At 39.9% G+C, this 72,089-nt stretch overlaps 1 protein-coding gene across 1 annotated transcript; it reads right to left on the reverse strand.

The window, feature by feature from the left end:
* Positions 1-4,548: 4,548 nt before the first annotated feature.
* On the reverse strand, positions 4,549-45,134 carry Tekt3 (tektin 3). The gene is made up of 8 exons (XM_074048938.1): positions 45,026-45,134; positions 36,024-36,631; positions 32,644-32,727; positions 28,426-28,496; positions 26,833-26,976; positions 17,010-17,232; positions 14,102-14,256; positions 4,549-4,818 (listed from the first exon to the last, which is right to left on the reverse strand). Exons 2-8 carry the CDS (start codon positions 36,600-36,602, stop codon positions 4,602-4,604), a joined length of 1,473 nt encoding a protein of 490 aa, XP_073905039.1. The 5' UTR covers positions 36,603-36,631; positions 45,026-45,134; the 3' UTR covers positions 4,549-4,601.
* Positions 45,135-72,089: the final 26,955 nt, after the last annotated feature.

The raw sequence follows: 72,089 nt of genomic DNA on the forward strand, positions 1-72,089 counted from the left end.
AAGAGTTTGACTAATTGGGGAGCTGGGAACCTTGTAGACCCCACTGAGCACAATTGCCAAGCATCAATGCTTTAGTCCTTCACACCATGGCATCTATGCACTCTTGGGGCTTGAGTGTAAGACTCTCAGGTTGCATGGCCTTTTCTTTCTTAAGAATTCTGTGTCTTTGTTTCCTATGTGAAGTGGACTGGGGTCAGGATATGAAGACAACCAGTTAGTTGCAAATAAATGGGTATCTCTAATACAAATAGAGATTTTTATCAGAAAATGCATAGATTTCTCTAGAAATTACGATCTCAGGCAAGCATGGCCCCATTTTTGTGGAAGTAGGGAAGGTGAACTATGTCTGAGTAACTGGGGATTGGGTAGCTAAAATGCTAAAAGATAAGAACTTCAAAACTTACTCTGAAGATATCATCTCAAAAATTACCTTCCCATACAGAAAGGAAAAGATGATTGAGAGGTAAAAGGATTTTTTGATGATGTTTGTTTGTTTTTCTGGTTCCCATAACCCATCCACACACCAGAGATATCATTGGCAATAGCAATGAAAGGCTCCCTGTCCCCGTAGGCTCCTTCTCTACCACAATACCTTCTGAGTTGTTTTGGGGATTATGGTGATGTTTTTAAAGTAGCTGTAAACCACTGTAGAGTGGTTTAGACTAGCAGATAGTCTCTTATTAGCTCCTAGCAAAATTAGTACAATAGAAAATTCCCAGAAAAATAAGCCATATGTTGCACAACAGAATCCTTTTGATGTTTAAAGGACTCCAGATGAGGACAATTCAGAACCATTTAGATAGGGGATGACAGTATGTGTGATGACATTTTTCCATCTGGGACTCCCTGCAGATGGCACTGTCAATTGGTGCTCTAGATTCTTAGGAGTCTGAGCAAACTTAACACTCCAAATAAGCATTCCTAATGGACCATGCTGGTCCCCAAGGTGAAATCAACTTGCCATCTCTGGTGAAGAGATTTCTTCCCCATGAGTGCATGAATAATTGCCAGACCAGGTATCTTACTGTACACAGGATTCAGAAAATATCAAAAGAGTACACTTCATAGAAGGCTGGTCTTGGCAATGAAAGTCAATGGAAGGGCCGGGCTAGGAGGGTAGACTGGAAGGGAAGACCTGGGGTACAGGAGTGAGTAACAGCTCCACTCTCCCCCATGTGCTCTGGGTCAGTCTACATTAAAAAAAAAAGGAAGGAATGCATCCCTGTTCTCAGTGCAAAACAAAAATTATAACCTAAAACCAGACCTCACTGTTCATCTATTTACAGCATGAACTCATGAGGCAAAAGTGCCAGGTGAGAGGTGTTTATGGCAACATTCTCTAAAGACATAAGTAGAAAGTACTAAAATTATAGCAGCTTGGCTATTTAGGGGCAATTGCACACATTTCTAAATCTGAATGAAGCTTGAGTAAGTGGATGCTTTTGACATTCCAGCCACATAATATTGAAGATAGTTTGGGCCTAAATAGATAAAACCAGATCATGTACCAGTATTTGCAGACCCGAGATTCTTAAACGGGATCACATCTGAGTCTCGGCTGTTCCTAGACCTCAGTGTTAGAGTATTTGCTATCATGAAGTAGCTACGATGTTTTAGACTAGAAACCAAATGTTTATTTGCAGAATTTAGCCTTGCCCACAGTTTACCAAAATAACAAGAAACCTAGACCTTTTCTATGTCTAAATTGTATTTTCTTCCCATCATAGTCTTGTAATGCCAGGAATATAGACTTAAGTAAAACGACTACATAAGCATGTATTCTTCAAGAACAAAATTTTTAAAATGCACTTCATGGAAAAAGTCAGGATGGCTTCTCCCCAAACACATAATGAATAATAAATACATGAAATTTGTGTTTTTAAAAAATCCATAAACTTATGACATTTGATTACTCTAACTGCTAAAGGTTTTAGTGCCATTCCCATGTCTTTGTTTCCATTAGAAGCAAAGGATGAATGACAAAACCTGCAATTTGATTTCCAAAATGATATACTGAGTCCACAAAAATAGCTTGGTACAAGTTATAAATTTATCATCTGAATGTCAGCTCTTCTGGCATTTTAAGATGTTTTGTGGAATTGACCAACCAATGTCTTAAAACCTTTTAAGAAATAGGGAAGGAGTGGGAGAGAGAGACAGAGACAGACAGTGAGACATGGGGGGAGAGGAGGAAGAGGAGGGGGAAAGAGGAAGTAAAATTTAATGTTAATGGACAATGGTTAAGACAGAGCAAAAAGAACACAGAGAGAGGCGCTAAAAAAAAAAGAGTGAGATAAATTGAAACAGACAGAAGAGAAATGAGAATGGTGAGAAATAAGACAGAAATCCCTTCTCTCCCGTAGTCCCATCTTCCAATTTCAGGGCTCCAGAGCCAAGGATTCAAAACTATTATACCATCTATGTCACTTCAACATGAATTCCAGGTGGCTAACAGTAATCTCAGGTATCATAAAAGAGCTAGAAGTAAATAATCTTGGGAGGAGGATGTGCTTTCTGAACATAACCCTAAAGGTATAAACCATACAGAAAACATCTGCATATTTTTACCTCTGTAAATTCAGAAATTCTCTCAAGTAACTTTTAACTGTATGATCCCAAATGTTATTAATTATGTATTTAAATATGAATATTATATGCTATTTATCTTTGGAAATAAATAGAAACATTACATGTTACTATATATATATATAAAATCATGGCAAAGGATGAAAGAATATACAATTAAAGGTTGACAAATGTCAGTGATCATTTCTGAGTGTTACATGAGTGATTTTCAGGAACTTCTTTTTCAAGAGATTTTGTGTGTTTGTGTGTTTTCCCTATTTTCCAAAATATATTTCAGACAATATGTACCCCGACCATAATGGAGTAAAACAGTTGTCTTAAATCTGTCTGATACTGCTATAACTGAACACTATATAGACTGGGTAATTTATAAAGAAGTTAATTTAGTTCCTGGTTCTGGAGGCTGGGAAGCCCAAGTGCATGGCTCTGTATCTTCTCAGCACAGTTGAGGGTCTTCTTGCTTGGAGGAAGGAATCACATGGGGAGACAGAGCAAGTAGCCAGAGGAGAGCTCACTTCACTAATAAAGCCACTCCCTGGAGAAACCACTAATCCATCCATCTATGAGTGGAATTGTCCATTCCTGAGGGCAGGCTCCCATGACTCACAACTCCCAAAGGCCCCATTTCCAATCACCATTTAACATATGACTTTGGAGATTAAGTTTTCAAAACATGAATTCCAAGGATTGTACTCAAACCATACCAATGGCCATTTTTAAAATAACCTTTGAGATAGTATAGAACCTTCTAAAATTTAGGCAGTAGCCCCTTTCTAGCCCCTCTGGCACTGATGCCTCAATATCATCCTGGATCCTTGGCACCCATATGAGCAGTTTCCAAGTCCGCTGATTTGTACACATACCATATGTATCCTCTGCTTCCATTGCCATCTCTCCAGATCAAACTTGCATTGCTCAAGCATTCCTTCCACAAAGACCTCCCTGCTCAGAGATACCTACCCCAACACCTTAGCCTGGGCTTGAGAGCCCCCCACTCCCTCCTCTTCCAGGTGTCTTGCCCCTTTATTTCTTTAGGTATACACTACATTGTGAATCAAAACCAAACTGGCCTACTTACTGTTGCTCCAAATGCACTGTTTTTCTAACTTTGATTTATCTTAAACTACCCCAACCACCTCACCCCTAAGAGAACTTTCCTCTCCTTGCTGTGTGTGCTTTAAAGCAGTTTTCAAAACACACCATTTCTTGTGCTACTCAGCTTTCCATCAGCTTAACAAAATGCCTGATACAGTTAAGCTATAAAGTGAAAAGGTTTGTTATGGTTCACAGTTTTGGAGGTTCTAGACTATGACAAGCAGACTCATTGCTTTGAGCCTCATGAAGGGGGTGCTGGGTGGCAATGGTGAGGAGGGTGTGGTGGAGCAAACTGCTCACCTCATGGCCAGGGAGCAAATGAGAGGAAAAGGAAAGGGCTGGGGTCCCACAATCACCTTCAAAGGCACACCCCCAATGATCTAAAGACCTCCCACTAGGCCCCACCCCCTAAGGGTCCCACCACCTCCCAATAGCACCACCCTGAACACCAGGTCTTTAATACATGGGCCTGTGGAGAATTTCAACACTCAAACTACATGATAGTGATTCCTGACCTGACCACCTCAGGTCATTCATGTTACACATAGACGAGTAAGACTCCTACCATCACACATACCATCCTGCTTACCTTCTCTATTAGCTTGGTTATGGTTATATTTCTTTTTTGTGTGGCAGTACTAGGGTTTGAACTCAGGGCCTCACACATGCATTCTAGGCAGGTGCTCTACCACTTGAACACACCTCCAGCCCAGGATGGTTATATTCTTAATAGCCTTCCCATAAGCTGAAGCCTAGTAGAAAGTAGAAAATTAAGGTTTAGACACAAACAAAAAGGCTTTCCAAGAAAAGAGATTGGTATGTTTCTATCAACTCAATCCTTTATTATGTGAATATACTAACAGTCGGTTAAATGCTTAGACAGTGTCCTGCTCCTGCCTTTACTCCACGATTTGGAGTCCCTAACAGAAGCCGACCAGCCGGAGGGTGTTGGGGAAGCTCTTCCGCATGCCCATGCATTTCTCCTGGTCAATGTACAGAGTATTGGCTTTGACAGCCAGCTCATGCTCCAGGGTGGCTTTGGTGTGGACCAGTGACTGCAAGGTATCTTCTGCATCCTTCAGGCGTTGCTGCAAGATCTGGATGGTGTCATTCACCTCATAGACCTCGTTAACAAGGCTGCATGAAGGAACAAGCATGGTTAGCCTAACATGTCATGTCCCTATTGCTAGGTTTCAACTGAATTAAGGACATGTGTAGCTACCGGAGATTCAGCTATAGCTGGGTGACTTACGGGATCCCAGCAGCTCATGGGTTGTGTCAATATCAGAACAGCTGTGTATAGCAAGGGAAGAAACAGTTGTGCAAGATTCCAGGATCGCACCAGGGCCACTCCTATTAACTACACCCCATAGTCCATGATCCAAAAGTCAAACTAAGCACATTCTTGGGACAACAGTAAGTTTACACACACACATACACATACACATATGTATATGTGTATATATATGTGAATGCATTTTAAACATTTGATTTTTAAAAAGTAAAACTGAAAAAAAGCAATTTAGCTAGACTTTTTAAACATTTACTTTAGCCTGAAAATTATTTTATAGTTGAGAAGAGAGGGGCCCCAAACACTTTCAGTGGCTAGAATTCTTCCCAACCTGTTAACATATCCCACTTGGAAGGTGCTTAATGGGGCACTCCTCAAATTATAATGTCACTCCTCCCAGCAATGTCCTAGGTAATCCCTCCAGGTTCCAGAGTAAATGTACTTAAAATTTTCAACAACTTACTACCACATAAAGATGATACTGTGTGAAATCAGCTACATAAACCATGGAAGAGGTCATAGCAGACCTAATTATGGTGTGATGATGAAAAACATAACACATTTTTCATTAAGACAGAAAGGAAAAAAGACACCACTTCATAACAAAAACCTAGACTTTTCTTCTTAAGCCATTTCAATTTTCATGTTTTTTGTATTATTATTGGACCTCTCCAAACATCAACAAGCCTTTCTGCGTTTCTTCTATGAATTGCCTCTTTGTCTCTTGGTCCTTTTTCTACTGGAGTTTTACTGTTAAACACAGTATTTTGCATGGTGCTCTATAAATATTATTCATACTGAGTTTTTATGTGTTATGCTTGTGGAAAATGTTTTCTCTAAATTATTGTTTTCCTCTTAATTTTGTTTATGTTTTGCTATACATAACATTTCCATTTTTAGTAAGCAAATATTTCTCTCTTCTCCTTTGGGATTTCTTCCATTGTGTTTGTATTTAGAAAGTCTTTCTCTTCCCAAAGAGCAATTAAGCCAGGCTTCTTTTACCCAACAATTTGACCAATCATATCCCAAGGATGTATAATACGAATAGGTTATAAAAAGGCAACAATAATAACAGCAACTCATTTACTGACTACTGTACCATATGGTACATACATCATAGTGTACGTATGGTACATAGTGTGTGTATCATACAAACACTATTTGAAGTGATCAGACAATCTAATCTTCATAGCGACACTGCAAATGAGATACTATGATTCTCTCTGTTTTACAAATGAGGTAACTGAGGCACCAGGGGGTTGAGTAACTCTCCATATGGTTTTGCATGGAAACTACCTATCAGCTCTTCCCATTGCTGCCCCTCTGACTCTGGTTGGTTGAAAACGTAACTCTAAGTACACTCAAGTCTTTTGTATCTGCAGGTTCTGCATCTATTGGATTCAACCAACACAGATTAAAAATATTCAGGGAAAAACACTGAATCCATACTGAACATGTACAGACAATTTTCTTGTTGTTATTCTCTAAAAAATATATATATACCAACTAATTACATTGTTTTGATATTATAAATAGTCTAGAGATAAATGAAAGTATTCAGGAGGATGTCCTTAGTTTATATCCAAAATATTGCACCATTACTTCAGCATGTAGGGGTTTTGGAAACTGAAGGGAATCTTGGAACCCATTCTCCATAGATACTGAGGGTTGGCTGTATATGATTTTAACTAATAATGCGGAGCTACAATTGTCTTTACTTTGGGAGTTCATTTATTAGCAGATTAAAGGAACAAGAAAATAGTTAAAATATTCAGAAATATGAAAACAACAGTAACTATGAATGGATATGTTTATAGACATACTAAAAGATTTCCTGTTGTAGAAAAATTTCCAGACCTTCTTAAAATTATTACAGCAACTGTATAGCTAGCTTCACAGATCTTTGCAACTGCAAAGGTCATCGAGCCCAACTTCCTCATTTTACAGCAAGGAAATTGAGTCCAGAGGATGGATGAACTGCCCTTCTCACAGGCCCATAGCTAACATGTGTTTATAAGCCATGCCAGGTTGTCCAGGAAGCTAGAAGGAAACATGGAGCCTTGGTGGCTGCACTAAGAAATGGGGTCCCATTTCCTGCCCCACCCTCTCAGCTCCTTGTGATAAAAGGCAGAAACAGAGTCCTGGGAAGCTGGCTAGACACAGGACTCCTCTGGGATGACCCATCTCATCACCTCCTTTCCATCTGTCATCCCCACAGACAGCCCACAGGATGTCCACTTGAGCTTGAATTTCAGATAAGTGAGTAACTTTTCAGTGCCAAGTATTTTTTTTTAGTTGTGGTAAAATATACATATCATAAAATGTACCATGTTAACTATTCAAGTGTACAGCTCAGTGGCTTTAAGTATACTCACACTGTGGGGTCACTGTTACCACCATCCACCCATAGGACTCCTTTCTTCTTGCAAAACTGAAACTTGATTCCCATTGTTCCTTTCCCTAGACCCTGGCAACTATCATCTGCTTTTCATCTTTATGAATTATAAACACTCAGGGTAACTCACAGAAAGTGGAATCAGACATTATTTTTTGTTTGTTTGTTTGGCAGTACTGGGTTTGAACTCAGGGCTTTGTGCTTGCTGGGCAAGTACTATACCACTTGAGCCATTCCTCCAGACTTTTTGCCCTGGTTATTTTGGAGATGGGGGTCTTCACTATATACCCTCGCTGGCCTGGACTGTGATCCCCCTATTTTTATGCTTTCTGCAGTAGCTGGAATGACAGGCATGTCCAGCTATTGGTCAAGATGGGGTCTCATTAACTTTTTGCCTAAACTGGCCTCAAACCAGTGTCCTTTCAATCTCAGCCTCTCAAGTAGATAGGCTTACAGGCGTGAGCTGCCAGCAGCAGCTAAAATCATACAGTATTTATCCTTTCATAACTGGCCTCCCTTTTTATTGCTGAATAATATTTAGTATTTTTACTTAGCATTAACGATTTTTAGAATAAGTCTTCCACACAATATTTGGGATATACTTAGACAAAGGGTTATTTATCAATTATCCAGAATTCAAATTTAACTTGCTGTCTGGCATTTTAATTGGCAAAATCTGGCAACTCTACCACAGGGGCTAGTTTAGTGTCAGGCACAAGTGGGCTCTCACAGAGTACTGAGATGGTATATGGAGCACTCATTCTTGCACTCAAAACCCTTCCTGCTCCCCTTTTCCCAAAAGAACAAGTTGTTGTAATGTTTTCAAAGTTTTCAGGAGATGTGCCAATCCCTCAGCCTTAGCCCTTGTTAGGTTGGATGAGAGGAGGAGGGGCAGAAAAAGGATTCTCCTTTTGTATTCCATACAGAACTGCATTACTTGAATTTATTTTATAAATGAATGTACCCCTATCTTACTTGTGGCATTAAACAGAAAAAAGAAAGACAAAATGTTGATTGACATGAAAGTGTGAAGGACTAATTTCTTTACCCCGTATTGAGTAGTGGTATAACAGAATATTTCTAATGAAATGACCAGGTGATGGAATATTATGCAAGCAGTATTTTTCTTTAAAAAAATAAAAGGATGTGTGCTGGTCACAGAAAGAAAACCTCATAATATAAGGCTGTTTGGAAAAAGTCAGGGCCTATGTGGTTCCATCACTATAGCATTCATGTTCCTGGTGGTAAACACACGAAAATATTTTAACATGGTCATCCCAGGGTGCCAGGGAGAGTGGAAGGTTTTCTTTTGTATTTCACTTTCTGTACTTTCTGGATTTTCTACCATGACCATGAATAGACACTTCTCTTCAGGACAGAAAGAAAATAATTTTTTTACAGTGTGTGTGTGTAGGGGGGTACTAATGGGAGGGGGAGGGTAAAGGAAGGAGATTAAGGTGACAGTAAAAACCTCTTGCAATTGCTTTGGGTAGGGTGGGGAGGGGTTGAGGGGGAGAGATGAGGGAAAATGTAAATAATATACATGATAAGTCTAATCGGAATATGTCACCCCTGTATAATGAATATATGCTCATAAAAATTTTATAATAAAAAAAGAAAATTTTTTTTTAAAAAGTAAACATACAGTCCATCTTCTGAATCTGTGGGTCCCATAGGCATGGATTCAACTTCAGATGAAAAATATGTTTTTAAAAATTGTGTCTGTGCTGAATATGTACAGACTATTTTTTTCTTGTCCTTATTTTCCCTAAACAATACAGTATAGCAAGTGTTTATTTTAATAGCACTTACATTGTATTAGTCGCTTTAAGTAATGTAGAGGTGGTTTAAACTCTACGGGAGGATGTGCCTAAGTTATGTGCAAGTATTATGCCATTTTATGTAAGGGACTTGAACATCCATGAATCTTGATACCTGCGAGGGATCCCTGGATCCAATATCCCGAGACACTGAAAGACTATAACTAGTAGGATTTATCTCCTCTGGACCTTTTAAAGGGGTTATGTGAAGGGGACCAGCTGACCAATGCCACACTAGGGCAAACATCTCCACACGTGGCTGAGAGAGTACAGCAATCAAAAGAAGGTGGTTGGGAAACTCCCCAGGACTACTCCTCCATGCCCACCTCTGATTCACCCCCCAGTCACAAGCACCACTCAGTGGCTGCCCAGGAGCTCTGAGGCTGGTGGAGGTGGAGTATGGAGCAGATGCAAACCCTGCACCCCAGGTCACTTGTGTGCCCCATCTCAGGCAATGCTGACATTATCCTTGTGGATACTGGGGCCAGAAACCACTGATAATCTTTGCCCTCAGTCCTTCCTCATATCCCCACACCTCTCCATCATAAAGTTTGGTCATTCCTCTCTCCCAAAGAGCCTCCCACATCCACTGCACCCTTCCCTCACTACTTAGCAGACATGTCCTTGAATGTGCTTGTACCTTAGGGCATCCTTTGCCATCCTCTCAGCCATTGTCACTCTTAGCTGTATTTTCATCCCTCTAATCATGCCGTCCTCCCATCCCACGTACACAGACACTTATAGTCGTGGCACTAGGTCACTGGCTGGTACTGTGCTTTCCAGAAGACCAACCATTTTATGGCCCTCAGGCACTTGTGATTATCTGCTTAATATGTCAGTCCCACAGACTTCAGCTCCACAAAACTGCATCCCCCTGAGCTGGCCTTGCTCATAGCTGTGTCCCATAAGCCCTCCTTCAGCTCATAGGCTTTCAAAAAATATTTGCTACATGAAGACCAACCCCCACACCCTAGGTAAAGGAGGTAGTCTTGGGAGGTAGGAAGCTGCACAAATTCCAAGTCCACAGGATTTACCAAGAGGCAGACTCATACCCAAGGTGATGAAGAGGAAGCAAAGGCATGAAGGAACATAGAAGTATCTGCTTTCAAGCCATATGTATCTAGCCCAAGAGGGGGAGGGCACCCATAAAGGAACCCATGCCAGCTGGGCCTGGTGGTGAACACCTGTAATCCCAGCACTCAGAAGGTGGAGGTAGGAGCAGCACATGTTCCCAGTCAGCCTGAAGTACATAGTGCAGCCCTGTCACAAAAATACCAAGGGATAGGAGTATAGCTCAATGGTGGAGTACTTGCCTAGCATGCCCAAAGTCCTGGGTTCTATCCCCAGCACCACAAAGTTTTTAAAAATAAATAGGTAAGAAAAGAAGGGGCCCCATACCAGCTCCTAGAAGAAACAACAGGCCATGGAAACATATCCACACTTGCATCGGCTCCCATCAGAAAACCTACTGTTTTTTCCTTCCAATGGGGAAGGCAGGGAATCACAACTCAAGTCCCCAAGTTTCAATGGATCTGGGGAAGGTAAACACAAAATCTGAGATCTCATCGAATAGCATACTTTTTGTTGTTGTTTGGAGCAAGTTGGATCAAAAAAGAAAGACTTTAAAAAAAGAACCCTGGGTATGAAGTGTCACTAGCAAAGAAACAGATCTGCAGGAGGCTGTGACAGACAACTGGGAATGAGATTTATGATGGTGGTCTGTTTATCATCCCACAGGCCTGGCCTGCCTCATCTCCTACCCCTCCCTGTCTTCAAAAGGAGCCCTTGACCCAAATGGAGCAAGGTGATATATGTATCTTTACTCCTGGCAGCCAAATACTAGTCTAGAGGGATTGTCTGAAAACACGTACATTAAAATATCGGTGTTTAAAAAAAGAATATAATATCCATAGAATGCAGGCAGTGAGAGTCCTTGTTTTTGTGCTGCTGTTTGAGCCCAGCTAGGGGACCCCACATGCCCCTGGACTTTGGCTATTAGGTACACACTTTCCTCCTCTTCGAGGCCACTTGATGTTCCAATTTCCTAGCTCTTAACTGACTGCAGAGAACTAATCTGCTAGAGCTACTCAGGGTTTTTTAATTACAAAATTTTATTTAATTATTCAAATACAAATAAAAGGTTTTTTTTTAAAGCATCAAGATGATTTAAGTGAAGTAGAGGCTGGCTTGGCTTCCCACCAAAGATGCCAAGAAGGTTTAGAATTGCTTTTGAAAGAGTCCATCTAGAACATTTTAAATGAAAATAAAAATCTTGAAATGAAAACAGCAATTCTTCTTTGTCCCCACTACTCCTGATTTTATGATCTTTGCTTATTCCAATCTAGACAGCCAAAGTGTTGCTTTCGGAATGATGGATTTAAAAAAGAATACAATCCTCTCCCCCAGTAATAATCTTAAACATTTTTGGCAAGAATAGTCTAACAAGAAATCTTAACAAAAACAAAAGTAAGTTTTACCCAAAGTCAGTAAAACAGCAGAGGAAACAGACATACTAGGAAGTCAACAGGAAACAAAACAAAAGGCAAATTCTGTTTTAGCTGGGAAAGAGGGAAAAGGAGTAAAAATCATCCCCCCAAAGCCCTATAAGACCACTACTCAGGGATAGAGCTCTTGTCTAGCACACGTAAGGTCCTGGGTCCGATCACTAGCTTCACAAAAGCAAAACAAAAATGCTGTGCTTGTCTAACAGTAGTCTAAACAATTTATTTCCATCTCCACTTTTGATGACTCTGCAGAAAATTTTTGGAATGTGAAACTTCAGCTCAGCTTCTCTTGGTACTGTTTGCATAAACTCACAATTCAGCCAAGTGGGTGTGCTCCCACTGGCAGGCTCTTCTGAAGATGAGAGACAATTCACACCAGCTGTGCAAGGGGCCTGTCTCGTCTCTGGAGTGGAGGGCAACCTGTACCAAATAATGGGTTGTATAGGGAGAGGGATTCCATAGAACCTACTTTGAGAAAAATGCAGTCTGAGTGAACACCTGTGAGGCTGTGGTCTAGAAAACAGCTCCACTAGAACAGAAACTCGTCTAAGAAAAAAGGCCATTTGTATACAGATGCTCCTCGACTTATGATGGATGGGCTTATGTTATGATAAACCCATGGCAGGTTGAAAATATTGTAAGTCAAAAATACATTTAGTACACCTACTGATTGTCACAGCTTAGCCTAACCTGCCTTTAATGTGCTCAGCACACTTACATTAGCTGACAGTTAGGCAAAATTATCAAACACAGATCCTATTTTATACCAAAGGGTTGAATATTTTGCATAATTTATTGAACACGGTGATGAAAGTGAAGAACAGAATGGCGAATGGGCACTTTCGTGCCATCTTACAGTCAGAAAATCTCTAAAGTCAGTCATGGCGGGCTGTGTATTCTAATGCATGTGTCATGACAACCAATGCAGACAACATGCATGCCATACATGGAGTGTGTTTACAGTTGTCATCCCCATGACCTCAGTTTCACTCTCTGTATGAGCAGGAGAGCACCTACTTTTTTCACCTTATCTCAGATAGACATTAAGAAGGTCAAATGATATCAGGTACAGAGCAAGGGAAAGATAAAAACATTATACAATGTATATGATGGGAATGGTTTGGGTGAATGGAGTTGACCCTTGGCCTTCCCACAACCTCCTGAATCCCAATCATTGACACATTTTCATTTGCACTGAGACAGGCAAGGATTCAAACTCTGGCTGTCTCTTACCACCAGGTGTGACCTGGGCAAAGCCATTCCACCTGCTCCTTCCTCAGTTTTCTCATTTGCAACATGAAGGTAATAAAAGAGATACTGTGAGGTACACAAGAGTACCCCACATAGAGCAAGAACAAGAAATAGTAGCAATTATTATTACCAGTGCCTTTATTGTCACCATCATTGTCCTTATTATCATCATCATTCTCAATAGTTGGCCTCACAAGGATATCCCTTTCCTCCCCTCTAGGAAATCCACCACCTCAGGCCACTACTGTTTTCTTTGGTGGTGCCCAAAGTAGTTTTGTCTTTAGGATAAATCCTTCCTGATGCTAAGGTCTACCATGGGACAGGAAGAAAACCATACTAGTGATATCTGGTACACCTATCTGTTGCACCAATTTGATTCACTTCCACAAGGACCATTTCATGATCTAAGAACAGCCAGGATGGACTCCAGAAGAAAAGGCACATATTAGGAATGGGAGCCAGAAATGTGTCTGGGAAGGAAAGGAAAATCCTGGCCATCTCCATATGAGCCCATCCTAAAAGGAAGGAAGAAGCCAAGCTTGATAAAAAACAGTTGCTTTTATTTCTTCTGAGGACAGAGCTTAAATAAGACCACAGGGGTCTCAGAGGTCCTGAGGGTGGTGTTAATGGCGAGGACAGATACAAATGTCCAGAAGAGGCCACAAAAGCAAGTACGTGAAGTGGAGTCAGGGGAATTGTTACAGAAAAATTTCCTTTTCTGATGAATCCCCCCACCCTACCCCTGCCTTGGGGAATACACAGAAAGCCACAAACCTCTGTTGCTGATGAAACTCCAAAGACTCCAATGTGCAGAAACTCAGATACCACTTTCAACTCTCTGAATGACTGAAATATTTACTAACACATTTCTGTGTAATGTTGACGTCATTTCATTTTTTTTAAATTGATGGTGAAATATATGTAATATAAATCTTTTCCTTTCACCATTGTGAAGTGTGCAGTGCACTAACAATAAGCACATCCACACTGCCATGCAACCATCACCACCATCCCAAACTGAAACTCTCCCCAATCAATAGCAACCCCCCTAAAGGCAGCTCCTACATGACGTGTGTCATCAGAGCCACGGTCACGCTGCTGGGTTGCCCTAGCAGGACCCCCAGCTCTCCCCTCCCCCACAGACATCGCTCTGCTTTACCGTAGCTGGGCCACATCCCGACACAGCTCTATGTTGGGTCTTCTCGTTCGCTCATCTAGCCTGGTCTGAGCCACCTTCAGGAAGGCAGACTTTTCCCTGATGGCCTTCTTAATGGACTCAATGGTCATTTCGGTCTGGAAGATCTCCTGCAGGGTCTGTGAGGAGACGAAACAACTGCCTGAAGCTTGATGTCATCCCTTTCATCCTTGGACTGGCCACCCCCTTTGACCTCTGGGGGCAGAACTTTGAGTCATGAGAACTTCATTCCTTCCTAGCCCTGATCCCAGGGCATCTGGAGTATTGTGCTGGAGCCAACTCATTGTATGCCAGTAACCTCATGTTGAAATCACCCAGGGTGAGAATATTTACACCACAGTAATTGGGGACTGCTACAAATCTAAGCTTCTCACTTACCCCACCTCCAGCCCGCCAGCTGTTAATTACACACATCCGTGTGTAGCTGAGGCCCTGAGGTCTGACTGGTCCTAACTTCCTTTGTCTTAGCAAAGACCCCTTGCCTCTGTCTCCCTTACCAACGTAAGAGACTCATTTTCCTCCCGCATATTTGCCTTGAAGCTAATCAGGTTCAAACTTCAGGGTGCCTCGCTTGCAAGGGAGGAACACCAGCTGTTTTGTATTCCTGACTTTACACTCTTTGTTTCTTAAAGAGGGCCCCCCAAGTTGCATAAACCTAGATCCTTCCTGGGTCTTCCCAGTCCCCCTGTACTGTGAGCACTTGCCCTTCTCCTAGACCTTGATCTCAGCACTCCCCCATAGTTCCAAATCCTTCCCATTGTGGACCCTCCTCCTTGGCTCCTTTCCTGAGGCCAGGAGACAGCCCAGGAACAGATGTTTAAAGCTTCATGTGCTTATGGCCACTCTCCCATCCAGTCTCAGCCTGGTCATCTCCAAACCTTCTCCCTATGTTCACTGCCAAGTGCATCCAACTATGACCTACGGCCACTCTCTCTACTTCCTGCCCACCTAATACCCCGGTAGACCTTCTATTCTGTCTTTGGCCCTCACTGCTCTCCTAAAAGTCCCTCTCAAAGCCAATGTGAAGGCTTTTTGGATACCTCCCTCTCATTGAAACCCTGTTCTCTCTGGCCAACTGCTGGTCTTTCTTTTTCTTTTTGGTGGTACTGAGGTTTGAACTTAGGTCCTTGAGTTTGCTAGACAGGTTTTCTACCACTTGCACTGCACTCCCAGCCCTTTCCCTTTCTAACTATTCCTTATCCACCTGCAGTGTAAGGTTTTGTCCTGGGGGTGACTTCTCTGCTACAGTCCTCTCTCCCCTATAGAGATCCCACATAATCGCACACATTTATCAATTACATAATCCAGGAACTCCTAAATCTGTCACTTATTTCCCACGCTTTGTTCAACCCACCAAAAATTCACCATGTTCTTCCCCTCACCCAGGCCTTAGTTTGATGCTCTATCTTCCATGAACCTACTCCTGTTTCTCATTAGTGGAGACAAATGTTCCTTCTAAACAATCTTAACATTTTACCTGTAGTTCCAAGTGGCTCTTTCTGTGTCATCTCAATGGACTGACCATTTTCTGTGTGCATGTCTTATCTCATTCTCAGGCATGAGATGGCAGGCTCAGTGTGACATTCATGTGCATATACCCCAAAGAGCCTAGCATGGTATCTTGAATGTAGTTGTTATGGGTTAAATTGTGTGTCCTTCTTCTAAAAGTTTCTGTGTTGAAGCCCTGACCTTCAGTACCTCAGAATGTGACCATATTTGGAGAAAGAGTCTCTGAAGAAGTATTAAGTTAAAATGAAGTCATTAGAATGGGCCCTGATCCAATACAACTGGTGTGTTTATAAGCAGAGGAAATTTGGACACAGACATGGGGGCATGATGCAAAACCTATCACAGAAGCCAAGCAGAGAGGCCTCAGAAGAAACCAACCCATGATACCTTGAGCCTGGACCTCCAGAACTGTGAGAAAATTAATTTCTAGTGTTTAAGCCACCTGGCCTGTGGGACTTTATGTTACAGCAGCACTAACAAACTTACACAGTAATAAATAAAATCTGTATATGAAAATAGAAGAATGAAACCTGTTGAAATTGTTCTAAGAAGAGGAGGGAGTAGAAGGGAGAACAATTAACTGGATAAATCTAAGATAAATTATAAGCACATATATAAATATCATAATGTATCCCCCATAGAACTATTATATGCTAACTAGAACAAAGAAGACACCATGAAAAAGAGAGGCTGAATTGTTGCCACCTGGGGAAACATGGCACCTTCCTTTGGTTACTACCACCTTAGAGCAACAAAAATAATGAATGGTGCAATGTCCTTAAAAAATAAATTGACAAATGACAAGCAGGAAGTCCACAGAAATAGTCAGGAGCTCCAAGACTGATATACAGTCAGAACTCCTTGTTTATCTTAAAATATGCATGAATCCTTCATTTATTGTCATTGTAAAACTCTTGCCTTAGAGCACTTAAAATATCAGGGACACTTTGAACTACCTAATAGTGTCCTGTAGTTGGTTCTGTATTCCAGACAAGGGGTCTGAAATGATTGAACAGAAAACATTCCTACCACATGTTCTAATAATAAAGTCACCTCCTAGCTATAGACAGTGATTCACTAAACTTTAATCATAATAGTTTTGTTTCTATTAAATACTAATAACTTTCCCTGTATAGCGCATTCTTTGTGTTCCAAACACCAGTGAACTCTAATTCCATTTTGACACCTGGCTGCCTGGGTGAAATAAATAGTGTACTTTCTACTGTTTCTGATTTTTCTCACTCTGTATGACCAGGTCGCCTGCCTTATGACACCTTTCTGGGAGTGGTGAGAGATTGGCGACCCCAGAGCCCCGTGTGCCTTGTCTATGTCAGCGAAGGGATTCCACCTATGGCTGACTTACCTTTGACAAGTGAATCTGAATCTTATTCTTAGTATCTGCAGTCTCAGCAATGCGATTGGTGAAAGCCAAGTTCACTCTGCTGAACTGATTCCACATCTCATTGGCAGTCACAACCAGGAGGTTTTCAATGTCCTCTCTGAGCTTAGAGGAGGCGGCCCGTTCACTCTGGGAGCACAGAATATTGTCATCTGTAAATTTGGCCCATGACTCAGGCACTGAGACCCTGAAAATAGGAAGAAGAACCCAAGAGTGGTGACAAATCAGCCTAGATGGTCTACAGGCAACCATTCATCCTGCAATCACCCATCCTGGTCTTGTTGCATACAATGTAAACATCAGAGCAAAGTTTATTTTCAGTTTCTCTCCATTGTTCCTTATTTGAGTGTTGACCAACTTTCTATAAATCCAAAGCGAAAACGAATTCTCCTGCCAGTTTGAGGGGAAAGGGGGATCACTGGAGGGTACGGGTGCAGGCTCATCACAAATGTATTACACTACCCTTAGGAGTAATCAGGGATGGGCCAATGAAAACACCACCATACTCTGAACCATTTGACAGAGTAGCAAAGAGTAAAGAAAAACAGTCAATTGCAGAGCTGGTTAGCAGGTTTATGGAATTCTCTCCTATCTTGTAAGTGGGAAGACTGAATTGGTGTCACTGTGCTGGAGAGCAGAAAGGAAACACAAACCAAGCATCTTTCATTTAAATGTGCTTAATTCAGAAATTCCACTTGCAGAAATGTATCCTAAGGAAATAAGATACTAAAAGATAGACACAGGAGGACATTCACTTAAGCAATATTTATACCAATGTCTGAGAAATGAAAAACAACCTCAGTGTGCAAAAATAAAGGTTAATTACATATATGCAAAAATTAATCTATATAGCATGCAAACTCATGAATATGTATTTCATGAATATTACTTTTTAACTTAGGGATATTTATTTCATGAACAACTTTATTGCTGTATCACAAACAGAAAAATCAGATAGGCTATACAATTCAGGCTGCAATGACCCAAAATAACCCTGTGACTGCTCTGTACCTTGATATCTGTAAGTGAGGGCTGAGAACTCTTGCTGGAAGTTGAGTTCTGTCAAAGGACTAAATGGTCAAAGTGTGTGGTTTGATCCCAGATCCCTTCCCATCCTACAAGACACAAGGAAGACGCTCCCTGCCCACCTCAAGCATTTTGTGTGGACCACTTAGAATACAGGATCTGATTCTGATTCACCCCTGAAGAATTTAAAAGTCCAAGGCATAAAGGGAACAGTGGCTGTCACAAGTGAGCCAGGAAAGGAGGCTGCTTTGGGGACAAGGAGCTCACAGGAAAGAATCCACTTGGGAGTCACTTTAGAAGTGATGGGGGGACCTGAGTGTGGGAAGGAATATGTGGTAGTTTTTCAAGATGATGAAAACACTGGAGTGTATCATGGTTACATTGGCATTCAAATTTGTCAAAACCCAAATGCATGTTGAAATATACATTTATGGGTATATTTTACTTGCAAATTGCATTTCCATTAATTTGATTATTATTTTGAGGAGGATGGTTTAAACTCCGGGCTGCAAGCTTGCTAGGCAGTGCCAAGCCTGAAGCCAAGCCCCCAGCCCTTTTTGCTCTGGTATTTTGGAGATAGGGTCTCACCATTAGCCCAGGTTTGCCTGGCAAAATACTCTTATTTTATGCTTCCCACCGTCACTGAGATGGCAGGTGTGCACTACCATGCCCAGCTTTTTTCATGTTGAGATGGGGTCTTGCGAAATTTTTTTTAACCTGGGCTGGCCAGAATCATGATCCTCCTGATCTCAGCCTCCTAGGCAACTAGGATTACAGGCGTGAGCCACTCACATCCAGTTTCAATTTGACTTTTTTAAAGGAAATAGCTGGCCCAAACCATAAACCTTGCCCAAGACTGTATCCAGGGACCAGGCAAAGAATCCCTTGACAGGGCAAGATCAATGAGCAATAGCAAGAAAAACACTCAGGTTTTTTGGCCTGTGTCTCACAGAGTCTGGGATATCCAAGAGTTGGTCACACGTGACTTCCCTTGTGCCTATGTGCATTTTTCTAGGTTTTCTATATCAAGTAGGTGTTATTTCTCATAGTTAGAAAACAAACAACAACTATTCTTTGACAAAAGAATACAGGATGACGCAAAAAAGGCCTGCCGGATGTGCTTACTGAAAGCTTGTCCAAAGCCAGATGTTTTCCTCACCTTTAGACATCAAACCAGCTTTACACCTGGTCAGATGGTTTTTTGTTGTTGTTGTTTGTTTGTTTGTTTGTTTTATTTTATTCATATGTGCATACAATGTTTGGGTCATTTCTCCCCCCTTTCCTCACCCCCTCCGTTACACCCCCACCTCCTCCCTCTCCCCCCCACCCCCTCGCTACCCAGCAGAAACGATTTTGCCTTTATCTCTAATTTGTTGAAGAGAAAGTATAAGCAACAATAGGAAGGAACAAGGGTTTTTGCTGGTTGAGATAAGGATAGCTATACAGGGAGTTGACTCACATTGATTTCCTCTGTATGTGTGTTAACTTCTAGGTTAATTCTTTTTGATCTCACCTTTTCTCTAGTTCCTGGTCCCCCTCTCCTATTGGCTTCGGTTCCTCCAAAGTATCTGCTTTAGTTTCTCTGCATTGAGGGCAACAAATGCCATCTAGTTTCTTAAGTGTCTTACCTATCCTCACACCTCCCTTGTGTGCTCTCGCCTCATCTTGTGATCAAAGTCCAATCCCCTTATTGTGTTTGCTCTTGATCTAATGTCTGCATATGAGGGAGAACATATGATTTTTGATCTTTTGGGCCAGGCTAACCTCACTCAGAATGATGTTCTCCAATTCCATCCATTTACCAGCAAATGATAACATTTCATTCTTCTTCATGGCTGCATAAAATTCCATTGTGTACAGATACCACATTTTCTTAATCCATTCGTCAGTGGTGGGGCATCTTAGCTGTTTCCATAACTTGGCTATTGTGAATAGTGCTGCAATAAACATGGGTGTGCAGGTGCCTCTGGAGTAACCTATGTCACAGTCTTTTGGGTATATCCCCAAGAGTGGTATTCCTGGATCATATGGTAGATCAATATTTAGATTTTTAAGTAGCCTCCAAATTTTTTTCCAGAGTGGTTGTACTAGTTTACATTCTCACCAGCAGTGTAAGAGCGTTCCTTTTTCCCTGCATCCTCACCAACACCTGTTGTTGGTGGCATTGCTAATGATGGCTATTCTAACAGGGGTGAGGTGGAATCTTTGTGTGGTTTTAATTTGCGTTTCCTTTATTGCTAGTGATGGTGAGCATTTTTTCATGTGTTTTTTGGCCATTTGAATTTCTTCTTTTGAGAAAGTTCTGTTTAGTTCACTTGCCCATTTCTTTATTGGTTCATTAGTTTTGGGAGAATTTAGTTTTTTAAGTTTCCTACATATTCTGGTTATCAGTCCTTTGTCTGATGTGTAGCTGGCAAATATTTTCTCCCACTCTGTGGGTGTTCTCTTCAGTTTAGAGACAATTTCTTTTGTTGAGCAGAAGCTTTTTAGTTTTATGAGGTCCCATTTATCTATGCTATCTCTTAGTTGCTGTGCTGCTGGGGTTCCATTGAGAAAGTTCTTACCTATACCTACTAACTCCAGAGTATTTACTACTCTTTCCTGTATCAATTTTAGAGGTTGGGGTCTGATATTAAGATCCTTGATCCATTTTGAGTTAATCTTGGTATAGGGTGATATACATGGATCTAGTTTCAGTTTTTTGCAGACTGCTAACCAGTTTTCCCAGCAGTTTTTGTTGAAGACAAAACTGCTATTTCTCCATCATATATTTTTAGCTCCTTTGTCAAAGACAAGTTGGTTATAGTTGTGTGGCTTCATATCTGGGTCCTCTATTCTGTTCCACTGGTCTTCATGTCTGTTTCTGTGCCAGTACCATGCTGTTTTTATTGTTATTGCTTTGTAATATAGTTTGAAGTCGGGTATCGTGATACCTCCAGCATTGTTCTTTTGACTCAGTATTGCCTTGGCTATTCATGGCCTCTTGTGTTTCCATATAAATTTAAGGGTAGATTTTTCAGTCTCTGTAATGAGTGTCATTGGAATTTTAATGGGAATTGCATTAAACATGTAGATTACTTTTGGGAGTATAGACATTTTTTCTATGTTGATTCTACCAATCCATGAGCATGGGAGATCTCTCCACTTTCTATAGTCTTCCTCAATCTCTTTCTTCAGAAGTTTATAGTTTTCCTTGTAGAGGTCGTTCACATCTTTTGTTAGGTTTACACCTAAGTATTTGATTTTTTTTGAGGCTATTATAAATGGAATTGTTTTCATATATTCTTTCTCAGTTTGTTCATTATTAGTGTATAGAAATGCTAATGGTTTTTCTATGTTGATTTTATATCCTGCTACCTTGCTATAGCTATTGATGGTGTCTAGGAGCTTCTGAGTAGAGTTTTTTGGGTCTTTAAGGTATAGGATCATGTCATCTGCAAATAGGGATATTTTGATAGTTTCATTACCTATTTGTATTCCTTTTATTTCTTCTTCTTGCCTAATTACTCTGGCTAGGAATTTCAGTACTATGTTGAATAGGAGTGGAGATAGTGGGCATCCTTGTCTGGTTCCTGATTTTAGAGGGAATGGTTTCAGTTTTTCCCCATTAAGTATAATGCTGGCTGTAGGTTTGTCATATATAGCTTTTATAATGTTGAGGTACTTTCCTTCTATTCCTCGTTTTCTTAGAGCTCTTATCATGAAATAGTGTTGAATCTTATCAAAGGCTTTTTCTGCATCTATTGAGATGATCAAGTGGTTTTTGTCTTTGCTTCTGTTAATGTGGTTTATCACATTTATTGATTTTCGTATGTTGAACCACCCCTGAATTCCAAGTAGGATGAAGCCTACTTGGTCATGATGAATGTTATTTTTGATGTGTTGTTGAATTCGGTTTGCCATTATTTTATTGAGGATTTTTGCATCAATGTTCATTAAGGAGATTGGCCTATAGTTCTCCTTTTTGGAGGTGTCTTTGCCTGGTGTTGGGATAAGTGTAATACTGGCTTCATAAAATGTGTTAGGCAGTTTTCCTTCCCTTTCTATTTCATGGAACAGTTTAAGGAGGGCTGGTATCAGTTCTTCTTTAAAGGTCTGATAGAATTCGGCAGAGAATCCATCAGGTCCTGGACTTTTCTTTTTAGGGAGACTCTTGATTACTGCTTCAATTTCATTTTGTGTTATAGATCTATTCAGGTGATTAATATCCTCTTGGTTCAGTTTTGGATGATGATATGTATCTAGAAATCTGTCCATTTCTTTAAGATTTTCAAATTTATTTGAATATAGGTTCTCAAAGTAGTCTCTGATGATTTCCTGGACTTCCATGGTGTTTGTTGTTATCTCCCCTTTTGCATTCCTGATTTTAGTCAGGTTTGCCAGGGGTCTGTCGATCTTGTTTATTTTTTCAAAGAACCAACTTTTTGTTTCATTAATTCTTTGTATGGTTTTTTTGGTTTCTATTTCATTGATTTCAGCTCTTATTTTTATTATTTCTCTCCTTCTACTTGTTTTGGGATTTACTTGTTCTTGTTTTTCTAGGAGTTTTAGATGTATCATTAGGTCATTGATTTGGGATCTTTCAGTCTTTTTAATATATGCACTCATGGCTATAAAATTTCCTCTCAGGACTGCCTTTGCTGTGTCCCATAGGTTCCAGTAGGTTGTGTTTTCATTTTCATTGACTTCCAGGAACTTTTTAATTTCCTCTTTTATTTCATCAATGACCCATTGTTCATTAAGCAATGAGTTACTCAGTTTCCAGCTCTTTGCATGTATTTTGTATTTACTTTTGTTGTTGAGTTCTAGTTTTATTGCATTGTGATCAGATAGAATGCATGGTATAATTTCTATTTTCTTATATTTGCTGAGGCTTGCTTTGTGCCCTAGGATATGATCTATTTTGGAGAAGGTTCCATGGGCTGCTGAGAATAATGTATATTGTGTAGAAGTTGGATGAAATGTTCTGTAGACATCAACTAGGTCATTTGATCTATTGTACATTTTAGATCTAGGATTTCTTTATTGATTTTTTGTTTGGATGACCTATCTATTGATGATAATGGGGTGTTAAAGTCTCCCACGACCACTGTGTTGGAGTTAATATATGCTTTTAGGTCCTTCAGGGTATGTTTGATGAAACTGAGTGCGTTGGCATTGGGTGTATATAGGTTGATAATTGTTATTTCCTTTTGGTCTGTTTCCCCTTTTATTAGTATGGAATGTCCTTCTTTATCTCATTTGATCAATGTAGGTTTGAAGTCTACTTTGTCAGAGATAAGTATTGCTACTCCTGCCTGTTTTCGGGGGCCATTGGCTTGGTAAATCTTTTTTCCAGCCTTTCATCCTAAGTCTATGCTTATTTCTGTCGGTGAGATGGGTCTCCTGTAAGCAACAAATTGTTGGATCTTCCTTTTTAATCCATTTCGTCAAACGGTGCCTTTTGATGGGGGAATTAAGTCCATTAACATTAAGTGTTAGTACTGATAGGTATGTGGTGATTCCTGTCATTTAGTTGTCTTAGTTGTTTGAAGGTTTGATTGTGTGTACCTAAGTGGAGGTTACTCTATACTTTCTTGCTTTTTCTTTTCCTATAGTTTGGTGCTGCCTGCCCTTTCATGGTTATGTTGGATTTCACTTTCTGTGTGCAGAATCCCTTGAAGAATCTTTTGTAGTGGTGGCTTTGTGTTCACATATTGTTTTAGTTGCTGCTTATCGTGGAAGACTTTTATTGCTCCATCTATTTTGAATGATAGTTTTGCTGGGCAGAGTATCCTCGGGTTGAAGTTATTTTCATTCAGTGCCCAGAAGGTCTCACCCCAAGCTCTTCTTGCTTTTAATGTTTCTGTTGAGAAGTCTGCTGTGATTTTGATGGGTTTACCTTTGTATGTTATTTGTTTTTTCTCTCTTACAGCCTTCAATATTCTTTCTCAGGTCTCTGTATTTGTTGTTTTAATGATAATATGCCGTGGGGTAGATCTATTTTGGTCTGGTCTGTTTGGTGTTCTGGAGGCCTCTTACATCTGTATGGGAATAGATTTCTCTAGATTTGGGAAATTTTCTGTTATTTTGTTGAATGTATTACGCATTCCCTTTGCTTGCACCTCTTCTCCTTCTTCGATGCCCATGATTCTCAGGTTTAGTCTTTTGATGGAGTCAGTGAGTTCTTGCATTTTCTTTTCACAGATCTTGAGTTGTTAACTAATAGTTCTTTGGTTTTTCCTTTAATAACCATTTCATCTTCAAGTTCTGAGATTCTGTCTTCTGTTTGTTCTATTCTGCTGGATTGGCTTTCCATTTTGTTTTGCAATTCTGTTTCGTTCTTTTTTCTGAGGTTTTCCATATCCTGAGTCTCTTCCTCTTTAATGTTGCCTATTTTTGTCCTGAGTTCATTTATCTCTTTATTAATTGTGTTCTTTGTTTCACTTTGGTGTTTATACAGTGCTTCTATGGTTTCCTTTATTTCTTCTTGTGCTTTTTCAAATTCTTTATTTTTGTTGTCTTGGAATTTCTTGAGTGTCTCCTGTACATTTTGGTTGACCATATCCAGTATCATCTCTATAAAATTCTCATTTTTTACCTGTAGTATTTCTTCTTTTAGATCATTCTTGTGGGCTTCATTGGGTTCTTTGGCATAGTTTATCTTCATTTTTTTGGAGTCTGGATCTGAGTATCTGTTTTCTTCATTTCTCTCTGGTTCCTGTACTAATTTTTTGCTGTGGGGAAACTGGTTTCCCTGTTTTTTCTGTCTTCCCATCATTGCCCTTGGTGTTGTTATTGTCTCTGTACTGTGTGCAATTAAGTATTTTCTAGTTTGTAATAATAACAATGGTGATATTTAGAATGGAAGGGTGAGAGCAGAGGGAAAGCAAAGAAGTTAAAGAAAGAGGAAAAAACAAGTAAACAAACAAAAAAACCCAAAACAATCAAAGAAACAAAAAAAGTTTCAAAGATATAAACAGGGAGAGATAGTGTACTAATCAACAGTAAGCTGAACAGACATTAGAGAGACAGAGAGAGGGTTGAGAAAAAAAATAAAATAAAAAAATGAATAAAAATAAAAATAAATAATAAAATAAAAATAAATAAATAAATAAATAAATCTCCAAGTTCAAATGCAATAAAGTTTCAGTCTTAATAATTTTGGTGTTAGTCCCTCAGCCTCCAATCCTGGAGATGGTGTCTTAGAAGTAGTTCTGTCGTTGTCTTATCAAAGGGGAATAAAACCAAAAAACAAAACAAAACACCACAAAGTGTCCCAAGTTCAAATGCAATACAGTTTCCGTAAGTTTTTCAGCATGCAGGTGTAGTTCGGTTGTTCTCTCATCAAAGGTAGGGAGAGAGAAAAAAAAGAGTCTGGAGACAGTTCTGTGAATGGCTATCTGCGGCTGCAGCTCACGTGCCTGCTGCTGTCAGCCTGCTGTTGCTGGAGGTGTTATTTATGCAGATCTCTTGGGTTAGCTTAGCACTCACCTGGCCCTGCAGGCTTTATTTACTCAGAGTTCTCCTGTGTGCAAGGCTCTCCTACAAGCTTTCCCGTTTCCAAGCACACTTGGGGAGGTGACACTGCACCCGCTTTCTCTGGCCTGTGTGTTTATTTACAGTTCCCGTGGGAAGTGGGTCTTCCCCCCTCTCCTGTGGAGTTTTCCTACCTCTGCCACTTTTACAAGCTTTCCTGTTCCTGGTTGCTGGGCGTGTGCCATCGCTCCTGCCTTCTCTGGCCCAGCTTGTTTATTTACAATTCCGTGAGGGATTTCCCCTCCCCCCCATTCGGCACTCAGGGTGCCCCGCCCTCTTTGCTATGTGTCTTTTTTGTTATTGCTTATTATTCAGTTTATTTTTCTTTTTTCCCTGGATGGGGGTCGGTCTGTCCAGGGGGCTATGCTGATCTGGCCCAGGGTTGTCTGTGGGAGAACCACATGCTGCTTAGCTCACCTTGTGGTCTGCTTCTTCCCAAGCGGTCTCGATGCTGGCATCTGGCAGCACGGGGGCCCTCCTGGTTTCTCTGTTTAACGTGAAGTGGAGATGCTATGCGCAGGCTGGATGTGTGGAGGAGTCAAAGTTTTGCCTCTTCTCGGTTTTTCCTGTAAGGTGTATCTCCAGCGTCTCTCCAAGATTTTACTTTAGGAGACACGCTTTCTGCTTCCTCCCTCTAGTTGCCATCTTGGAATCTCTGGTCAGATGTTTTAACCTGTGCTACCATTTGAATGTGGTTTGTCCCTTCATAAACTCATATTGACATTTGATTGCCATTGTGGCAGTGTTGGGAGGTGGGACTTAATCACTTTAAAAAGTGATTAGGTCATTAAGAAGCATTAACACCTGATTTTTTTCTTGAGCTGGTGGGATGAACCCAGGGCCTTGTGCATGCCAGGCAAGTGCTCTGCCACTGAGCTGCTTCCTGAGCTGCATTAACGTCATTTTTGAGAGTGTAGGTTAATTCTCATGGGAGTGGGTTTGCTGTCCCCAGAGCACTTTTTATAAAAGCAAGTCTCCTCCTCAGTTTTTTTCTTTCACTCATGAACAATTGTCCTTTCATGTTTCAATACAAAATCCCTCTTTAGAAGTTGATGCTTTGAACTTTCCAGCCCCCAAATCTGTGAGCCAAAGAAACCTCTATTCTTTACAAATCACCCAGTCTCAGGTATTCTGTTATAACAACAGAAAATGGACTACAACAACCTGTAAGCTGCCTCATTTTAAAGAAGAGGTAATCAACGAATGACACCAAGAGCACAGAAATGGCCTCTGCCTGGCTTACGTGGCATCCACATTCTCCACTCCGCGGAAGAAGCCGATACCCTCAGAAGTGTTACGCAAGTGGTGGCACTTGTCGTCTATCCGGTGTGCTGCTTGTTTGTCACTCAGGTCCTTCTCCAACTCGTGCTGTACAGCTCTGTCAGCACTATAACAGATAGAGGAAAGAGGCTTTATGTTCAGGCAACAATGTCCTACAAGGAAGGGGACTGCCGTTCTAAGTCAGGACCCTCTTTTCTTCTCTCCCCATCTCTCCTCCTTCACACGACCAAAAGCACCATGCTTTGGAGATGGTCATGCATGTGAGTCACAAGAACCCTACTCCTGCCCCCTTCTAGAGGGTGGTGTGGAAGTGGGGAGGAGGTGTAGCTAAACAGGAGCTGCATATCTTCCTCACACACTCCAGTGGTTCCAGACAGGACACTGGTTTACTGTAATCTGTTCAGGTCTCTGCCTTCCTTTCCTCTTTCCCTTTCCTCTCCTTTATCCCTATCCTTGTCTCCTCTGTTATTTAGCTACAATACTCAGTTTGAAGTCATGCAATAGCAAAGATGTTTGCCAGCAGATATAAGCCAAGGGTAAAAACAAACCTCCCGGGAGTTACAGAGTGCTGGAAGGGGGGCAGAAACTGCCTTGTGCTCCAGCAACCCCAATGCTGGGAAGGAAGAAACCCTGGTGAGCCCCAGATGCATGATCTTCCCTGCATTCCAGGCAGAGGAGGAACCCACAACTCACTCCCAAAGAGGCAGGCCCAGGATGAGGGTGGGCATGGTGACAGATGAGCCACAGCTTTGCACATGGAATAGTTCATTCAGCAAATAATTGTTGCAGGTGGACAAACTAAGCTGTCAGTTACTGACCCTTTCATGACACCCATTATTCCTTTAGGTATATCACACATCACCTTTGATAATGCTAGTGGAAGTATAGCCATCCTTCTTCTTGGGTAGCATATTCAATACTACTTCTTTCTATGGTTGTACCAATATTGATCTTTCCAGCCATGTTAGGTAACAGGCTCAGCCAATACTTCTAGACTGACCCTTGATATCATCATCACTTAATGCCTTCATTTGGCTATCATTCTTCCCCCTTCTCAGTTTCCTCCCACCCTTGCCATAAATGTTAAGTACCCACTATTGCCAAGGAAAGAAAAGAAGTGCCCATGAGGAATTTGTGTTCTGGCTGGGAGCTGGGTAAATGAGCACTTCCACTGCAGCAGGATGCAGTGAACAACGTAGGGCAGGTAGCTCTTTAAGGGGGTGGGGGAAAGACACATAAGGGAGTGATGGCTCACTACTTTTCCAGCTGTTAGGACTGAAGACAGACAAGTCAATTTCTTATCAAACAATTAAAGTCTTTTGAGTTAAGAGACATCTTAGCCATATTCCAAGTGAGAGGTGAAGTCCTTTCAGCAGTGTCTCAGGATTATTTCTTTAAATAAAAATATAAGGCAAGTCTTCCAAGCACTCATCTTAACTTTTGAATAAAAATGTGCATATGTGCCCTTATAAGAAGCTAAAAGAAATTTGAATGGAGACATGAAAGTATAGTTCAATGATAGATTTTAAATTACATAGAGAGGTAAAGCTCTTACGTAAGTTGGGTGATAGCTTTATCCAAATGTAGCTTCATTCTTTCTTGACAAGTCAGAATAATGTCAACTTCCTACTCAATTGAAAAGTAAGAAAACCACATTTAATACTTTCATTATTGACTATAACACCAAACTCAGCAATTTAGCAATTCATCAATGAATGAAAACAGTTTTACAACTGCTTATTTACCTGTATGCCCCATATTACAACCTAAATATTAAGCTAAGACTCATTGTTTGTAGAGCTACAGGGAAACTATATTGTGGAATAAGTTGGGACATGGCTAAAATTTCAGGGGTTTACTCTCTTTGTCCAGAATTAAAACAGTAAAAAGAAAACAGACCAAAATTCTAATAATGTCAAGGTTGAATTTAAATGTATTCCTTCGGATTAATAGCTATTCTTCCCAAAGTAACTTAAGGAAGAAAAGGGGGCAAAAGGAGCTACGGAGATGTAGTTCATCCATTTAAAGTATAAGGTCCAATGGTTCTTAGTACACCCATCATTAGAACCAAATACAGAACATTTTCATTACCTCTCCCCAAAAAGCAGTTCTTCCTAGCTGTCACCCTCAATTTCCAACCCCACCCCCAGCCTCTTTCCCTTCACCAACCCCTGTTCTACTTCCAGTTTCCATAGAAGCCACTATTGCAGACAATTCATTAAAAATGGAATCCTACATGTGGTCCATGTGACCAGCTTCTTTCACTTGGTGTGATGATTTCCAGAGTAACCTGTATCAGCACTTCATACCTTCTTATGGTGGAACAGCATTCTATTGTTTGCTGCATTTCATTTATTCACTCATCAGGATAAACATTTAGGTTGTTTCCACTTTTGACTGTTCTGAATAGTGTTGCTATAATCAAATTTTTGCTTTAGCATATGTTTTCTTTTCTCCTTGGGTAGACACCTGAAAGTAGAATTACTGGATCCTATAGTAACTCTGTGCTTATCCGTTTTCCAAAGCACTTGTATCATTTTCCATTTCTGCCAGCAGTGAGTGAGGACTCTAATTCCTACACATTCTCACAGTTATTTTTCTGTATTTTTTGTGATACCCATCCTAGTGGGTATGAAGTCATATCCCACTGTGATATTGATGTGCATTTTCCTAATGATTAATGATATTGAGTATTTTCCCATATGCTTATTGGTCTTTTGTATGTTCTCCTTGGAGAACTGTCTATTCAGGTCCATTGCTCATTTTTCAAAATTTGGTTGTCTTTTTCTAAAAATTATAATAGCCACTAATATGTTATAGATACAAGTCCCTATTGAGATATATGAGTTACAAAGATTTTCTTTTCATTTTGTTGATAATATTCTTTAAAGTGCCAAATTTTCAATTTTGATGATGTCCAGTTTATCTGTAGTTTGTCTAGTTTTTATGTGTACTTTATGTATACTGGACATACTTTAGTATGTCCAGTTTTTTTTTTAGTTTTTGCACCTTTGAAAATTGTCACCAACTCCAAGGTCACAAATACTATTTGTATGGGTTTTTTTCTAAGAATGTTACCATTTTAGCCCTTACATTTAAGTCTTTGATCTATTTTTTACTTAACTTTTCATTTGCTATGATGTAGGGATCTAACTTCATTCTGTCACACATGGATATTCACATGTGTAAGCATGTGTGAAATGTTGGACATTCTTTTCTCATTGAATTATCTTGGCACCCTTGTCAAAGATCAATTGATGGTAACTGTGAGGATTTATTTCTCACACTCATATCCTAGTCCATTGATTATCTGTCCATCTTGATGCAAGTACTACACTGTCTTGTGTATTGCAGCTTTACAGCAAGTTTTGAGATTGGGACGTGTGAGTCCTCCAACCTCCTGCTTTTCTCAGTATTATTTTGTCTATTCTGCTTCCTTTAGATTTCCATATGAATTTTAGGGTCCATTTATCAATTTCCATTAGGAAGTCAGCTGGAATTTCTATAGAAATTGTGTTGAACCTATCAGCTTGAAAAGTATTATCGTCGTCACAAAATTAAATCTTCCAATCTGTTCAGCCATATTTAATTTCTTTCAAATCTTATGTTTTGTTGTACCAGTTCTTAATTCTGCCTACTCATTAAGATTACCTGTAGAATATTTTTTAATTATCATTCCTCACTTCAGATTTGAATCAGAATCTTTGTAGATGGAACCCAGAAAGTGATATTTTTAAAACCTTCACCTGGTGAGTCTAATGTGCAGCCAGTTTGAGGGCCACTCTAGAACAACAAAATCACAAAAGGGAGCCAAGTGTCAAAAAATCTCTTGGAAACAGCAGAGTGCATTTGTGGGCAAACTGATGAAGTTAAGCTGCTAGAACTGGATTATAATTTTATTTCCTATGGAACATCTCAGGATTAGTGAGAACAAAGAGGCCAAAGGACAGATGCTGGTAAGACCCTCTCCATTTAGGACAGCAAAGTAGATGACAGATTAAGAACTATGATATTCATCAGAGACTAGGAACAGAGAAACAACAGAGAGGAAACCCATCATGTCAAAGTTATTTCTTTCAGGATGTCTCACTCATAATCACTGCTGTGCAATAGAAGGGTGGTAACCTTGACAGGGTAATTACACAGCCTTGCTTCAGTGGTCAATGATCTCCTGAGTGTGTTATTTCAATTCAGATTTCTCTCCAAGAACCAGACAGGAAAGGAAAGGAAAGACTCCTGCTTATCTTTCTTAATGTATTGTTCACTAAAAAAACTTTGGGAAGTATTGATGACATGTAAGGGTGAAGTTACTCTGATAACCAGGTTTCTAGCTTCCCATACTTTCTCTCTACCAAGGACTTATTCCTTATCAAGGTCAATCAAGCAAAGGCAAAGAGATGGGACCCTGCAAAGCTGGTTCAGGGGAAGAGAAGATGGGTCCATCACCACAGAAATTCTGTGATTCATAGAGAAAATTGATGCTGAGAAGTTAGATGGGAGCCAGATAATGGGGGGGTCTCAGTGGCATTTTCCTGTAGGAATCAGAGTCAGGGGACAGTTTACAGGAGAAGGAGAAAATAGTGTCAGTGTATGTTATAGATTTAAGTGAAACTTGGGGGAGAGAAAGTATCTGGGAATTTCACAAAAACCAGCTAGAAAAAAATGCTGGAAACTGATTGAAGGGGTCAAGGAGACAATGGCTACAAGTCAAGCTATGGTGACGAGGAAACACCATTCCATCAGTATACAGGGGTGGACAACAGGGTAAGGCAGATTGGAGAGGGCATGAGAAGTTGGGAGGGAGGGAGGTCAGGGTTGACCACTATATGCTATATGTATGCATCTGTAGAAATCTCTCACCAAAACCCCATTAATATGTATAATACATACATATTAATCAAATTGTTTTCAATGTTTGGCAAGACATTTAGGAATGAAGAACTAATGCTTAATAAAATGCCTAGGCCAAAGAAAGAGATCGGGAAGGGCCAGAAGCACACGATGGCTGAAATGTTAAGGAAAGGCAGAGATCTTATGGTAGCCGCTCCAGAATGTGACAGTTAGAGAACTAAGAACTCAATCAAATTTAAGGAGTGAGACTGTGAGATAATCAGTGGAGTGGGGCAGATATATCTCTGAGTGGCAAGTTGGCAGTGTATCAAAAGCCCTCCAAATGCATATGCTCTCTGGTACCTCAGTTACATTTCTAATCAGAAGTACATACAGTTATCAATGGTAGTATTTTTGTATGCTACAGGGTTACAAAAACAGAAGAAAAACACTGGGATAGGCAATCAACCAAGCTATTCAACAAAAGAAGGTTTTTAAAAAATTATAGCACATTCACATTGCAGAATGCTATGTAACTATTAAAAATCATCTTAAAAGAATATCTAATGATAAGAAAAAAAGAGTACCTAATGATAAGGAAAAATTAAAATCATACTGTATGGTTCTAATCTTGAAGATATGTCTGTGCATCATGTGAGCTGGGTGGTCTCTGTGAATTTAGTAAAATGGCTGAAATGCTCCAAAAGTTGACCCTGACTTCTGTCTAATGGAATCACAAGCAGTCTTTACCTTCCTCTATTCTTTTCTACATTTTTTCAAATTCTTGATGAATACATTATTTTAAAGCCAAGAAAAATGTATTACTGCTAAGTGATATAAACCTTTGATATGGCTTTATGTAACATCATTTTGATTTCAACATTTTAAACATATGTTTACAATTAAACTTCTCTCCTTATTGGAGTGTTTCCTCCATATTTACCGTCAGTAATTCTTTTTCAGCTTCATCATGAACTAGATCAATTCCCATTCTCTTCTCTCGATGAAACAGACATTCTCGGGTGACCTGAAAATTAAAAGTAATAGAACAGAACACCCAGTAACCACAACCAGTGACTAGCTGTTCTAATAACTAATTTCAAAAATAGTCAATAGGTACTCCCAATACCAGCGTTTCAACCTATTCTGTGGGCTCAAGCATGAAAAAGACTGTAAAAACTAAATAAATCTTTGCAGCTAGTTAAAATGTAGAGAGCTAGCTTTTCAAAATAATTTTTAAAGTCCCTAATTCAGAAAGTTGCCAAGAAGAAGCAGTGGCATCTACTTAATCCCCACAAATTAGCATCTGAAAAAATTACTTGGTATTAGTTTTTCCAAGAGAAACAGATTGATAAAATGAAACATAGACTTCAAATCTCTCTAGAAAGTAGTATAGAAGTCCATCAAAAAGCTAAAAAATTACCTTGTGATTCTGCTATGCCACTCTTGGGGGTATATACCTGAAGGAGTGTAAATCTATATACAAGAGAGGTAACTGCACACCCATGTTCACTGCAGCACTATATACCATAGCCAAGGTGTGGAATCAGCCTAGGTACCCAACAATCGGTGAATGGACAAAGAAAATGTGGTATATGTAACAATGGAGTATTATTCAGCTATAAAGAAGAATGGAATTTTATTTGCAGGCAAATGGATGGAGCAGGAGATCATCATTTAGAGCAAAATAAGCCAAGCTCAAAGTGATAAATATTGCATGTTTTGGCTCATATGTGGAATCTAAACTTCTCTATTATTCTAAAATGAGAATAATAATAATGAAAATGGAACATGAATGTAAAGGAGCAACAACCAAGGGGTAGAACCAGTGGGAGGGGAAGAGGGGTAAGAGAGGGTATGGAGAGTTCAAGAAGTTCGAAGTATATTATATGTGTATATATATATATGTATATATATGAAGACAGTCATGTATATATGTATACAGTCATGTATGAAACCCACTAAACACTGAAAAGGCAGGCAGGGAGAGGGGGCTAAGGGAATGTAATGGAGGGGATGAACTTGTTCAAAGTATATTGTATGCATCTCTGAAAGTTTCACAGTGCAACTCACTTGTACTACTAATGATTCCAAAAAAGAAAAAAATTAAGAAGAGAGCTGGGGGCATAGTTCAAGTGGTAGAACCTTCTTAGCAAGTGTGAGGCCACCAAAGAAATTTTTAAAAAAAGAATTACTATGTCATGGTTAAATTATAACATTATATATGAACTTGCAACACTGTGAAAAAAATTCCTGTGTAAAAATTTCTGCAAAACATTCTAACCAAGAGTTCAAGACAAAGGAGAGCATTTTGCCTTTTTTGCCCTTTGTCAGAAAACCTAGACAATACAAACAGCAAAAAAAATATATTACTTCCAAATATTTTCTCCTGAAAAGACAGAAGACATGAATGATTATCTTTCAAGACATCATCAAAATATTTGTATAGCCAAAAATCCAAGTAACCACTTTTTAAAGGGCCATATATTATTATTCTAATTGTAAAAATAATATGCTTTTCTCCATTAAGGATAAAAAATACAGTCATAATTCTGTCATTGTTTTGTTTGTTTTAACAAAATGATGGTTCGTAACATCCTCACAATTTTATATGATGCTTTTTAGAATTGACATGAAATAGTCAATCCGAGGCATAAAATGTTCTTTGAGACTGAGTATGCTAATGACATCAATGGAAAACAGCATAAATTTCTAACAATAAATTATGTATGAAACAGCATTAAGTAGCTGTTAAAATGCTTTTTTTAAAGACTATTTCATGACATTGGACTCCTACATAATGTTAAATTTTTTAAAAGAATAAAATGTAAGAGTATGTATACCATGTTCCAGATACAATATCATTGAACCATGACTTTGAATGAATCATTATTTTTTTAATAGTATAACTTATATTTATTAGAAGAGGAATTAATAGGTCAGGTGACTCTGATTATTTTAGCAGATATTACTAAATTGCTTTCCAGGAAATTTCTACCAATCCATAATACATGAAAGTGCCCATTTTCTGCTCATTTGCAAACCCTAGATGTTATGAGTACTCATTGACACAAATTTGATAGGCCAAAGATGGTCACCTTACTGATTTAACTGATGGTATTATAAAATTTTAATGATTTTCCTTATATTAGTTGATGACTTATATTTTCTCTTTTGAGAATTATCTGTTTATTTGACTAGCTCTGATTTTAATCAGGACCTAATTAATATTGTATTGACAGTAAATGTTCCAACATACAAGAACATCCAGACAAAAATTGGAGAAAAAAATCACATTAGAAACATCTCAGTGAAATCAGTCATCAGGGAGAGGGGAAGTGGGAGAGGAAACAGAATCTCATTTGGAAATTAAGGAAGAAAGTAAGTGGCTGAGGTTTTAAGGGTACTTTCAGTCCTTGAAGGTAGGGGGGAAGGGAGAGAATGGGGAAGGCCTAGATGGCCTCCTGATTGTCAATAATAATTCAGGATGAATTACTTTAAAAAGATACCATTTGTGTATGAGCAACCTTTATCTGGATTCTGTGGGCCATGTGTTTGTAGTTAGCAGACTGGGGATATGACAAGAAGTGACAGTGGGCAAAGATATCTAACAAACTCCTCAAACCTCTAACTCCCAGCCCATTGGTCTTCTAAATTTTTATGCTACAGATGTGGTAAACATCCACTACAATGCTTTTTGCACAAGAAATAAGTCATGCAAACATGAAGATAAATGGTGTTAGCTGTGAGCCCACTCAGAACCTGGCCAGTAAGCAGCAACTAACTGAATTGCTGCCTCTATTTTAGAAAATGGCAACTGACCCAAGCTCAGGCCTGTTTCTCTATTCAATAAAACTCACTCCATCTCCTAAAGTGGTCTCATTTGATAATTTGTGCTTTGAAACAGAATTATAACATGTATGTAGGAGACATTTCATGACACAGATGGAGAGAATTTTTTCTTAAAAAATAAATTTTTCTGAATTTTTTATCTCTATCTAGTGCCAGGATAATTAAAGCAGTCTTTTTAAGAGACAAGAAGGTGGTCTTTTTTACCATAAAATATCATGTGCTTTCATGGTGTCTCCTTAGTTAGTCTACTCTGCTTTGCACTCAGATTTCTTTCTTAGAGTGGTTGCTCTGTATGATATATAAAAATGGCAATGGTTTTGCCATTAATGAACCCAATTATAGGTTTATTGATAGGGGATTGCTTCTACAGGGGAAATAAAACAATTTGAAATATATAGAACCTCAGAAAATCATCCAGCCAAGGATAATAATCAAAATGCAGTGCCTTTGGTCATCAGCTCTCACACTTACCTGCAGAGGGGCTTCTGTCTCTATCAAAGCCCTCTCCAACCTTCTTTTAAGATCAGAAATTGCATTTGTTTCTCCAATCAGTTCATCCAACTCATGAGTGATTTCAGATTTCCAAAACCCTATGTCATTGACACGTTCTCCCAAATTTTGAGTCGAGTCCACCTGGGTTTTTCTGATTTGCTGGTATTTGTCTTGAATGAGACGAGATGTGTCTACCCTAAGTCTTTCTGAATTATGTCGGGAAGTACTGGACTCTTGGTAGTTGGTTAAATTGGACCTGTACCAATCATCAAGAGTGTATCTGGTGAAGAGAGTGGTTCTGTTGGAAACAAAGGGAGCCATGGTGCTCTCGGACACCCTCTGAGCTCTGGTACAGTATGGGCCCAGGGTTGGTGAGTTGGAGGCCACTTTGTAGTATGTGCTCGGTCTCCAAGGAAGGCTCAAGCTATGCGTCACATTGTAATGGGGAAAGCGGTCTCTGTAGCTTGATGTGATGCCCCCAATGGCTGGTAGAAAGTTGGTTGGTGTTGGTTTAAGGTGCGCATAAGTTGCTATTAAAGTAGAACCTACAGGTTCCATGGTGTCCAAACACAATTTGTAAATCTCTCCTGTTAAAAAAAAAAGAAAACCACATAAATGAATTTCATAAAACATCCAAATAAAAGAACACATCTGACAGTATCAGCTACAATGCTCCAGAACTCATTAGACATTTGTTCTAATCTTTTATCCACACTTCTCAAGTGATAATATTCTTTTTCATTTCTGTGTCTCTAAAGTGTATTAAGATCACATTTAAAGAAAAAAAACAGTCATTTGAGTTTCTGATTTTTCTTTGGGGGCAGTTACTGGGGGCTGAAACTAAGGCTTCCCTTATACAAGCACTTTTGATTTTTTCAAATCAAAAGACTGAGCTGTGCCTTTCAACATAGAGATTTCTGGTCTTGGCCCTGCTATTTATTAGCTATGTGAGGTAGGGTAAATTACATAATCTCTCTGATCCTTAGTTGCCTCATCTATAAATAATAGAGAATAAGATGATAATAATAGCACTTTCTCCTTTAGATTGTTATAAGCAGTATACCAGCAAGGGGTTCCTTGGAAGCATCTCCTCTCCTATCATGTCATCCTAAATAAACATGTACACTGAGAAACAGTTGCTTGGTTAGTGTTCAGACACAGCTTATAACCAGGGCCGGGTTTCCATTCCTGGCCTTTGCTCCTTCTAAGCACCTCCAACAGACAAATTCCTGAGTGGACACATGGTTCCAAGGATTGAGACAATGGGAAGTATTTGAAATGTGTATCACAGTGTTACGCACACAGTAAGTACTTAATAAATGTTAGCTTTTAAATTGCTAATTCAGAGAAGTAACAAGGTAAAAGATAAATATCCTTTCTCCCCTAAAAGGAAACTCAGAAGTGACCACTCTGCCTAACTCATTAATAGTTAATGAGATTTTTCTACTCATATACAGACAGATGCATTGTTTATGTACTATGGACACCTGTCTATATACCATTTGTTGTATATGTAAAGAACTTCTCAGTATAAATTCTATTATCCTTGTTGGAGTACACATCATTCTGGAACATGCTCTTTCTTTTTTTTGTTGAATACATATTTTGGACTTCTCATTTGATAGAACATACATGCCATCCTTTTTTGCCAGTTTCTAGAACTTTTGTCCAGAATTATTCCAGAAAGCCTTGAATGCTACAGACTATAAAATACTAAATATCATTCTGCTTGGGATTTAATGTTTATGGGCCTGTTTATTGAAAAGAAAAGATAAAATCAGATCCAATTCTATGTACCGCTCAGAGCAAAGAAAAAAATCCATCAATGGTTATTTAAATAGGTATGTCCTGATGCTTTTCATACCCAATAATAAGAATTAATTTATAGAATTGTATTCCAGTCAAAATCCTCTCAGACCATAAGATGGAATAGCTGTCCATGCCAGGGGCGGTGACCCATGTGACCCTAGCTCCCTCACTTTTTCTTAAAGCCTTCCCTCCTTTAGCTCCCAAACACCTTGTCCTAGTCAGCCTTAGGCAGTGATGGTGACATCTAAAGACTTAGCAACCACTTGCGTCCTCGCTTCCTACATGAGGCTGAAAAAAGCAAATTCAAAGTAACTTGAGGCATGAGGGCCTTAAGGTTGCCTTACTTCTGACCCCACACTCCTTCAAATCTAAAAATAACTTAGCTTTCTTCTAGCAAGAAGCCTCAAGAGGGTGCGAACCATTCCAACTTAGCTTTGGTTAATTATTGACAATAAGCGATTCAAACCAGGGACTCACTTAGTCCTCTGACCATGGAATTGCAAGTGTAGAAAGCTGGGAGAGTTTTTCCAACACCTGTTATGTTGGCATCTTGAGAAATCTCAACCCCTCAGCTGCTGCCTGGGTTGATATGTGAAGGAGCACCTAAGCCAGATGAGACGTGATGACTGAGAAAATCCATCTAGTTTACAAAGGCACTTAGAGACTTGTTTTTAAATTAAGAATAGGATAGAGCTAAGAATCTGGAATCTGAAGCACAGGATCAGTTATCAGAACTCATGAAAGCAGAATTCCGGACATATGGCAGTAAGTGTCACAGGAAGAGACTATTTTACAACCACAACTGGAGTTCTAGTTCTAAACAGCCATTTTTAAAGTCTCTCAGAAATATTGAAAAAAGCCATCATATGGTGATGTTTAACCAATGTATTCCACTGCCATGTATATTTGATCATTATTAGTTAATAAAACTGAGGGTGTCATGGCCTAAGAAATGTTTAAAAACTCATAGTAGATTCCCACCTCCAACCATGATAGACCAATAAAAACTAGAGTTAGCCATCTCACATCTAAAAACCTGGACTAAATAGATGATATGGCTGCTCTCACCCACTGGACAACAATCTCTCTGACTCCAAGAGAAAAGAAACATGTCAGATGATTCCTCTAATTGTCCTGGCACTGTACCTGGAGACAATTTCCAATCCACCATGAGAAAAGCAGATAAAAACAGAACAGAGCTTGGCAGCCATTGTGAGTTCAGAAAATGGTCAGGATTTGGGGAGGCTGCAACAGCTAGATGTTGTGAAGCTGGACTGGATCAATGTGAGGTATGAGAAAAAAAGGAGAAAAAAAGAGCTCCAGCAGTCTATATAGGGATCCTCGTGATCTTTGATGAGTAATAAGGGAACTTCCACAAACTGGCAGACTCTGATGGCAGAGTTGATAGCAGAACAATTTCTTATCTTGCAAAGGGTGGAGATACATGTTGAACTCCGACTCTCAGATTGGAGTCATGGTGACCACTTGGTTATTCAATGGAAACCTCAGAAGAGTCACACATTTGAAAAAGGGCCTAACCATCCTTGGAGTGAAGGTACTAAAGACTCACTCTAGCAAAGCCTGAGAACAGACCTCACAGAGATCGAACTGATCTCTTAATTACTGACAACTTCAAGTCACTCTATGAATTATCATGATGGCAGAACCAGTCAAAAACTACAGACACACCAAAAGGCAAGAAAATGTGACCCATAATTAAGAAAAATCAGTCAGTGGAAATAATCCTTGAAATGACAGACAATAAGCCTGGCAAACTATATTCAAGTACTTAATACAGAAAAGTACTGAAGAGAGACATGGGATGTTTTTAAAAGAACCAAGTAGAAATTTAGAGATAAAACATATAGCAAATATTTATACAATATATACTTGTATAATCTCACTAGATGGAACTAATAGCATATTAGACAGTGAAGAGATAAATATTAGTAGACCCAAATCTAATCAAACTGAAGCACAGAGATATTTTAGCTGAAAAAAAAAAAGTGACGATCACCTCAGTGATGTATAGTACAAGAGTAAGTAGTTTAACACCATATATTTGAAGTATCATAAGGAGAGGTAAGAGGGACAAAATGTATAAAGAAATAATAATTGAATATTTTCCAAATGTGATAAAAACTATAATCTCTATGTCGAAGAAGTTCCACAAAGTCAAAGGAGATAACCACACACACACACACACACACACACACACACGACCACACTTCTGCCCCAAGGCTCATCCAAATCAAATTGAAAGCCACTGATAAAGAGAAAAACTTAGAATCTGAGGCGTTTTTTGTTCATTTTGTTTGGTTTGGGTTTGGGGGCTGGGATTGAACCCAAGGTCTTACTCATGCTAAGCAAGTGCTCTATCACTGAGCTATACCCCAGCCCTAAACAGCATATTTTAAGGAGTGGAAGAAAGTGTCAGCCTAGAATTCTATATCTAATGAAAAACATTCTTCAAAAAGGAAATCAAAATAAAATATTTTCAAACAAAAGTCAAAGAATTCATCAGTGACAGATCTGCAGTAAAAAAAATGATAGAGGAAATTCTTCAGGCAAAAGGAAATTATACCAGATGGAAAACTGGAGCTACACAATGGAATGAAGAAAGACAGAAATGGTGACCATGTGTGCTAATATTTTTTAAACTTTCCTAACTTTCAAATTTCTTTAAATTGCTTAAGTTATAAAGATGAAAAATTATTGGGGAGTTTATCAATTAGAAGTAAACTGTTATGTGATAACAACACAAAAATGATGGAGGGTTTAGATAGAAATACAGTATTAAAACAGTCCTATAACTGAAATAGAATAATATTTCAAAAATCCTGTGATAGACTGGTGGTATGGGTCAGGTGGTAGAATGCCTTCCCAGCAAGCGTAAGATCCTGAGTTCAAACCCCAGTACCTCCAAAAAAAAAATCTTTTGATAAGTTTAAATTACATATTGCAAGCCTCAGAATAGCATGCCAAAAATGTAATCAGGAGTGAAAAGTTTTAAATTATTTTTATAATAAATACTTAGATGGCATTTGCCCTTTTCCCTCATCTTCCTGATGTAAATTAGTGGAGTTTCCCAGAGGTGACATGTGTGATATCATAACAAACTAAATGAAGAAGACATAGAACTCACCCACTAAGCTAGAAATTAAAGAACTTTACCAAAAAAAGTCAAATACTACTACTCTTCTCAGTAATTTTTTTGTTTCAGAAAATAGTTTTTAAATAGAAATGGTATTTATGTTAGTATATAACACATTTTGTGTTTTTTTTAAATAATTCATACTTTTAATTACTAAATTTTCATTTCTAATATAATATCTAATCTATCTATCTACCTATCTGTCTATATAAAATCCACATTCGTGAATGTTGAGATCCTCAATATTTTATAAAAGGGTCTTGCCCCAAATACCAAAATGTTTTTGAATTGCTGTCCTGGAACAATCTCTAAGGAAAACCAGTTCTAGCTAGTAAGACAAGAGTGAAGACAAACGTAGAAGTCAACAATGATGCATAATTAATCCAAAATAAAAGAGGGACAAAAGCAAGATGAAGAAGAAAGATAGACAGGAACTCAACTATTTTTTATAAGTTAACAATCCAATTTAAATGCACAGATTGTCAGAATGACTTTAAATAGCAGTATTAAATTGTGTGCTACCTAGAAATAAACCCCATTTCAAATATAAAACACATGTAAGTTAAAAATGGAAGTATGGAAAGACATATACCATGTAAACACTAACCAAAAGGATGCTGAAGTGACTATATTAATATCTTGTTCTTCAGAACAAGAAACATTGTCAGAAATAAAGAAATAAGGGTAAAGGAGTCATTCAAAGAGACACGATAATCTTAAATGTCTTTATAATTATTAATGTAGATATACATAACACAGAAACTGAAAAAACTAAAACAAGAAACAGACAAACCCACAATTATAGAAGGATTTTTCACTACTCTTTCATAGAAAATGAAAATTGGTTAATGCATAGAATATCTGAATAGCATTACACCATCCAGACCTAATTTACACCTAAAAACACTCCACCCCAATAACAGACTGCATTCCATTCCGAGCTGCACAGAGAACAGTCACCAACATAGACCATATCATGAACCATAAAACAAGCCTCAATACTCTTAAACTATTGAAATCATACAAATCGCAAATGTTCTCTGAATATATCAGAATTAAGTTACAAATCAATAATAGAAAAATATTTGGAAAGTCTCCAAATAGTAGGAAATTAAACAACACAGTTCCAAATAACTCATGAAACGATAAGGAAATCACATAGGAAATTGGAAAATGCCTTTAGTTAAATGAGAATAAAAACATAGCACATCAAAATCTGTAAAATGCAACTGAAATATCAATTAGAGGAAGTCAAAGCTTTAAGTGTTTATACTAGAAAATAAGAATGAGCTAAAATCAGGAAAGAAAGCAAAGTAAACCCAAAGTGGAAGGAAGGAAGAGCAAAGATGAAAATCTATGAACTAGAAATGGACAAATAGGAAAAAAATCAATGAACTCCTACCAATAAAATAAACTTACTAGATTTGTCAAAATCAAAAGGGTGAAGAAAAATTGCTAACTCAAGAATGAAAGGAGGAGTATTATTAAAGATCCAGCAAAACTTAGGAAGTTAATAAAGCAGTATTGCTGACTTTATGCCAACAAACTTGACAGCATAGATGAAATGGATAAAAATTTTAAAAGATATAATCGAAACTGGCTAAAGAAGAGATGGATGACCCATGTAGCCTTATCATAATTAAACAGATTGAACCTACAATTTAAAATCTTTCTTCAAAGAAAACTCCAGGCCCAGATGGGTTCACTGATGAATTCTATCAAACTTTTAAGGAATAAATAATTCCTCAAAAAGACCATGGATTTATTTGCTGATGTGTGTGTCTTTTACAGTGCTTAAATTGCTGATGTGTGTGTCTTTTACAGTGTTTAAATTATTCTCTAAGTTTTAACTCAGTCACATCCTAAGAGGGCATCTGGAGCTCAAGCTAACATTATTAACTAATGCTATAAACATCTCATTTTTGCAAGGAAATTGAATAAGTTCTTTGGAACATGGTCAAAAAGAGCTGTGGAAACCCATCCCTTGGATCAGGCAATTGCTTTTTATTATACTTTTAGTCATAACCAAGTAACAGTCTAAGAAATGAGACATGTGTAACAAAGTCAGCCAGTGTTTGGCTATGTTCATTTAATGTGTACTTACAATAGGTACTTACACACTACAAAAATACTGTAATAGCCTTCTATAAATATCAACATGATAAATATAGAATCAATCCCACAGAGATTGCAATTACTAGAAAGTTCCATTTGCCTTCCAAAAGGTGGCCTCGAATTGAATGGACATATTTTGTTAGCACACTTAGGCAAGACTTTAAGATCATAAAAATTTTAAAGTATAAAAATCTATAGATCATTTTCTGCAGAAGACACAAGTATAAAAAGTTTGCCATGCTTGATCTATGCCCTTCCTCAGATCAGTAGCAGCCAAGGACTTGAAAGACTCACGCACACTCCCTCAGTTCCTCTGGTTATATCCACTTAAATATGCACCGTTTCAAACTGGAGCAGGAATAAAACATTGTCACGAATATATTAACAAATACCAGAACTAGAGGAAATGATTGAATCAGTGTTTCAATATGAAAACTTCAGATTTCAATGTTTAATTTCTCTTTAAGTGTGTATTAAATAAGAATACAGGGGAAGTTGTATTATCTCTTTCCAAAAATCATAGAGGAATTCTGTGCACTGATTGTGTATAAATTACTACATGTTAGAGAGCTATGTGGTAGCATCTAGCAAACTTGAAACAGCACATTCTCTGTGACTTAGCTATTCAACTCCTTGATGTATACCAAGACAAATGCAAATGTGTATGCAATTACAGTGTACAAGAATACCTCTCTAATATCTTTAGAGGGAGCCATCTAAAAGTCCATCAACAGAATAAACAGAATTTTTGTGGGAAATTCATACAAGACTTAGCACACATCAGTTAAAACTATTACATTAACTTAAAAAATAACACTGCACTTATCTTTGGATCAATGCCTAAGTGGTAAAAGGATGCAAAGGTGCAAACATCAGTAAGTGCTAGATCTTGCTAGATGAGCCGTAGGGAAGGAAAGGAGGACTGAGCTACATGAGAGGCCTCATAAGGCCTGTGACCACCTGTTTAGGAAAAAAAAAGTTAGGACGAGGTGCATGGATACCTGCTCACTGTATTTATGGTGTGAAGTTTTTTGTTTTTGTATTTTTGGTTGTGGTACTGGGGTTTGAACTCAGGGATCTGTGCTTGCTAGGCAGGCACTCTACAGCTTGAGCTGTACCTCCAGTCCTTTTTCTTGTGGTTATTTCTATGGTAGGGGCTCGCTTTTTTTTTTTTTTTTTTTTTGCCCAGGTTGGTCTCCCAAGGAGCTAGGACTGCAGGACTGAGCCACTGGTGCCAAATGAAGTATTTCATCTTACAAAAGAAAAATTGTATCAAATACCTCAAAAACACTTTGCTTATTAATAATAATTTTTAAAGAGTCTGCTTGCTTTTTCGCAATGACCAAACAGTTTTACCTACTTCTGAAATACTTCTTTATTGGAACACCGTAAGCATACAAAAGAAAACATTAAGGGCTTGGTGTAAACTGCCACAACCCCCGCGAGAGCGTCACGTCAGAGCTAAGCAGACCAGGCAGGTGAGAGAACACCTGCTTTGGGCTGAGTTTCAGAAACCCTGGCGGCAGGGTTCCAGAAACCCTGGAAGCAGGGAACAGCGATCCCATTTGGGCGACAAGCCACGCAATGGAGAAGCACGGCCCTGCTGGCAGGTGTAAGAAATCCTAGGAGCTGGCAGACGGTGGCGTTCCCACGCCCTTTTCCTGGTCCCGCATTTACACATAAAACCTGAAAAGCATCAGCAAGGTAAATACGAGGCCAAAAGAACCTGGGTGGCGGGGCCTGTGGCTTTTATTTGTGGAGGGAGGGTGAGGGAGAGAAGATGGGTGGAGGGTTTCCGCGACCTCCCCTCGGATTCCGAGGCCGGGCTTTGGAGCCCAGACTGGCGCTGGGGGACCCTGTTGGGTCATCCCGGAGGCAAGCAGGTGTCGCCGAGACCACTCACCTGTCAGAGGGCGCCAGGCGAGGGGAGGGGCAGGGGGCGATGAGAGGGAAGGGGAACCGACCCACCACCTACTGCCCACTGAGGCTCGGGCGGGACCCGTCGGGCTTGGCCCGCCTTTCCCGTCTGTGACGTCAGCGCCCGCGGACCACTCAACGGCCGCCCCGACCGGCTCGCAGGGAGCACATTGGTTGATTAGAAGGGAGGCGGGAGGCTGGAGCGGCTAAGCCAGGAGGGAAAACCCTGCCCAGGCGGTTGCTATGGACGCTTTCATGCTTAGTAACCGCGGTCCCGAGAGACCCGCTGGGCTTGGGAGGTGAAAAAGGTGAAGGGCAACCCAAGCGAGAGGCAGTCCGAACTCTTCCCAGCCGCAAAAAAAAAAAAAAAAAATCTTGGTGGCCCCTTTTAAGGCGCTGGCTGTCTGGGGCGTTAACACCTGTCTTGGGGTGTTGACAAGTTGTCTTCTCTCCAGCAGAGCTCTCCCCACGGGATTATCTATTCATCTTCCCCTCTTCCCTCTCAAGAAAAAATTGGGGACTTGTCTTTTTACGATGTTTCTCTCTTTAGCAATTTTTTTCTGTAAGCAGTTAACACTTAATATTTCATTGGACCACATGTTTTGCATTCACCATTGTCATCCATGCAACCCCCTTCCAATCTTTTGAATCTGTCAAGCTTCAAAGGCTCCTCCGTCCTGCAACAGTGTGAGCGACTGTGTGAGCGGAAGAATTCACTCTTCCTTTGGTAACTATTAACTCTAAAAAAAATAAAACCCTCAGTTAATCATTCTTTGGTCTTTCTGAGCCACATTCCACCAAAGGGTAGAGGATGGGGTCTTTGGCCAGGGTAAGGCAGCCCCCAAGGGACCTTACACAAGTAGCTGAGGATGGGGGTTGGTCCTCAGCTTTGCCCATTTAGAAAGTTGCTTCTGGCTGGGTGCTAGTGGAGTATGACTGTAATCCTAGCCACTCAGGAAGCAGAGATCAGAAGATTCCCAGTTTGAAGTTAATCCCCAGGCAAATTGTCCACGAGACCCTATCTCAAAAAAAAACCCATCACACAAAAGGACTGATGGAGTGGCTCCAGATGTGGGCTCTGAAGTTCAAAACCCCAGTAGTGAAAAACAAAAACAAACAAACAAAAAGTTGATTCTGTCCATCTCCCAGGTTTATCTAAAGCTAAAAGAAGAAGCTGGAGTAGAACAGTGAGAACACCACCAGCAGCATTGGCATTAAGCAACAGAGACCCTCTAATGATGGACATAAGCCCAGATTGTTTTCTTCAACAGGAAAACTACAGAAAAAAACCTGAACATCTATTCAACAGCCTGGTCATAGGAATGGGCAAACCAAGTCTTGTCTCCCAAATCCCACACCAGGGCCAGCCTTGTGTTTTCCTATACTCCTTAACTCCTACTTCTGACCTCAGAAACACTTCACTCTGAGCTCTCCTCTTATTGTTTTTCTCTCAAGCACAGCATGAGTGTTTCACATGAATTCCCAGGATGCAAGCTGTAGGCTGTTGACAACACAGTAAATACTACTCCAGAAGGCTGGCATTTGTTCTAAAATTAACTTCCTGACAGTTTATTGAAGATGATGCAGTCTGTGCTTTACATGCAGATTTTTCAATATGATTGCTAATTGAATATAAATTCATTGATCTGGTTTTAAAACAAACAGATGATATTATAGCAGAATTTGATCTTTTGAGTAATACAAGGAGTCAGTGAATTTTATAATCCTCCTGATTTAAATTTCTGTGAAGAACTCCATTCTCCATAGAAAGAATAAATGTTTTTTAGATACCCTCTCAAAAGATTGTTCCATGACTATCAAGTCTTTCTGCTTTATTTTGCAATGGAGACCTTCTGCAATGTTTGTCTCTTTATAAAGGGAATAAGTAAAGCAACCTATATTCAGTTATTCAATGTCACTTTTCTCAGCAGCCCTGTAACTGCAGGAATGGGACCATTTCTGCTCTCTGCAACTTTAGGATATGGCCTCCTGCCTGCCACAAAGGAGGTGTGCAATAAACATTTGTTGAATGAATGTGTGATGCTTAGCAGAGTAGGAGACTATCAGAGGCATGGAAGTAGAGCACTGAAGCAGACTGAGCCTATGTTATAACTTTGCCTATGGAGCACACTGCTTGAGCCCATCTTTATAACTTCCTTCCTCTCCCTATAGTCACCAGACTTCCTTTCCAGCTGCTCTGGTGCTTCCTATCACTCAGCTGTCCCGCTTCGCCCAGATGCTATCAGCCCCTTCTCAGTTCTGCTTCCTCATCAGAAATTAAGGGTGGCTCTGTCCACCCTCAACCCTAGACTCCACCTGCTTTTGCCATCCTCATGGCTGACTCATGACCAGGGCCTGCTTCCTCCCCTCAAGATGAACTTGTGCCTCCCGCCAGTTGATCAAATGCAACTTCTTCCCCCTAGGGACCTTCCCTTCCACTGTTAAGCTCATGCCAGCCATTCCTATTATTGAATAAACATCTTCCTTGAAGAAGGCTTTCCTGCCTCTTCAAGGTGTCGACCTACGATTCCCTTCCTTTCCCTCTCAGATCTGTAACTAAATGATATGTGTTCCTGCCTCAACCTGGATTGCTGCCTGTTGTCATGACTATCCCTGTATCCAAGGACTCAACGTTGTTACCTCCTATGTCTTATCTCCGACCTGTATCACACACTCCATGCAGGAAAGCCCATTGCCACTACCCCTCCAGTGTGACTTTGCTCGTTGAACCAAACAAACATCTCATCATCTAATTGTGCCCCATAGTGTTTAGCACAACTTCCTTCTGTGTAGCAGCTACCTGCGCTTTGAAGCAAAATATTAAACATCTTTTGTCCCTCTGCGTCCTCATTCCCAGCTGAGATAAAAATCACAGACTGGAAATGTCCCATTCATTCATTCAACCACCATTTATGAGTGCCTACAACTGGTGTTAGGAACTGGAGAGAAGAAAACAAATGCAAACTGGGCCTGAACCAGAGGAGCTGTCATCCAGGAAAGGTACACTAATGGGTGGACCATGGGAGAGGCTAGCTGCTCCAAGTACTGTGGCAGACACTGTTCAGAGCCCAGCGAGGGGACTATAAAGTGTAAAGTCAACTCTGCAGTAGGAGAATTGAACTTAAGTGGAACCACAGGCCCAAAAACTTGGCAAGGAAATGGGGATTCACTCTCTCTCTCTCTCTCTCTCTCTCTCTCTCTCTCTCTCTCTCTCTTTCTAACCTTTCCACTTTTTAAATTGATTGTCTTAGGTAATTTGTTGCAGTAATAAAACCTAATACAGCAGGGCCCACTGGCCACTCCAAGAGAGTTTAAACAAAATCACCTTAGGGTTTCTAGGATTGGAGTCCTTCAAGGCCATGTTTGCTGTTAGCACAGTAGAACTGTTTCTCAGTTCTCTACGGAACTGAGAAAGCATAAGCTTAGAAGGCTGGAGGTGGCCTGCAGACGCTCAGTGAGCTCTTTTAAAGTCTGTAAGACCAAAATAGGGAAGTGGTCTTGGGTGGGATGAGTGGGGATGATGAGTGGAGAGCTTGTTAAACACACATGTGGATTTGAACACGAACAGGGAGCCTGCAACATTCTGTTTCTGTCACAGGAGGGGTGCCCTTGGAGGCTGGGGTAGAATCTTTGAGTTCTACAGGAAAAAGAGAAATCTTACTGCATTAGGTCAACTGTTTCATTCAGTCAATTAATAAGAGTTCTAGAATCAAATAAACTTGTGGATTTCTAGCACAGAGTTAAAGTTCTATAATTATGGAAATTCTCAGAATCTTTAGTATGCTTATTTGTGTTTTCTCATGGGATTCTAACTATAACATTTTTTAAACTCAGAACACACCATCTCCCAGGACCCTAATAATGTGCCCAGGAACACACTTTGGGAAACGTGCATTAGCATAATGCAGCAGTTCTAATTCGAAGTAAATATGTCCTCAAAATATATTCAGTCATAAAACAAAAAATTATGTTTCCATTCACCTAATTGTTACACTTTCTCCAAAGCAATATGGAAATCACTGATTCATCTGGACATACAGTAAAGGATTCTGCATCTGTTGTGATCTGATGACAGCTCTCTGAGTAAATATCCTGTCTACACATATGTATGAGGTACATGAGTGCATGAGTGCATGTGTGAGTGAGCATTTGTGTGCATGCATGTGTGTGTGTTAAGGGGCAGCTCGTGGAAAAATAAAAGAAGGAGTGAGAAGAGGAAGAATTAGAAGTAAAAGAAGTATATGGAGACATGAGTGTGCTGGGTAGAAACAACGTGTTTAGGAAAAGGAGATAGAAACACTGTTTAATAGCCAACTCTGGGAGCTCTAATCTGCTAATCCCTTCTAAATCCCCTTACTTCTGTAATTATACTTTATAGCTACTTAAACAAGGAAATTGGAGCTATTTGCATTGTGCAATAGGTAACAGAATTAAATACTTGCCACCTACATTTTAGAATAATGTGGGTTCTTGAGATGTATTTTTTATCAATGTTCTTGGAAATGACTTAGACACAAATTTGCAATGTTTTATTCAGATTTGCACCATCCAATAGCCATGATATTATTTCTCTTGAGTTCTGCACTGGGAATCAGTAGTTTTTGCAAACAAGCATTTCAATCTACTAAGTGGATATGGGATGTAATTGGATTTCACGTGCAGGATGCAACACTACTGTTTACAGAGAAAGGATCATGGAGGACTCATCAGAAAAGTGAATTGGGTGTGTGATGCATCCATTGAGAACTTTTATCATTCACAACCATGCTTAGGTGACATCAGTTGTCAGGGTTGTGTTTTGCTTATGTTACTAGGCTATTTATAAAGGTGTGTGTTGCAGTCAGCTTACTTAATTGTACAAACTTTTTTCATAGCATGAAATTGCAGGGCACACCTTGTTGGGAATAGTTCCAAAGACCCTACGTATGCATGTTCAGTCAATGTTAGTTAGGCACCATCTTCTCATCCCCTTGTTTAGCAGATATAAGAGCCTGAGTCACGAGGGTCAATGACAATCCTGAGGTCACATTTTTGCTTGTGGTTCCCTGGCCAAGTGGGAAGTGACAGGCTTCTACAGTGCTCTCTTCATTGGGAAGTGACAGGTTTCCACAGTGTTCTCTTAGTGTTTCCATAAGAGCCATTAACTAGTGTCATAGGTGTTCACAAATCACCTCTCTCCAGACCACGTTCCATGAAGACAGGGGTAGTGTTCTTCCAGCCTTAGTCACAGGAACCAATTTAAGGCACATGCTCTGCTCCAGCTTCATTGTGTCATCTATTCTTAACCCATAGATTGACGGTATTACTCTCCTTCTAGATAGACTTAGACATTAAGTAACTTGACCAAATTCACATTAACCAGAAGGTAAAAGAGTTGGAATCCAACCCCAAAACCTTCCTCCATATCAAATGACTGTGCATTCTTCTTACACATTCTTCTTTTTATCCTTTATACCAACCCTCAAGATTGGTCTACGGTATACATCTAGTATATTTTTTCCCGAATGAATAAGCACCATATTTGGAGAAAAAGGGACCAGTTCTCCTGTTGTCACTTACTGATGCTGTAATTGATATGGGATAAATCCCCCCATGTCACCCCAGGTGCGATCGCTCTCTGAAATAAGGGTAATGATGCCTCATTGGCCTGGAGGAAAGATTTAATCAGATGCCCTGCTGACATTCTTTTCAGAAAATAGGTTCAAGTTCAGATGATCACATGTAACAATTCTGGGAGAATCCATCAGGAATGGCACCTACTCTGTAGGGGTTAGCAGTAATACTTGCTTCTCTTTTGTTCCAGGGAGAATATGACTCAGGGGGAAAGATATCCAGATTGACATTATCGAGTGATGTCTATGAGGGAGCATTCGACAACCACCAGTGCCTTGAGACCTGAAATTCGATTCTAAAGTTCCACTTAGAAGGTTATGGCATTTATTGCTAATCCTGTATCATAAATTACTCATCAAGGACAACAAAAATGACTCATATTAAGCCCTGTACTGAGATCCTGGCGATCTAAAGGAAGAGATAGAGACATGAGCAGAGTACTTAGTGCACAGAGAGAAACAATTAGCTTTTATGTTGTGAGATCATAAAGTGGTATGTGTTGGCATGGGTAGTATTGGGTTATGGATTACACGTTGTATTATAGATTAAAAAGAAACAGAGAACTAGATCAACGTGACTTAAGTTATCTACAGTTTAGGATCGAAGGACATTTTGCAATATGCTGTCTAAGATTCTATAGAAACTGTAAACAAACATGACTGCTCCAATCAAGTGGACACTGACTGTACTGAGAGGGCCGGTTTTTATCAGAGATACACTGCATTTCATCCAACTGAGCCAAGAGGACTTTTTATTAGTTTAAAAACATTAGCTCTGACCTCAGTTACCACTGGGAGGATGTTAGAATTTTGATAAGAAGGACACAGAGCATGCCCAAGAGAATCAGAGTCAACCACTTCCAATTCACCATCACTCACATGGTCACCAAAAGCTTTATAGCTTGCAGTAACATTCAAAACAGTGAACTATGAGAGGCGACTGGGAGGGTGAGTTGGAACTGGCTAATACCACTTTGATTGTTAAATTTTTTTGGAATTTTGCAAGTTGATTGTTAATCACTGCCACTATTAAAACTTCATTATATAATTTTACTGTTTAATCAGTCATATTAAAACTGCCATGATAAATAATTCCAAAATCCTCACCAAAGCTTAACCTATTGTTTTGAATATTGTGATGACTGTATTCATTTTCTCCATCAGGAACATGGTGGATAAAAGACTACAATACGTATTAAACTTAAAGAACCTCATGCCTGTAGCCATGAAAATATGACAAGCACAAAACAATCAAAGCTTTAGTCTTCCTGTATTTGAAAACCACGATTTGACTCAGCAAAGACATCACTCAAGGCATCCCAACATCCATCCACTTCATTCTGAAATAGAGCTACTTGTTCTAAACTACAACTTCACTTTTGTCCTACTTATTAACATAAATGAAAATGGCAGCCACCAGTCATGTTAGAACACCTCTTGCTTTTTCATTGCAACTATGAGTTGGTTTAGAGATATAAGCAAAAATCAATAATAGCATTTTGTGAAAATCAATTGGATGTATGGAACACAAATAGGACATCTGCATATTTTATTAGTACTTATAAATTACAGACTATACATTCTTCAACATAATTAAAGTATGCAATAAACTTATGCATGTACATATGCATTCACATTTTCCCCCAGACAGCCAGCTGCTGAGCGCTCACATCTGAGTGGGTCCCTGTCCCTTCCCTTCCAGAGGTTATCACCTGGTAGAACAAAAACTGTATGGAGCGGGTCTCAGTGTGGTCAAAGCCATGAGAAAGAAACCCAGTCTCTCAGGAGTTCATAAGAAAAGGCTCTGTTAGACAAGGAATCCTAAAAGATTACTTTACAGGTTATATAGAAAACTTTGTAGATCTGGAGCCAGGTATAGTGGCTCATGCTTATAATCCTAGCTACTTAGAAGGTAGAGATTGGAGGATCAAAGTTCAAGGCCAGCCCAGATAAAAGTTAGTCAGACACCATCTCAAAAACTGGTGAGGCATGGTGATGCTTACCTGTTATCCCAGCCACTACAGAAACATAAGTAGGAAGACCACTGTCTGAGGCCAGCCCTGTGAAAAAGCATGACACCTTATCTGAAAAATAACTAAAGCAGAAATGGATGAATCTAATTAAAATATATTTAAGCACTTGTGTTAATGACACAATGTACCCCTTGTACAACTATAGCATGCTATCAATAAAAAAATCTAAAACAAAGATCAGGTGTGCCTTAAAGTGGTACAGCACTTAAGCCTGAGGCCCTGAGTTCAAAACCCCAGTGATATCAAAGAAAAAAAAATCTTGTAGCTCTTCAAACTGTTCTTGGAAAGTAGAGTTGGCTAGAGAGATGTGCTATAGTTCTGTAAAATATTTGCAGTGACATTTCTCAGTGTTTTAATAAGAAAGTTAACATTGTTGAAGATAGTCTATCTTTCTTTCATGAACTGGCCACAGCTGGAGTCTGTTCTGTGTTGAGTCTGACTTGTGGTGGGCTTTATCTGGTTCATGTTTGCTTCTGTCAGTCATTGCTGAGGTTGCTGGACTGTGAAGATGAAGACAGCAGACAGCAGACTCCATTTTCTACATCTGAGTCTTGGCTTTCAACCCTGATTTGTGTTGACACAGTCAGGCAGTGTAAGGAGGACTATTCAGCTTGGGGTGTCAGTCCTGATCACAACCCCCAGTGAAGGAAGCTTCTCCTGCTAATTCTTTAGGTGGCTGTCCATGCTGTAACACCTGTCCCCTCAGATCACTGGGCCATTTTCTTGAACTCGGGCTCCTCATGCACTGTCACTCCAGCAGTGGACTCCTGGGTCTTCCTTTGGAAGGATGGCCTCAGGCTGACAGACTCTACTTTGCTTACATAAGAAAAGCTGGGAGTTTGTACCTCAGGCCACCCCTTCACTAAAGACTGGTGCACTGAGGGGTATAGACAACTCAGTCCACTTACTCCTGATTGGCACCCTTACAGATGTGACTTACCCCATCTCCAGAGCGCCCCCCATGGGGTTCTCCTGCTTCTCTTGACATCCTCTCTGAGTCCCACTTCCCCACTCTCTACTAGTTTTTCTCAAGAGAGTATTTCCTGATAAATCACTTTCACACTGAAATTCTCAGCCCAACCTAAGACAGTGGCTATGTTTCAGATGATGTGTTCTCAACCCAGTCTAGCTCTCCTTAGCCACACTGACTGGACCACAAAGGGACTCCACCTCAAAGGCATTTCTTCTGTAGATTGACCAGAAGACTGAGGTGGCCCAGCACAGAAGCAAATCTAGGTAGATCTTCTCTCTCTCTTGGGAGGTTTGATCTTGAGTCATAAAGAGAATGACTGAGTCATCACCATGATGTTGCAAAACTCTTAACTGAGATTCATAACCTTGATCTGCCAGGGAGAAACAAGACAACTCTGTTATTGGTCATTGAGGGCCTGTTGCATCCTGTATCCAAGCATCTTCCTGTTTCCATGGGATTTCCTAATTTTATGTATCCCCTTCCTATAGTCCTCATTACTCAAGGTCATTGGATGTCTCTGGACCAATCCAATCTGGAATCACCAGCTTTAAAGGACCCAAATTCTTCAGGGCAAGACCCCTGAAAATTATCAAAGAGGCCATAGTGGTTTGAGAAGAAGCAACAAAGAGCCAAGTCAGCATCCAGGCAAGTTGAATAAAAAGGATGGAAGGAAATCTGTGATATGTAAAAGCTAAAAGAAACAGATTGGTGTGTTTTGATTTAAGTAGGAAAAGAAGCTAAATTCTCTCTGTCTTCTATATGTCCTTGCAGCAGTCAAGGTGAGGTTGTCAAATTGGAGAGGAGATAGGAGGAAAAAAGAGTGAAGAGACTAGAAGCAAAGAGTGTTGAAGAAACTGCAGAACCTCGTTTAGTGGCCCTTTGGCTTAAAGCTGCCATTTGAACCTTTGGAAGTCTTTTGCTCAAGAAAGTGGTATCGACCTAAAGAGGAGCTTTTGACACAGCCAGTCACTGGGGCCAAAGATGAGACAAGATCACAGGACCTACATCTTTGTCCAGAATCAGGTTGAACAACCTTTGAGGACTCAGGTCAAGTAGGGTGTGGAGAAGAAAGGTACCAGTGTTGCACCCCTCCACACTGAAAGTGGAAAGGCAATATTTACAGACACAAGCAAATGCAAACAAATATAACTCGTGCTTGCCTGGAATCCACACCACACCCCCATTCTCCCACCCCACACACAGTCTCTAAAAGGCTTACAAAACTCCAAATGCTTCTCCAAGGCCAATAACTAGCTCATTAAAGTCAAAAGGGCAGACATTTCTCCTCTGCTAGAGCATTCCCAAGTTCAGGGCATGACACATTAGAATTGTCCTGAGAGCTTGTTAAACGCAGGTCTGACTGTCTTCTCCCAAGAGTGTGTGATTCAGTAAGTGACAGGACTGGGAATCCATCCGAACGTTTCCTTGGATTTGAGCAATGATACCAGGTCTTACATTTTATTCCGATGGACCTTTCTTAACATCAATCGTCTTTCTTTTTCCTTTTCTTTCTTGTATTTTCCTGTGGTACTAGGGATTGAACTTGCCAGGGCTGGCCTCATATAGAGATCCTCCTATCTCCACCTCCAAAGTAGTTTCAATTACAGGCATGTATCACCCTGCTCAACTTCTATCTTGTTTTTTAAAGGCAAAGAAGCCAACTTCTGCCCTGAGTTCTGTTGAGATGGATATTTCTATGTGTGCACAATCTACCTAGAAAACACTTGCCCCTGGTATTTTTGATGTACAATAATTCAAAATACAGTAAGCCTATTTTTAAGAGTCGCCAATGTTTTGCTTGTAAGTTTTTTTTAAATAGTTATATATAGGTCAAATATAAGTTCAGATCGTTTAAAGTCTCCTTCAAATCTCTGTTTCTTCCTCATCTGTCCCCTAGAGCACACGCCATCTTTGGAAATCCCGTTTCAGATAACTGAGGTTAGTGGAGTCACAGCGTTGAAAACTAGAAAGATCTTACTAAGTTCCCAGTTCTTCTCCCTTTATTAGGAGAGGAAACAAGGCCACGAGGTCAATTGCCTTGCGCAAAGACAACCTTTTGTCTCTCCCTTCCACCCAGCAGACCTAGTCTACAGGTTCTCATGGGAGCTCTATTTTGGTGCTGCTCTGCAAACACTTGTGACCACACCGAGTAGGACGGGCATACCGTTTCTGAGGTTACCTCACTAGGCATTTCCATCTCCCTTCTGTGTGATCAGGCCCTAGGCTCCATCCACTACTGCTTAAAGGCTTTCCTAGGAAGAGACTTCAAGATGAAAACAAGCAAACAAACAACTGAAAAGCAAAATATATACATATATATTTCATCAACCATACCCTGATGTCTTCTCACTTACCTAACTGGGGACTGACTGAGAATAGATATGCTATAGTTTGGAAGTGTTCACCGAAAGCCCATACAGTAAAAACTTGGTCCCCAGCCTATGGTAATATTGGGAGATGGTGGACCCTTTAGGAAGTTGGGTCATTGGGGTGGGCCTTTGAAGGAGATATTGGGATTCCAACTTCTTCCTATTTCTACCTTTGCTCCAGCCATGATTTACTGTGCTGTCAAAGCAGCATGGTCAACTGACCATGAACTGAAACCTCTGAAGCCAAAATAAACCTTTGCTCTCTTTAGTTTGATTACTTCAGGTATTTTTTCACAGTGAAAGAAGCTGAGTAACACAATATACCTATATATTTTCTTTATATATGCACACACATATATAAGTACAAATACACACTTATCTATAAATGCCTATACACACACATATACTTATATATTTTATACCTGCCTGCAAGTTATTTGTCTGAGTTCAAAGTGAGAGTCATAAACTCCACACTGTACTATTTCTTCTTGTCTCATTCAGTACAACCTTTAGATTATCATCTCATTAAAAAAGGAAGAGAAAATACAGTGCATAATGTTCTGATGTGTAGGCAATCTATGCCATCTCTGCAGTTCCAGGGACAAGAAGCGTTTCCCATAGCTGCCCACAAAGTATCCTTTCACCTGCTTCCACCCCACTATTGGAAATCACCAGTGCTCCCCCGATAGTCAACATGTTATTGCTGAGAATCCAAAGTTACACTGTGGCTTTTCCTATACGACAAAGTTGGGTAGGCACACATACTGCTGCGTGTCAGCGCACCCAGCACCCATGCTTGAATGAGTTGCAAGTGATTTGTGGGTTCCTCAGCATTGCAGCAGCAAGGTCATGATGGGTCCTTTGTGTCTGCCTTTGAACAGCTTCTTCTGCACAACTCAGTCTGCCAAATAAATGCTTCCTTTTCATTCTGTGCCATGGTGTGGAAAGGGTTGAGAAGAGGCTCGAGACACACCTTGCAAAACGTTTCTGAAGCCCTTAGCCACCTACTGTAGCAGGTTCCCATGGCCACAGCTCCCCACTTGGCTGGGTTACCGCGTGCTCCAGAGGGGAGGAGAGTGACAGCAGATGTGTTTCCATCTACAGTGGCCCCACGGCATGTTGGGAAGATTATGGGCTCAGTAATGAAACAGACAGTTTGCTAGTCTTGGTTTTGCCCTCTACTTGTACAAGACATAGAACAAGTCATTTTAACCTCTCTAAGACTCAGTTTTCTTATCTATAAAGTTGGGGTGATAATGCCAACTTCACAGATTGTCACACATAATAAATAAGGGCCCAAGTGAAAGGATATCACCCTTCCTCTCTGTGGAGCATGGAACAAGAAAGGGATAATTAAGGGAACGTCTGTGACCTCTGCAGCCACACATGGCAGCTCTTTCCTCCCACCTCCCCTCCCACAGCACGTAGTGGAAGGAGAGCAAGCTACTATCCTGCAGCAGAACCAGGGCAAGACAGAACTTAATTACACTTGGCTGCAATGTCGCCGCAACAGTGGATGACATCATCAGTCCTTACAGGAAATGACAAGGGTTCCGAAAAGTGACAACTATTTTTAAGCAGCTGGACTTTTTTTTTTTAAAGTGATTTCCTCGCTCTTGTCTCAGCTGAAGGCAGATTGGCCCAAGGTCTAATTTCAGTCAGGGCTACTGTGACTCATGTAGCCAGACTTTCTTCCTCTAGTTCTATATTCCAGAAATTCACATGCGTTTCCAACCACGAAGCTTAGAAATAACAACAGAAACATAAGACTTGATTCCTGACATCCACACCCGGGAAGTTTACATACGTTTTCTTGCGGTCAGTGGGAATGTAAATTAGCACAGCCATGGTGGAACACAGTGTGGAGGTTCCTTAGTAACCAGAGACAGAGCCACCGTGTGATCCAGCTATCCCAAGACTGGGTGTAATTCCAAAAGATAGGAAATCGGTACATAAGCCATGGGTGTCCGTGGGTCTACAGTTCCAAGGAGACCACCAACCCCCCACTAAGGAAAACTCAGATGCTCAGACGCCTCACACCTCAGTGCTGCACTGCAGATGCTTGATTCATTTTCTCCTTAACACCCCAACCTCCATCAAAGACAGGCTGCCTTCTAACACATCTCAAAATTTCACTTTAGCACTTAGAGTGAGCACATGATGGGCCTTTTGTTGGCTTAGGAAGATCACCATAACTTTAACCTCACTTTTTGGGCACGATTTGCTTTTTGGGAGTCATATGTTTACAAAATCAAGGGCAAGGAAACACTCAGCAGATCACATGACTTAAACACAACTGATTGTAACACAGGACTGCCTGAGAGCTTCTCCACATCACAAGGCATAAATCTTGCGTGGGGACTTAAATTTTTTGTTTTTGAAATTTCTTTTGATTTTTTTACCATGCTGGTCAAAATCATATATGATAAACCCATGAATAAGGCAGGCTTATGATCTGTCAAAAAGACATCTGCATTCAAATGTTTATTGCAGCACTATTCACAAAGGCCAAGATACAGAATCAAACTAAGATATCCAGCATGCATGAATGAATAAAGAAAATGTGGTGCATGTGCGTGTGTGTGTGTGTGTATGTGTATAATAGTATTATGTATATGTATATATATTATACACAATGGAATATATATATATGCTCTCACTTATATGTAGAAGCTAAAATCAATCTCAAAGAAGTCAGGAGAATGGTGATAACCAGAGCCTGGAAGGATTTGGGGAAGGAGGGACAGAGAGAGCATGGTTAACAGTTATAGGAGTGCAGCTGAATGGGCAGAATAACGACTAGTTATAGCACAGTAGGATAACTATGGTGGACAACAATTAATTGTATATTTCAAAACAGCTAGTAGAGGATTTTTAATGCTCCCAATACAAAGAACATTTGATACAAAGATATATGTATGTACATATATACACCTATGTATACTTTTATATACATATCTCTGAGGCCATCGATATGGCACTTATCTAATCATCACACATTGTATACATGTATTAAAATGGCACCCTGTTACCCATAAATATGTATAATTACCATGTACCAACTTTAAAATATATTAATGAAAACATTCATTGTAATTTCTCTGGAGTATCTAAGGAAGGCTTACAAAGGGCAGAGGTGCAGTGAGTCTACCTGCGAAGATACAGGCGATTCTTTCCGCCAGGCCTGGGGCACCACCTTCCACGCAAAGCAGCTCCTTTCTCCAGTCCCGGGGCCTCCTGGACCATGGCACGAAACTGCTGGGGCACAGAGCACATCCCCAGAGCTCAGAGAACTTAGTTGGGGGTGCTGTATTTGTGTTCAGTCTGCAATTTCAATGCGCCTTTACTTTTAACAGCCAAGGTCAAGGGTCAAGGAGTCTTCCTGGTTCTCTGTCATTTTCACAAAAACTCCCCTTCCCATCTGCGGTAGTGTGTAACCCTCAGGTGTAGCATGCCAAATAGAACAGTTCAAAACCCTGGTAAGGAGTTTAGGAAATCCACCACTCTGATGACCAGGTCATGAATTCTGTCGCCAATCAAGTGGTTTCAAATTTGCTTTGTATAAAATGAAAAGATGATCTAGACAGCTGTCTATTCATCAAATAATGTTTGATGACAGGGTATCTAGTTATTTTTGGCATGTAACTCAGGAGGAGCTCTATTTCAAATGAAGGAAGACTGACATAAGAATACTACTTCCAGTTCTATTAACCGTGTTTGAACATGGTTTCTCAGCACCAGCCTCTACAAAAACAAGACATTGAGAGAGAATTGGTGCTGAGATGTAGCTCTGTTTAACAATGATTGCTTACAGATATGTGTAATCATAGTTCAGAAGGTAAATTCACTAATGTCTCATCCATCTGATTAAAAGGTACATATGTTATAAAATTTTGGCTTGGGAGTTTAATAATAAAATAAATTCATTTAAATTTATTTAATTTGTGTGTTTGTACTGATCATCAAAATATTTTCTTGTTTTCTTTCTTTCTTTTAAGAGTTTTATGGATTTACCTCTTATATTTGTTTACCAATCCATTTTGAGTTAAATTTTTTTAAAAAATTTTTATTACAATATATTCATTATACAGGAGAGGACTCATAATGACAATTATGATTAGTCTTATATTGTACATTAGTTACATTGTTTCCATAATGTCTTCCAACAACCCCTCCCTGCCCACTTAAAGCAATGCAAGAGGTTTCTTTGTTCTATTTCATATAGGCAAATGAAGTCCATCAGCCATATTCTCTCACCTTAATCTCCCACTCCCACCAGTTCACCCCCACACACACATACACTGTACCTATTTTACAGTCCTGTTCAAAATTTATTTTCATTTACATACATATCTGTGCAGCAGTGAAATAGGATCCGTGAAAAGTGATCCGAGGAATATTTTGAAGCCTAAATAAATATCACATTAAGATGAAATTATGTGGGGTAGAATGGGGATGGGAAAATGAACTCAACCCATATTCTGACCATTAAGAAAAAGGCCAGGTGTGGTGTTACTTTCCAGCAATCCTAGTAACTTGGGAGGCAGAGGGAGGAGGATCTCTGTGGGCAAAAGCACAAGACAGACCCTACCTGAGAAACAAACTAAAGCAAAACAAAAAGGCTGGGGGTGTGGTTCAAATGGTGGAGCAAGGCCTGAGTTCAAACCCCAGCACTGCAGGAGAAAACAGAGAGCTCGTTAAATTCTCACATCCCAGAGGATCATGAGTTTGAGGAAAGTGCAAAAAGACCCTGTCTCAAAAAAACAAAACAGGGCTGGGATGTAGCTCATGGTAGAGTGTTTGTCTACCATGAGGCCCTGGATTCAACTCCATGACCAGAAAAGAAAGATTTTTTTTAAATGCTTGTCAATTTATTTTTAAGTGGATGATGGTGGGTGTCCTTCACTCCTGCTATTTAACTGGATACATCGAAAAGAATGAGGTAACAACTTTACTTTTAAATATCAATGTTTGCATGTGAAAAATGACTCCTTTACAAAGACCTAAATGTATGTGTCATCCTTAAAAAGTGAAAGTTAACATGACATTTTCTGAGATTCTTTTAAGGTTGCAGAAGCCCAAAACTCTTAATTCTGCAGTTGCCACACCCAGGCAATGGTGATGGCTCCTCTTGTCCCATTCCCGAAAACTCATGTCTGCTTTGCAGTTTTTACCTCAAAGCTGCTGACCACTGTCCTGTGACACAGGGACAACCCAGGAGCACTCTATTCATGAAGAAGACACATGCTGATGTTATACTTTTTGATCAATATCTTTCTACAAAAGGTAGAGCTGGTAGAAGCAATGGTGAGACTCTCCCAGCATGACTTTGAGATAAGGTAATCCAGATACCAGATAGAGGAGCTGCATGTGGAACAGACGAAAAGGTGATGACTCCAAGCAGGGAGAAGGCTTTGGCACCCACTACTGTTTGGCCGGGAATGAGAAGGAGGGGAGCTGAGAAAAGAAGCAGAGATGTCAGGTCATAGGGGCCTATGTGTTCCTCACCCCCCTGTGCCCAGGGTCCTCACCACCTGCAAAGGAACCTGGGCCACCAGGGGTCAGACCCCCTTTTGACCTTCAAGGAAGCTACACAGCTGTCCTCGTTAAGCTGCCTCACTATCTTCATAGGCAATAGAAGCAAAGGCCCAGGATGAAACTGTGCACCTGACCCTGGGCAGATTGTGGCGAAGTCGGGAAATCCTGACTAAAAGTAGATGTTACAGCTAATGCAGCCAATTGGCTGCGCATCCAGCCCAAGGTCGAGAAAGGAGAGGAAGTAATAGGCAGGAGGCCCTGAGCCTCCTGAGGTCAGGGAGGGGCCTTCAGTGACCAAAATGGGCCACTGAAAGCAGAAGCTGAGCCTGCTAGAGGAAAACTGGTCAGCTATATTGCTGAGGGCTGGCCTTGTGTGCTTGCAACTGGATGGAAGCAAAAAGACATTGGACAGACTGATGACTTAGATCATGTGTGGTGTCATAAGTACGGTGCACCACAGAAGTTTTGTTCCTCTTCACAACACACAGGCATGCTCCCCTTGCATGACTTCGAAAAAACTCTTGTCTTAGTGTAACTGCCCTCATGATTAGAGAGCTTTGTTTACAGTTGCCCTGCTCTGCCTTCAATTTTAGGCCCAGGTCCACCCTGATGGCCACATTCTTACTACTTAAAGTATGGTCCACGGTCTAACAGCAATTGTATTCCTGGGGAGTGCCTAAGAAATGCAGAACCCAAACCTGTGTGGTGGTGTACACCTGTCATCCCAGCTACTTGGGAGGTAGTCTTTAAAAATGTACTGTAATTTAAACTCAAAAAACATGATTACCTTCTCCCTGCAGGGAATCAGGAAGTAGGGATGCCTGTGGGAATAAGTTTAACAGTCCCTCTTGCCATCCACTTCCACTCTCACTCCTTATCTGAAAAGTGACCACTGTCAATATTTATTTTCTTTTTCTATGTCACTAAAATGAACTTTTAAAATGATCTTGTAAATGTGCAAAATATAAACTTTGAAATGTATGAGTTTCCCTGCCTCCTAGCCACCCAGTTTGGTTTTGGTTTTTTTTTTTTGGCCACCCAGCTTGAATAGAGGAAGTAACCATTCTTATCAGTTTTTAAATCCTTCCAGGGACAGCCTAAGTATTGATAAGCATTTATTTATTTACAAATTTTATACAAATACTAGCATAGAGTGATACTACTCTGTATATTCTTTTATTGTCACACAGGCTGAAAGCTTTTTTCTTATCAACATTTAGAAAGTGTCTCATTCTTTTATTGCTTGTTTAACTTATTTAACTGTCATGTTGAAAGATACTGAGATTTTCAAACTGTATTTGCTTTACACATAAATATCTGTAGAATAAATTCCTAGAAGTGGGGTTTATGGGTCAAAAGAATGTGCATTCATACTTTTGATCCATATTCCAAATGTCCCTCTAAAGACAGTGCTTTTATTTGAATTCCCTTGAGGATTTCCATGCTCCCTCCCACATTGTCACCTCTAACCCCAGCAGCAAACCTGTTGGCAATATTACAGGAATTGAATGAAATCTGTTTGCCTGATCAATTGCTTCACCAATTACCAATTTTGTGAGAGTATTTTTAATAAGATTAGATATGGAGTGTTTCGAATGTCTTATTTTGCATATCTATCTGGATTTTAACTTCAATTCTGTTAGTAGGGTAAAATACATTAATGATATTCTCATACTGAATCAAACTTCTGTGTTTATCAAAAAGTTAAGAAACCAAATTCTACCAAAACTATTTTCAACAAAAGAAGAGTTTTCCTTACCCACCTGTCTTCAATTCCCAGTTTCTACCTCATACTCATTTATAGTTTTTGATATTATCTGTTGATTTCTATCATCATAGACAATAATTTCGCATCTTACATTACCAGGACCACTTTCCCCTCCAGTGAACAGTAAAATTTTATTTTAAAAAATCTATGACATAATTAGCTAAATACTAAAAGTTTACTTTGTCATCATTATGCAAATATTATTCACCACAGAGCCAAGTGGTAGATGTTTATCCCACTATACAATTTCAATTGATACTCGCTTATTTTTTTCTTTGCCACGTTTCCTGTCTATCTTCTCCATTTTCCATCACATCTGTTGCACACTTATTAACTGTGTGTCCCAAATGTTTAAAGTACCAGATAATCTATCAATTCCATTTTTGTCCCCTCCATGTTTTCAAGGTGGCTGTTCATGGGCCTCTACACAACTGCCATCAAGGACTTCCATTTGCAATTTCATCCCTACTTAATATTTCTGTTTCTGGCTTCCTTGCTCTCTTCATTTTGGGCTTTATCTGCCATTTTAGTGGAGCAAATCCTCCTACCTTCCTGTCATGGTCAATAAGCTTATGATTCCCTACAGATCTGAAGATGTCATCATTCTTTACTCACACTTGATTAACACATTGCCTTCACTATCAAATTTTAGATGAAAACAATTTTGATCTAGAAATTAAAATTTCCCCTTGGAATTTTGTCATCTACCTTCCAGGGTCACGGGAAACACTTTGATTCCTAAGTCTTTCTTTAGGTGACCTGTTTTTGTCCATTTAACTCTCAGAGATTTTCCTTAATCTCTATTGTTCTGAAATTTCATAAGGGAAGACGTGTTCTGAGTTTATTACCATTTTTATGGTAATAAAACCATTTTTTTGGTATTGGACAGAGAGCTAGATACTTGTTGCCCCTCATTATCTGGCCTTTCACATCCTTCAGTTCTAGAAAGTTTTATCGTCAGTTTCTTGATGCTTTTCTCCTCTCTCTTTCCTCTGGATCTCTTCCCAGCTGGAGTTTGCTTCTCTTGAGTGGATCCTTTAATGTGGGTATCATTTCTCTCCTGTTTTCTGTATCCTTGACATGCTAATTTTTCATTTTGGAAGGTCACCTCAACTGGGTGTCTTAGTCTGCCTCCTACAGTTATTTGCTATGAAATTGTTAATTTCCAAGAGCCCACCAGTATCATCTGATCTTTTTCTGAGAATGAGGTTTTTATTGTAGGGATGCAATGTCATCTTTTATCTCTTTGGAGACATTAATTAAACAGAACTTTAAAGTGTTCTTCTCTGCCCTGCATAGTGTCTTTCATTTCTTGTGTGTTTTACATTGTTGCCTCAAATGTCCAATATCCTTGGCAGTCCACTTACATTTCAGAGTGAGGCGACAAGAAGTGACTATAAGCTCCGAGTGCACACCAAGGCTTGTGAAGCAGTGACTTTTGCATGTGGGGCCCCCAGGTCCAGTATGTGGAGCTATTTGCACTGGAGAACTCTCTGACCTCGCCCCTGTGAGCAGAGCAAGGGAAGAAAGGAAGGAAACGCAGATTTTCATTTAGTTCTCATTTTTATCCTGCACCACACCTCCCCCATTGCCTGAGCTTTCTGGGTGGAGTGGAGCAGAGTGATCCAGAAAAACGACTGCTCTGGATGAAGACTTGGTCCTGTTGACTGGTTGTAGCCTCCAGCTTGCCCCCAGCTTTCTGTCATACCTGATGCTTTCCAGTGCAGATTCTTCAAGGAGGGCAATGGAATTAAATAGCTGTGTTCCTGCCGCATTCCTGCTTAACTTGTGCGTTCTTTGCCCCCATCTTATCCCCATCTGTTTTCCATCTTCTGGAAATTCATTTCTCACCTCCTGAGTGCTCTGAGCTTGGGCCTTCTGTATTCCTTTTAGCATGGTCTTGGGCAGGGAGTTCGGGAGAAAGAGTCACATAGATATTTACTATGTCATGGTTTCTTTTTCCTTCTATTCCTGTCCGGGCTCAAAGTTATGCTCAGGGGCTTGAGGAGTGGGTCAAGTGGTAGAGCACTTGCTTAGTAAGCATGAGGCTCTGAGTTCAAACCCCAATACTGAAAAAAAAAAAAAGCATTAATCAAAGTTATGCTCTTATCATGAATTGAGAAAGTTTGCACCTTTTTTCTATACTCTGGGAGAGTTAATATCACATATTCCTTAGTAGAATTTGTCCTAAAAGGGACCTAGACCCTGTATCTTTTTAAGAGTTAGATTTTCGACTGCTTTGTCAACTTTTCTACAGGTTTTATTTAGCTTTTCTACCTCTCCTCAAACATTCCCAAAATGCGATGTTTGTAGCTTCTAGGTATAAATATGCTTTATTTTTTTTCATCTGGTTGTTCCACAGCATAAGAATCAGAAACAAGGATGCATTCTTCACAAAAACCGAACAGTAGAAGAAGCCTAGCATCCATAAACACATGAATGAATAAATACAGCGGGGCGAGTGCATACGATGGTATATTACTTAGTTTTAAAAGGGGCTGAAATAGATATACTTGCTCCCATTTGGATGACCTTGAAAACATTGTGCTTAGCGAAATAAACAAGCCAGTCACAAAAGTGCGACTCCTGCATGAATCTACTTACACGAAGGCCCTGGAGCAGAGACAGAAGGCAGAATGGTGGTTGCCAGCAGCCTGGAGAGTTGTTCAATGGATACAGTTTTGGTCTTGCCATATGGAGAAGGTTCTGTGGAGGAACAGTGGTGATGGTTACACAGCACTGTCATTACGCTTAATACCACTGAACTGTACAATTAAAAATGGCAAAGATTGAAAATCTATTTGTATTTTGCCTCAAATATGATTTTTGAGAATTTTTTACTTGATTCTTTGACTCACTGATGTATTTTTTACACTTAGCTATTCATTCCATATATTGAAGTTTTGAAAAATCATCATTTTGAATTTTAAAAATTTCTACTTGGCTCTTTTTTTATGCCAACTCTTCTTCTTTTGTGATGATTCCCACACACAATCTGTCATAAGATGCTAATGATCTTTTAAAACACTTCTCTGTGTGCACCCCTGCCTTGGTGGGTGATCTTGCCCCTTGTCAAGCATGGCGGTTCTCTGCACGGGTCTCTGTTTACCTCTGCATTGGGGGTCCTTTCTTGGCTGCCTGTGATGCTGTACACTCTCTCTGCATCCCACTCTTGGTGATGGGGTGGTTTCTGGATAGGGAGAGGACCCCTGTTTAGGGTTAGTACCTCCAGGACCCTTCCTTCCCAGCCACAAAGCTCACTCCCACTATCTGATTCCCAGAATGCTGCTGGCTGTTTAGTGGAAGTTAAGGTCGGGGAAGGAATGGGGTAGCCTCACCAAATTTTTTATTTTAATTTTATTTTTTAATTACACAGAAGGGTTTATTGTGATTGTCCGTACATGCATACTAGGTATTTTGATAATATTTATCCTCTCTCTAATGCAACCTTCCAACTAATCTCTCTGCAGAGAGCCCCAATAGGACCATGGGGGCCTCTGTCTTTCTGGAAAGACACTGAGGGGCCTCACATTGCCATCCATCAGGCTGCATTGCCTGGCAGGTCCTCTGGGGCTGGCCTTTCTGCTTCTCCTACTTTCACATCTTCAAGAACTAGCTCCATCCTTATTGGTGACTGGTACTGCCTCCTGTTGCCCCATGCTGCTATACACATGCTATTTTGAGGCGCTTTTCTCCGGGTGTTCAGTCCACCTCCTTGCCGAGTCCTGTGTTTTCTCTTCTTAAAGACTTAAAAGCCACTCTGGGCAAGACACATTTCTTCTTAGATCAACACCAAGCTGGCAGACTGCATGCTTTTGAGCAGTGCTGAATAGTTCTGCACACTTAAGTGAGACCCCTGAATCACTAACAGCCACATCTGCCCAGACAGACACAAAGAACCCTTATGGCCAGAAGGCGCTTTTCTCTACCGGCTGCTAGGTAAATGAGGCCTGCCATTTCTTGCATACCATGGCCTCACGGGTACTTCACCAGGATACGGGAGGCCAGCGTGTTCTGGTGTTGTGAGAGGAAACACAGGCAATTTTGATACCAACGCCATAAAGAATCAATGCACAGCCACGGGCAGAGAGGGATATAAGGAGTCCTTTTGTTCAATAGCAATTAGTGCATTCCGGTAGAGCCAGTTCTGGGCAGGGGGCAGAGGGAGTAGCCACAAAATGGCTTTTGTCTGAACTCCCATAAAAAAATTCCAGCCAGTGGGAGTGAGCACAGACGTAGTCCAGAGAGTCGATTGTAGATGTTCCAGATTTGGGTTTTTACAGTGAAATTATTCCAGGAATTCATGGACTGTGGTCTATAAGAGGAGGAGGAAAACAAATACCTCACCAAGAAAAGGTGCCACTTTCAACAGTTGGATTTTTGGTTGAGGACTTACTGCTTACTAAGGATTGGTCACTAAAGAGTTGAGTGAGATTTTTTTAATAGCATGCACAGCCAGAAAAAGATTCTTTCCCTCCTCATCTCACCCACACGCTTAACCCCAGTTCTCTCATACACATATAGAAATGAGTATTTGGCCAGCTAAATAATCTTAAAATTGGCTTACAGTCTTGAGATTATATACATATGTGCGAAAACTTGCTCACTAGGTATGTATAACTATTCACGTTTTAGAACCGGGCAGATTGGAGATCTATGAGTGTAAGGACAAAGTTCAAGAGTCAGAAGCTCAATGTGTAATACAGACCTGCCTAGCTGCATTACCTAGGAGCCCTGACTGCAGAGAGGAAATACCAGCCCAGTGGTGAAAGGGCTGTGATCAAGCCTTGCCCTGTTTACTCACAAGCTATCAGCTGAATGTGTCTCTCTGCTTTGCCTGCCTCACCTTTACAAGGGACATAAAAATGCCTCCTTCATAGAACTCTGGAGCATTGAGTGACAGAAGATGCGACATGCTCAGGACAAACAGTACCTGGCACTGAGTAGACAGTAAATGGACCTGCTCCTATTACATCAAGGGCCACAAAGGAAGAGCCTGCCTGGAATCAGCAGCCCATGCTTCAAAAGACTTTTCTGACTTGGAAGGATTTGCACTGATACATTTGGTATTTACAGCTAGGTTAATCATATACACTGAGAGTGTGTCGGGTCAGATGAATGGTGTTACTTCTTAACCACTTGGGTATTAATGGAACTCAAATACCTGAACGGCTAACCACCAACGCACAGAGTAGAGAAAATGGGCAAGGGACACTCTGGTCTTGCTTTCCTTTCTTCCAAGAACATAGGATTTGTTCCACAGGTCTACAGATCACTCTAGGAAATAGTGTGGTAACAAGTACCTTGAATAAAAGTCACAAGACTTAGGCCAAAGACTGCCTCATTCCTTAAACCGGACGCCTTAATTTCCTCATCTGTATAAATAAAGGGAGTAACTGAATTCACATCTAAGTTTTCTTGTAAATCTAGAAATGTAGAATTCTGTAGTTTTGTTTCTTTATAAAAATTAACCATCATTTTTATCTCAAGACCAGATTCCACCAACCACCATAAAAATGAGCAAATCCATGCATGACTTTGAATGATGAATGGCAATATTAGATTGAACTGAAAAATTCTAAGACCTCAGTCCCCAAACAGAAGCAAACCTTTGCAAAATAATGTAACAAAGTATAACAAGACACATGTAGGTCCTTCCTAGGTAGTGAGTTCACTTTCTTGCCTAGGACAGCATGTTTTTTGAGAGTTTTACTTCCAATGTTTCACATCCACTGGACTTTGGCATATAATTTAATTTTTATGAAGTTTGAACTTTATATTAGTGGAAGGGTGGGAGCAGGGTGTGGGTTGAATGCTTACCTGAGAAACCACCTCTCTGGTCTGTCCCAACCCACCTGAATGATTCAGAAGGTCATCATCATCATAGCTGTGATTCACTAGTCCCCAGGGATCCAGTTAGGGAGTTACTCTCCCATTCTACTTTAGAGGGCTCATTGTAGTGGATTGTGTGTGTGTGTGTGTGTGTGTGTGTGTGTGTGTGTGTGTGTGTGTGTGTGTGTGTGTGTATGTGTGTGTGTGTGTGTGTGTCTCTTTTAAAAGACATTTATTTAATATGTAATCAGTCCTCTGTATGCTCAGGTTACCATCTGCACATGTAACTAACACTAAAAAAAAAATTATGTCAGTTCCAAACATGCACATACTTTTTTCTTACCATTATTCCCTAAACAGTATTGTATACTAAATATTTACATAGAATTTACACAGTATTTGGCATTGTAAGTAGTCTAGAGATGGCTTAAAGTATACAAGAGGACGGACATTGGTTGTATGCAAATGCTGTTCCATTTTATATAAAGGACCTGAGCATCTGTGGATTTTAGTGTCTGCAGAAAGCAGGTCCTGGAACCAATTCCTGGTGAATACCAAGAGGATGGTATATTACTGATTCATTAGCATTGAATTTAAGCCAGCACTTCACTCATGCCTGAACAAAGCTTAACTAATTCATGTATTTTCTCCATAAGGCACATCAAGCCTTCTTGAAACCCTAGACAAGATTTTAGTGCTACACTTACACTTAGGGGTTCACGCTAAACCACAAAACCATCAACAAAAGTCACATAAAATGAGGGATCTGTTGTCCTGAATGTACTTCACAAAGGACACTTATTTACAGTTTTGACAGTCAAAATAAGCAGGCAAGGATCACCTCACTCATGTCAGATGCTTCAAAACCTTTTCCACTCTGCGAAGCACCAAAAGCATTAATCTAGGTTTACAAATAAATTTTAGTGAACAGAGAATTTCACAAACACAGAACTCATAAATAATGAGAATTGACCAGACTTGTAAAACTATGATTACAAATAAGGAGGCTGGATATGATACAGGTGATGAGTCAGTTTTAGAGTTAGACTATCTGTGTTTGAATCCTAGCTAAACACATACTAAGTGGGGAAATTCTCCTTTACATAGTAACTTTATCCTTTGAGATATTGGACTAATAAAAACATGAGGTTGGTGTGAGCATTAAAATTCTTAAAATTCACAAAGTTCTTAGAACAGTGCTTAGTATGTAGTAAGTGTTCAATAAATGTTAGCTAGTCTTTCCTCACCTCCCTCCCTGCCTGGGCTTCCTTAAGGAAGGAAGAGAGAGGGGAATACTTGAAAAATAAAATCAATCCCATTATTTTCCATCTGAAAAAGAAAAGTTAAATAACATTGTAGTATTCAGTAAGGTATTAAATATGCATTGATGTGAGTTTCTAGATGCTTCTGAGACTACTATACTTTCATATTTGTAATAATTTATTTCCATTGGACTTTGACATACCATTTGCTTTTTATGCTTAATGTTCTGCCTATTGCAAGAGCACAAAATGGGAACAAGGCTGATGTTCACACAACTTGTGGAAAACCCCTTTGGTCTGGAGCCCAAAATATGATTCACTGTGTCATACATGCTTGTTTAATCACTAGATAAATCTTCACTAACACGCCTGCCTTACAGTACAGACTATGACAGCTTGTCCACATCACGAACTCCATCTTCTTAGGAAGTAATACCTCCTTTTTTGGAGGTTGAATTTGCGAACTAATATGTATAGCAAGAGAGGAGCTGAGAAAGCAGAAAAAGAAAAAATACAAGTAACTTCACTAATAACCATTCTTGGGACTAAATTGTAATAAACAATTAATGCTAATTTTAAGTGAAACTTACTTTAGAAAACAGGGTTCTTAACTAATGAAGTTCAGTTCATAGAAGTACAAACTAGAATGGTGGTTAGCAGAGGTGGGGGGGGAGGTAGGGAATGAGGAGATGTTTAAAGATTTCCGAAGATAGATGGATAGATAGAAGATAGAAAGAGAGATAGATAGATAGAATAAGTTTTGAGACCTATTGCATAGCAGGGTGACTGAATCAAGAATAATGTATATTTCAAAATAACTGACAAGATTATAGGCTGGAGTGTAGCTCAGTGGTAGAGAACATGCTACTTGTTTAGCATGCATGAGGCCCTGGATTCAATCACAGCACCAAAACTAAAGAGTAAATTTCAAATACCTCACCATTAAAAATGACAGCTCAGGAAAGCAATGAGTGAATTGGCTTGATTTAATCATTTCATATTGCATATATATGTCAAAATATGAAATCATATGCCATAAATGTATATACTTATGATTTGTCAATTAAAGATAACATTAATAATAAAAAACGTATGAGGAAGCAGAGGATTCTGGAAGACATAGAAATAATGGAATTCATTACCCTCATCTCAATCAGTGCTTGATGAGAGAGGTGGCTGAGGAAGGGTGAGGGGAAGATGTTTGCATCATGGTCCAAGGTTGTGGCAGAAGTTTGAAAGGACAGCTACAAGCCCTTGGAGCATGTATTTTATTGCAGAAATTATATCAATAGAGCTTCTAGAAACAGTAGCCCAAAGAAAGAAAATATCTGAATCAGACCTACCAAGTTCAAGTCCAGCTTGGTGGTGGTGGTACCTGGGGCACTGTTGGGATGGATTCAGTGAGAAAGAGTGCCAAAACATGTCAACAACGGTATCCATGATTCCACCATCTGGGGACCCCACCAGTGCTTTTAGGTGATAGTTCATTGATTCCCTAGAATGGGAATGTTGTCATTTCATTGATGAAGAAGCTTGCTCAAGGTTGACTCATTCGAAAACCTGGTTGCTAGGAAATGTCTTTGGGTATTGTTTGGGATTGTGAGAACTTTCTGGCTGGATAGTAACATAGCTGAACCACAGCACAATTCCTGGTTCTACCACT

The sequence above is a fragment of the Castor canadensis genome, chromosome 11 (genome assembly GCF_047511655.1).
Source record: "Castor canadensis chromosome 11, mCasCan1.hap1v2, whole genome shotgun sequence".
NCBI classification, from domain to species: domain Eukaryota; kingdom Metazoa; phylum Chordata; class Mammalia; order Rodentia; family Castoridae; genus Castor; species Castor canadensis.

What these genes read in the sequence shown, in the direction of transcription:
- Tekt3 (XM_074048938.1), bottom strand. Translation starts at nt 36,602, where the DNA reads ATGGAACCTGTAGGTTCTACTTTAATAGCAACTTATGCGCACCTTAAA. An exon ending in GTGGAGAATGTGGATGCCAC is followed by an intron (nt 17,233 to 26,832) that starts GTAAGCCAGGCA and finishes TCCTATTTTCAG; the next exon opens with GGTCTCAGTGCCTGAGTCAT. An exon ending in CGGGATGTGGCCCAGCTACG is followed by an intron (nt 4,819 to 14,101) that starts GTAAAGCAGAGC and finishes TCCTTCATGCAG; the next exon opens with CCTTGTTAACGAGGTCTATG.